This window comes from Alnus glutinosa, chromosome 13, assembly GCF_958979055.1.
Source record: "Alnus glutinosa chromosome 13, dhAlnGlut1.1, whole genome shotgun sequence".
NCBI lineage: Eukaryota > Viridiplantae > Streptophyta > Magnoliopsida > Fagales > Betulaceae > Alnus > Alnus glutinosa.
Genome location: NC_084898.1, coordinates 2,528,624 through 2,591,783, shown reverse-complemented (window position 1 = coordinate 2,591,783; position 63,160 = coordinate 2,528,624). Strand labels below are relative to the sequence as shown.

The 63,160-nt window shown below is 36.5% G+C and overlaps 4 protein-coding genes and 1 pseudogene across 4 annotated transcripts; all 5 read left to right on the top strand.

Annotated features, from left to right (window-relative positions):
• Window positions 1-23,413: 23,413 nt before the first annotated feature.
• LOC133854365 (geraniol 8-hydroxylase-like) lies at window positions 23,414-25,135 on the top strand (annotated as a pseudogene).
• Window positions 25,136-28,319: 3,184 nt separating this feature from the next.
• On the top strand, window positions 28,320-33,058 carry LOC133854507 (geraniol 8-hydroxylase-like). Its single transcript, XM_062290746.1, has 2 exons — window positions 28,320-29,326; window positions 32,300-33,058. The coding sequence occupies exons 1-2, from the start codon at window positions 28,424-28,426 to the stop codon at window positions 32,903-32,905; spliced, it is 1,509 nt and encodes a 502-aa protein (XP_062146730.1). The 5' UTR covers window positions 28,320-28,423; the 3' UTR covers window positions 32,906-33,058.
• A 3,150-nt stretch (window positions 33,059-36,208) lies between these two features.
• LOC133854508 (geraniol 8-hydroxylase-like) lies at window positions 36,209-39,472 on the top strand. The gene is made up of 2 exons (XM_062290747.1): window positions 36,209-37,099; window positions 38,873-39,472. The coding sequence occupies exons 1-2, from the start codon at window positions 36,209-36,211 to the stop codon at window positions 39,470-39,472; spliced, it is 1,491 nt and encodes a 496-aa protein (XP_062146731.1).
• A 15,562-nt stretch (window positions 39,473-55,034) lies between these two features.
• LOC133855089 (geraniol 8-hydroxylase-like) lies at window positions 55,035-57,464 on the top strand. Its single transcript, XM_062291393.1, has 2 exons — window positions 55,035-55,925; window positions 56,865-57,464. Exons 1-2 carry the CDS (start codon window positions 55,035-55,037, stop codon window positions 57,462-57,464), a joined length of 1,491 nt encoding a protein of 496 aa, XP_062147377.1.
• Window positions 57,465-59,654: 2,190 nt separating this feature from the next.
• LOC133854571 (uncharacterized) lies at window positions 59,655-61,179 on the top strand. Its single transcript, XM_062290806.1, has 2 exons — window positions 59,655-59,975; window positions 60,067-61,179. Exons 1-2 carry the CDS (start codon window positions 59,655-59,657, stop codon window positions 61,177-61,179), a joined length of 1,434 nt encoding a protein of 477 aa, XP_062146790.1.
• Window positions 61,180-63,160: the final 1,981 nt, after the last annotated feature.

Genomic DNA, 63,160 nt, shown 5'->3' with positions numbered 1-63,160 from the left:
TCCACGAGCTCCTGTCATCGGAAGGCATAGATCGTAGAAAGATGTCTCTGCAATCTCTAAAAAAAATAAAAAGAGAGAGAGAGAGATATCTCTGCAGTTCTTCGTGATTGGTGTGATGGTTCAGAAATCAAAGTTAAAGTTCCTTTTTGTTTTGTTAAAAAATTAAAAAAAAAAAAAAAAAAAAAGAAGCCAAATTTCCATATATAGTTGCTATTATTTTGGCTCATAGATGGCCGTTCTTTCGACCGTTGTGATATTGTTTAAAGATTCAAGCATTGATTTTGTGGTATTATTTAAAATTCAAGCCATTTCTACTCATAGTTGGGTCTTATTTTAGCTTATATTTAGCCTATTGTTTTGGTATTTGTAGTATTGTTTAAAATCTATGCTCTTTTAGTCCATATATAGTTGGCTTTGATTTTTGCTCATAATTAGCCAATTGAAATTTAAGGTGTATCTCCAATCACTGTCGCTGACCCCTCTAGTCATCACCATCGATCATCGTTGATTGTTGTCAACTTCAAAAGAAGAAGAACTAACTACAAACTCAAGCTTTTAGAATCTTTTGCTCCTTGAGTACGAGGGGGAAGTGTTAAGAGTATTTTTGAATTACCCTGAAGTTAGGAAAATGATGAGAATTGTATTGCATTTGATAAGGATTTATGGATATTGAATCACTCTAAATTAAAGGATCTTATTAGGATTATATTTTATTTGTAAGCTCTATAAATAGAGCATTTTGTATTGTAAACTTAAAGAAATAAGAGTAAAATGTAATCTTTAGGACTTTATCCTATGAACATAAGTCATAGACCGAACCACGTAATTCTTTGTATTTATTTTATTATTCCGTGATATATTATCCTTCGATCATTCAATTTAATTACAAAAATAGGCTTGAAAATTGCTTACATGCCTATTTAGTGTTTATCGTGGCAAGTAATAATCCAATTTTTACACTGCTAAGTTGCATAAAGTCCAATAACAAAATCATCACTTATCAATATTTGGGCCAATACGTACATCGATATAGGCTATATGTCCAACCCGTTTTAACAGATTAAAAATCTCACAATCAATGGAAGTCCAATTAAAAAATATTTTCATTAAATGTTTCAAATTGGAGGTTAGCTCAACTTTAAATTTTGATCTCTCGTGTTAAAAAAAAAAAACAATTTTTTTTTTTTTGACATGTCTACACAATAGGAGGGATGAAAGATTCGAACTAGTGATATTCGCCTCATAAGACGTGGTTCCTAGCCGATTAAACTACTCCTTGGAGACAGAGGTTAACTTATGTCATATCATTGTTCCATTAACATATCCCCTAATATAATCATATAATAATAGTTGAAAATATCACCATAGTTAGTAGGGCGGAACTATATTGAAGCTTATACTTTCTTTCTTTTTTTTTTTTTTCGTGGGGGGGGGGTTGTATTTGGCCAAAGAAAAAAGTTAGCCAAAGAAAAAAGTTAGTAGCACGGTACCGAGACTAGGATGGAGTGCACCATACTGAAATTACGGTTACATGAAATTTGATCATCACTAAGTTTGTCATGCGGGCCCCTTGATCTCTTTCCGTTTTTGAAACAATACATGTTTGAGGCTTCTCAGCTTCCACATGCGAGTTTACCCAAATCCACCCCCAACCATTTTATCTCATTTTTTTAAGATTTTATTATTATTATTTTTTTTTTTGTTTTGAAATGAGCTTGTATTCCCAACAAGAAAGAAACAACTAACACTCAGAGGAAACCAGACTCGACAGACAAGCGGGAAAAGAACCAAGCCAGACTTGATTATGAAGATGGAGAACAGCCAATTTGGCCAGATTATGAGCCACCATATTCCCAACCCTCCTAACATGACTAACTGCCCAGCAGTCAAATTCACTCAGCAGATGGCGCGTTTCCCCTTTCAGATTGCCGAGATAACCAGCATCATCACCCTCCCTAGAAATGGCATGGACCACCTCCAAAGCATCCCTTTCCAGCACCACAGTCTTCAAACCCAAAAAAAGGCCGAATTCAGCACATAGTTTTGCTCCGAAAGCCTCCGCCACAGAAGGGTTCGAAATGTATCGATGGAAGGAGCATCTAGTCGCTAGGACCGTACCCTTAGAATCTCTGGCGACAATACCCACCCCTATCATCCTCTGTTTTCTATCCACCGCAGCGTCCCAGTTCAGCTTATAATAAACTCCTTGTGGAGGTTTAGTCTACTGTTGAGATAAAGGGGAGGGATTATGATGAGAAAAAATAAAGGAAGAATCATGGGCTTCCTTGAAATCCAAAAGGGCTTCTTTTGCACCTCTGATCAAACAGCTGGGAGGGGTAAATACACCTTCAAAGACAAACCTATTACGCCTGAACCAGACCCTCTGTGCCACCATAGCAAATAATTCCATGTCTTCCGAATCCAGCCTCCCACTCAAATTACCAAACAAAGTCAGGAAATCAACATTCCCAGAAATGCATTTTTGAATCCGAGATGGGCATTCAGACCAAACCGCCTTAGCAGCATCACAAAGCCACACGGCATGAGTACTGGACTCGGCGTCTAAACCACACAAAGGGCAAAGCGGGTTCTCGACTATACTCCTTTTCTATAATTTTTCTTTGGTAGGAAGAATATCATTGCAGACTCTCCAAAGAAAAAGTTGCACTGACCGAGGAATTTTCAAATTCCAAAGGAGTTTCCAGCACTCTTTGGTGTAAGGAGAACTCGAGCTACTTCCGACATGCCTGTTCACCCGCTCCAAATCAAGAAAATAAGCACTGCGCACAGAAAATTGTCCATTCTTATTTCCCGCCCAAACCAATCTATCCTTCATCAATCGGGGGCTAATGGGGATGTTACAAATCTGTTCCACCGTATCAGCCGGGAAAAAATTTGTTCCAAGAGAGGTACGTTCCACTAGTTTGTCTCAATATGAATTAGCTCACAAACTCTAGCTTCCGAATTCAGATTCTACACCTGAGCTTGAAACAAATGGGACTGAGGAAAGGGAATCCATTTATCATCTCTAATTTTTATATTAGAGCCATCCCCAATCCTCCACATCAGACCCTCTTTCAAAAGCGGAATAGCCTCCCATATGCTCCTCCACGCATAAGAGGGGCGAGAACCCAAAGAAGAGTTCAAAAAGTCCCCTGAGGGATAATACTTTTCCTGGAAAATTCTGCCAACAAGTGTATCAGGATTATTGATGAGTCTCCATCCCTGTTTTGCCAAGAGAGCATTATTAAAACTTCTCAAATCCTGATACCCTAGACCTCCCTCCAGCTTATGCTTCCCTATTCCGCCCCAAGCCATCCAAGCTATTTTAGAATCCTTACCCTTATGCCCCCACCAGAACCTCCCCATCAACGAATTTATATCCCGACATAGCCTTTTAGGAAGTCTGAAGACACTCATCGTATACGTAGGAATGGCTTGAATGACGGCCTTGATTAGAGTCTCCTTACCAGCATGAGACAAGAATTTCTCCTTCCACCCATTGATGCGTTTCCAGATTCTCTCCATGATACCGTTGAACGTTGAAATTCTGGATCTACCAATCGAACTAGGCAGACCAAGGTACTTCTCATAGTGAACGGTGGAACTGACACCCAAGCTTTGGGAGATAGTGCTTCTGATATCCGCCTTGGTATTTCGGCTAAAGAAAATGCCTGTTTTCTCCCAATTTAACAGCTGTCCCTAGGCCTCCTCATACTTCCCAATCAGAACTTGAATATGGCTCCACTCCCTGAGATTTGCACGGCAGAAAAGGAGACTGTCGTCCGCGAACAACAAGTGATTAATTTTAGTACCTCCCCGAGATAAGGGAACTCCCGAGATTCTGCCCTCCTTGGCCGAGTTTTGAAGCAAAGAACTTAAAGCTTCCGCACAAAGGATGAAGAGGTAGGGGGAGAGGGGATCGCCTTGACGGATTCCTCGGGACGGGATTATAAGGCCTTGAGGCTGACCATTAATGAGAATAGAATAGGTTACAGAACGAATGCAGGACATTAGGAGAACAACCCATCTATTCGCAAAACCTAATTTTTGAAGCATACCCTCCACAAATCCCCATTCAAGCCTGTCGTAGGCTTTGCTCATATCAAGTTTAACAGCCATATAACCTTCTTTTCCTTTCAACCGGGTGTCCATAGTATGGAGAGTTTCGAAGGCCACCAAAATATTGTCTGTAATAATTCTCCCAGGTATGAAAGCACTTTGTTCCTGAGAGATTATATCGGGTAACACCTTTTTAAGACGATTAGCAATCACTTTAGCTATAAGTTTATAAATCACATTGCACAAGCTAATCGGTCGGAAGTCAGAAACCTTAGAAGGAGAGGTCGTCTTTGGGATGAGACATATGAAAGTAGAATTGATCCCTGCTTCTACCAAACTCCCATTGAGAACTTCCAGGATAGCCTTAGTCACATCCTCACCCACCACGCCCCAGGACTGCTGATAAAACCCTGCTGAAAAGCCATCCAGCCCTGGAGATTTAAAAGGGTTCATTTGGAACAAGGCACTCCTAACCTCTTCCTCCGTGAAAGGCTTTAGCAAAAATTGATTCATGTCATCAGAAACTCTACAATCCAGAGAACTAAGACACTCTTCAATGCCACAAGGATTCTGAGAAGAAAATAAATTGGAATAAAAGTCAATAAAAGATTTACTAACCTCTTTTTTCCTTCTCCAGACCCGCCCTTCAGCATCAGCAATACTGCGAATAGCGTTCATTTTCCTTCTCTGGTTTGCCCATGCATGAAAGAAATGAGTATTTCTATCCCCTGATATATACCAATGCTGTTTGGCTCTCTGTTTCCACCGCAGATCTTCACGTTCCAAAATCTCATTGATTTCTGTCTGGAGAACTTTGATTTCTTCTAGCGAACTTGAGTTAGACCTTTGCTGGATATCCCCTAAGTTGTTCCCTTTTTTTCTTCAGCAAGTCATTCATCTTTCCAAACTTACTTCCACTCCACCTCATCAGCTCCCTTTGGCAAGAAGACAAGCGGTGCTGAATCCCCAAGATGGTAACCCCTTCCCGCCTATCCTGCTTCCAAACATTCTGGATTAAGCTCTGGTACTCTGCATCTCTAATCCAGGCGGCTTCAAATTTGAACCCCCCCTTCTTGCCGAGCCTACTACCTTGATGCTCTTTAAAAGTAATCATAATGGGATTATGGTCTGAACAGATAGCCTCTAAAACAGAAACTTGAGCAAGTGGAAACAACCGGCACCACTCCCTGTCCCCCAAGGCCCGATCCAACCTCTCCTGAATGAAATAGTCACCCTCCTGATGATTGTTCCAGGTAAATTTGGGACCAACAAAACCCAAGTCGCTCAAACCACATTCCTCCAAAGCTTCCCTGAAACTCGCCATTTGAGCTTTGCATCTTGGACCCCTTCCCTCCTTTTCCCCTTGCTCCACAATTTCATTAAAGTCCTCTATACGACACCAAGGCAGGGGAGGGCAATATTTCAAAAATTTAAGCAAGGACCAAGAGTCTCTTCTTTTGTCTCGACTAGGATGGCCATAGAAGCCTGTGAGCTTCCAAAAATCGTTTCCATCATTATCTTTAACTATCGCCTGAATGTGGAAACGAGAATAATTGAAAATTTCTACATTGATAGACTTCTTCCAAAACAAGGCTAGACCCCCACTCCTTCCTACCGGGTCTACCACGAAAAGGCTGTCATAGCCAATCCTACATCTAACCTTCTCCATATAAGATTTGGAACTGATAGTCTCCATGAGGAACACAAAAGATGGGTTCTTTTCCTTCACCAAGTGGTGAAGAACTCGAACTGTCCGAGGGTTCCCAAGCCCTCGATAGTTCCAACTTAAGAGACTCATTGTGGCTGGCGGGGCTGAGAATCAGCCTCTGCCAACGCCACTTTGTTGCTCTTTGATTTCTTCTTCTCTGGTCCCTGAGCTTCCAGAACAAGAGAAACAGAATCTGCATGCATCCTCTTACCTCCCTGGACTATGAGAGAATCCCCAGAAGACTCCCTATCCCTTTTCCTCCAAGTGCGAGTCGCCACCTTCATCTTTTGCTCCATCACGTCCATTTGCATGGGAAACGAATTAGCAGGCTGGAAAGCTTGAAAAGCTTGGCCCCTTTCTATCCCTGAAGCCTTGTTCTCCTCTACATTACTACTGGGCCCAAAATGAGCCAAGCTGGACCTCTCTAAACAGGGCCTTGGAGGGCCTGGGCTCGAGAACAAATTTTCTGATATATTCTGACCGTTAAAATCACCAAATGGGCCTTCAGCTACTGTGATATTCCCCTCTTTTACTGCCCCCTGAATCTTTTCCTTCTGCTTAGTAGTTTTCGCCACGTCACCTAGCATCGTGTCCTCTGTTTCCTCCGAAACTTCTGCATTAAATGACTTGCTTCCCGCCCAGCTCTCAACCCCTTCCTTGAAATTTATTATGGTAAATGTATGATAAATTTCTGAATAAATGTGCTATTTGAAATCATTTCCTCACTTTTTAGTTTTCAATTTTTGCTTCTAGAGATTTCGCAAATTCAAAAAAAGTCCCTCCGTGAATTTTCCATCCAATATAATTTGCCTATGGACCCTTAGTGCCACATCATCATTTTTGCTAAATCACCTTAAAATAGTAACTTTTTTTTAAAAAAAAAAAAAAAAATTGTGTTTCTAATTAAAATCTAAAAAATTAATTTTAAAAAATAAAAATTGTAAAAAAAAGAAGCAAAAAACAGTTAGCCAAAGAGAACATCACCATCGTTGGCCACCTGAGTAGTGGGGACTCCCCCTTTAGAGGAGGCTCACAGTCTATGATTGGTTCACCGAAGAGGAAGACGGATAATTGTTGGTTGCGCTCGTATCTTCAATAATAAGCATGGCCATAGTTTGAAAAAATGGAGGTCGAGAATTAGGTATGGTAATAAAATGTGTTTTCATTTCCCTCGAAGCATATGTAAGCTTAGAGGGAAAACTGAAATGGGTTTTAGACTCTAGAATAATTATGATAATAGTGCAGAGGTGTTTGAAGAAATGACGCAAATAAAAAACAGAGGATAAAAAGTTGAGTTGTGTAATGATTCACCCACAACGATATAATATTGTTTACTTTTGGCTCCAGTGAATCAAACTTTTAAAGAGGTTATTGTTACGGACCTCCGTAATGGGGGATGGATGATGGTAATTTGGATGGGGGATGCGTGTGATAGTAAGGTATTCAAGGTACCTTAAGCCTCCTAAGGTTAGGGTTATTCGAGAAACCCTTAAAACTCCTAAACAACCACAAGAGTTGAATAATATTTTTCTGCTTGCCTTTATTTATGCTTCAATATCCCTATTTATAGGGTTACAAAACCGAATAACGGAAACAATAAATAAATAAATATTACAAACCCTAAATAATAAATATTAATTTTAAAGGGGGACAAATCCCTTATTTTTCCTATTGGAGATATTGTTTTATGAGCAAGACTCATTATTTTCTTAATAATAATAATAATCTATTATTCTTTCCAAGAGACAATACGACCATTACCTTATTTAAAAACCTAACCTAATTATTCTCTTAAAGAGGGGCATAAATATACTTCCTATAATACCATTATCACATACTCTAGGTACGTAATAGTTATCCATCTTAGTACTATTATCTTAGAAGTACGCTTAACTGCGAAGTTCTGATAAGTAAATATGTAATGATATTTTACCTTAATTAAAAGAATCAGGAATGTGCCAAAACCGCTATACAGTTTTTCAGTAAGTGAATGTTTGACAGATTGAACCCATAATCTTCATTTTAAGTAAAGAGAGGCTATGTTATAGTTAATATTACATTTCACAAATCTTAGTAACGTAAATATTTTTTTATGATGAATATGTTATTTGGTAATTTAAAAATTTTAAATAACGTGTGTGTATATATATATATATATATATTGTTAAATTCAACAAAATAAATTTTTTAAATAACTTTTATCAAAGTTTGGTGCCATCTTTGCGAGTTAATATTGTTTCGTAAACTTTAAAAGGTTGGATCAAGTGCTGAAAGTTTTGGATTTGGTGGCATTCCTATAAGATTTAAGATTTGAATCTCTTTGAATGTAAACAATTATTTGGGATCACATCCATAGTAAAGCCGAGTCTTATCATATCCGTGTCGGGGTGCCTTACATTGTTCTTAGGTTTACCCTTTAAAAATTGGTACACAAAGTTATCCTGCCTTCAGAAATTTTTTATTATAATAATAATAATAAATTTGGTAGATAGAATCCTAGCCTATTAAAGAGAGATCTGGCTTCAGTACTGTAGTTTCAACTACAGAACATCTGTTGTAAAAAAAATTTACGGTCCAAATTTAATAACTTCGTTTTAACTCAAACAGTGTGTTTTTTTAACCAAACGTCGTCGAAATAATATGTTTTTTTAGTTTTTTTTATTTTTTATTTTATTTTATTTTATTTTTAACGCCGTTTAAGGAGGAAACACACGTGTTTTTTCTTTTTGAAGCAGACGTCTCTTTTTTTTTTTTTTTTTTTTTTACAGGAAAGCTTCCTCCGCTGTTGTTTGGAAGAGAGATCGAGAGCATCCAGGCCTTTTACTTCTCTTAGAGTATTCAAAATAAGACCTGAAAGAAAATTACTTGCCATGGATAATTCCTCCAAGCTCTTATAGTTTCTGATTGATCTGCGAATATATTACCAGACAAACAGTTGTCAGAGAGGTCAATGGTAACAACACCTTCCAGAACAATATCTAGAGGTAGAGGTCCACTTAGATTCAAAACAATGGTCAAACTAGGAGGACTTAGAATTTCTTTGGAAATGCTCCCACCAAGCTGTTGTTGGATAAGTCCATGGAAAGAAGACTCTTGAAGTTCCCAAAAGTAGTGGGTATTTTACCCACCAAGCTGTTTCCTCCCAACTTCAAGATTTAGCTTCGTCAAGTGGCTAAACTCTTCTGGAACCTATATCTTGTGTCTGTAATCAAGTCGAGGATTTGGAGGTAGCCCACCTTCTATGCCGTTGGATCTCATGTTCAGTACTCTCAAACGGAAAAGATTGTTGATTTGATGAGGATGCTTTCCAATAAGTTAGTTATTTTAATTTGGAGTTCGAGGGAACGGATCGACTCGATCGAGGAAGGAGAGATGTCTGCTTCAAAAAGAAGGAAAAGAGACGTCTGTAACTCCTTAAACGGCGTAAGAAAACGAAAACTAAGAAACGTCTTAAAAGACCCAGTTAAATTTGGACCGTATATTTATTCTACATCAGATGTGCTGTAGTTTAAATTACAGCACTGAAGCCGGATCCATTAATGAGAAGGCAGCACTCTTTACCCTCACCCTCAGTTGCACATTATATCTCCATAAAGCTTTTTAGGTCTCCTCGGCCGATTATTATAGGGATGACTAATCAAGGTTCATGAATAATTGATCATTATTATTTAATTACCTCCTCCTCCAACTCCTTTTTTTTTTTAAATAATAATAATTGAAATATGGGTTATATTATGTGATGTCTGTCATTAAAATTATGCAAAAATTTTCATTTGTCTCTTATTGGCAATTAAGCTATATTAATAAATTAAATTATCTTCAATATCTGTGACCCACATAACTTTGATATATTATATATGTTGAATGTCACCCGCCTATTCGTTCCGACAAACAACGTTAAATTGTTAGTACAGTTTTTAATATGGTGTGAACACAACGCTTCTTTCTAGGTTCTTCACTAGTTCCCAAGAATCCTACAAAACCAACAAACCTATGAGACCTTTTCAGGGATTTCATTTCGATGTCTAAGTTAGCTTTTAAGAAAAATAGTCAGCTTAATCCAAAAAATTACGTCTGTCCTTATACCTAGATACGAGCCTATTTATAGGCTACGTGATGAGTACCCTTACTGCTAGGGTTTCGTCTTCTTTTGCATGGGAGTGCCGTTAGAGTCTGACTTAGACTTAGGCTCCTCTTCTCTCCAATCTTAGGATTTTTCCCTTATAAACCTTCAGGTGAGATTTTTGGCGGCAAATTCGGGATTTATCTTTAATACCGGATTTCTTGGGATTGAGTGCGCTCCTCCAAAATTCGGGTTGCGACTCCTTTAATTGTCCCAGGCCTTGGCTGGCTGTCTTCGTGTCTACCTCTTGGGATAAGATTTTTTCGGGAGTTTTGCTGTCTTATCTGCTTAATTTCTATCTCTCGTTTCCAAGGGGTAGCTCAATCGACTGTAGACCACACCTCATGAAGCGAAGGTCACTAATTCGAATTCTCCTTCTCTCCTCTTGTGTGGACATGTCAAAAAAAAAAAAAAAAAAAAACTTTATCTCTCAAGATAGGACTATCCCTAGAGTTCTGCTGTCAATCTTCTTGGGCAAGTATTGACCTGAAGGCCCATGATTCTGAAAATGGTATGATTTGAGTGAGATTATTCCCAACATATGCTTATAAGTATGTAACAAAAATAAAATACAAAAAACAAAAAATACAAAAAAAAAAAAAAAAAAAGAAAAGAAAAAAAGAAAAGAAAAAGAGATTGGTCAAACAATGCGCTCAAGGCATCCAAAGGCCTCACCCAACTACAAAGTTTTGAATGACTTTTTTTTCTGAGCACGTTTAAAATGACGTTGGAAGCACTTTGGCCCTCCCCAACTCCGAAGTAAACTATGAGATTCAAGCATGAACTAGGATCCCTGCAACTTTTTCTTCTTTGTCATATTGAACCGTCAGAAAAGATGTCACTGTTTGAAGTGGTGTGCAATTCTTAAGTGCTTGTTTGGTAACTACGTTCATTTTTTTTTTTTTAAATCAACTTTAAAACATTTTATTTTTTATATCATATCAATAATATTTTAACAATTTTTTCACTTTTTATTTAGGGTTGGCAAAACAGGTCACCCGACACGACCTGTTAAGACTCACGACCCGTTTAAGCTAGACTCAAACACGACCCGTTTATGTTAATGAGTCAGGGCTCCAGACACGACACGAAACACGATAATTTCATGGGTCACCAACACGACCCGTGAAACCTGTTTAACATAATGGGTCTAATCGGGTCGACACGACCCGTTTAACATTTTAGCTTAAAAGTACCTTTTTTTCTTTTATATATATATATATATATATATATATATATATATATATATATTATTTTTTTGGGGGGGTTTTTTGTGGGTATTTAAATGAAATAATAATAATTTTAGCAATTAATCTCTAAACTCCTACTCCTAGTAGGCTAGCACCAAATCAATTAATATGCTTAATTGTCTAATCAAATAACAAAAAAAAAAAAAAACACTACATTATCATTACAAATTTACAAATACAAAAAACTACATCATAATTGTCCACTCTTAAGTCTTGATTCCTTGAATGACCTACATATGCTCATTGTCTATCAGATTGGGTCTAACGCAGGTTAGTTTGACATACCCATCTTTGTCATTCACCTCCAATACCTAAAGGAAAAAAACAGAATAATTACATTGAGAGGTGAAAAAGTTAAAATGTCTACTAACATCATTCACTTTTTACAATTCAATATCGATCTAACAGATTGTACCATTTTGCCTCACATGCTAAAACACAAATAATAACATAAGAACAAAAGAAAGAATAGGGATTTCACAGGAACTGCTACTATCCAATGTCAAAATATCATCTTTTTTCATTATCCAACTTCATTGAAGTTTGTTCTATATCAAAAGATAAAAAAAATTAATATGTAAATAACTTATATTACCTTGCTCTCCATATAACCAATCTCTAGTGCAAACCAATGCCTCAACAATATCAGGCTTGAGTGAACTCCTATACTGATCAATTACACATTCACCAATACTAAAAGTGGATTCTGAAGTAATAGTAGAAACAAGAATACTCAAAACATCACGAGCCATGGTTACTTCAGGATAACGAAATTCATTTCCTTTCCAAAATGAAAGGATGTCAAATGTCGTATTCTTCTCCAAATACTTGAATTCATCTAATGCTCCGTTTGTTTCGGCGTAAAATGATTTCTGGAAAATGATTTCGGTATTTTCCGGTGTTTGGTAGGGGCGAAAATAATAGTCAACCGGAAAATGATTTCTGTTTGACCAAAAATGCTTAGTAAATTTTGGAAAATGATTTACGCTTTTTAAAAGCGTAAATCATTTTCCGAAGACGTCTAACGCGGTCGATTTATTTTAAACAACGCAGTCGATCTTCACGTTTAAGCAGCCGACCATCATCGAAATCTTGCCCGTATCGAATTCCGACAACATCCGGATAATGTCGTCGGAATCTGGCGACGGAATCCGGCCACCTTCGCCGGAATCCGGTCAGCCCAGATTCCGGCAACCAATCTGGCCGGAATCTGGCAATCTGGCCGGATCTGGGCAGACCGGCCGGATTCCGGCGATCTGGCCGGATCTGGGCAGACCAGCCGGATTCCGGAGATCTGGCCAGATCGCCGGGATCCGGCCGGCCTCTCTGGCCAGAGCCGGCCGGGAACTGGCCAAGGCCGGCCGGGATCCGGCAAGAGCCGGCCGGCTCTCTGGCCAGATCGCCGGGATCCGGTCGGTCTGGCCAGATCGCCGGGATCCGGCCGGTCTGGCCAGAGAGCCGGCCTGCTCTGATCCCAGCCGGCTCTGGCCAGTTCTCGGCCGGGTCTGGCCAGAGAGGCCGGATTCTGGCCGGATCTGGCCAGATCCGGCCTCTCTGGCCGGAAACCGGCGGGATGGTTGGAATCCGGCCATCCCAGATTCCGACAAAACTGTCCGGATTCCGGCCATTATCTTGAATTCTGACTGTATTAACCGCAATCAAGTAAAAATCGTCAGAATCTTGTCGGTCAGTGACGGAATCTCGTTATCGATGATTTTTATATTATTTTATATTAATATTTATATGTTTTGAATAAAAATTAATTTTTATAGGTTAATATGTTTGAATGAAAATATAAAAAATATTTGTAATTTTCTGTACGCGCCAAACACCGAAAAATGCTTTCGACGAAAAATATTTTCCAGAAAAATGACTTCCCTGAAACCATTTTACAACGGAAACCATTTTACGTCGAAACAAACGGAGCATAAATAAAGTTTCAATTGAGTCTTTTGTGCATCAGGATTGACTCCATCAAATATTAGAAAATCCTACATAAAAAGAGATAAAATAAACGTAAAATTAGTAAGTGGTTATGCGTATGTATATTAAGTTACTACTTACTAACAACCTAAGAATTTAAGAAACTTGTGATATTATTTACCTTTTCTCAATCTGGACCTTCTTGGGGCTGAACAACTGTGGAGCTTGAAGTTGTAGGAGCACTATACTCCATAAAAAGTTTGGTTAGCATTTTCGTCACATTCTCATACTCTTGAGATTCAGCTCCATAAATCTTCGTATAGTAATACTTTACAAGGTGTAGCTTGTAACAAGGATTTAAGACAACTGTAATGGCCAACACTAAACTAAATTCTGACCAATATTTCTCAAATTTAGAGATCATTTGACTTGCCATTAATCTTTTATATCCATCTTCATTCACAAGCTCTTGCTTCAAATTTACATAAATCAATGCTACCACGGGAAAGTATAGATTGGCTGTGGGATATTTGGTACTAGAAAAAGCACATGTAGCACTATAAAAGCATCCCAAGAAACTACTGATATCAATCACCTTTTCCCATTCAAGTGCATTAGGACAAAATGTATAATTTTTATCAGTCATCTCCAAATAAGCAAAAGCACGCCTATAATGAATTGCACTTTTAAGTATAAGATATGTCGAATTCCATCTAGTTGGCACATTTTGTTTTAATCCCTTGTTACTATCCAATAGCATTTGATTGACAGCTTAAAGAAAACTTTGTTTTCTCATTTGTGATCCTCTAAAATATTTAACACTATCTTGAACCTTTTGGATAGCATCAGTGATCTCTTTCAATCCCTCTTGCACAATCAAATTAAGAATATGGGCACAACAACGCATATGAAACAAATCACCATCACAAGGAAGAGCTTTCTTCATGTTTAATTTTGGTTTGAGATTCACAACACACAAATCAATCGTAGAAGCATTATCTAATGTTATAGAGAAAACCTTTTTATCAATCCCCCACTCTTCTAGCAAACTACATATATTTTCAGCCAAAGATGCACCATTATGTGGTGGAGACATAAATGAAAAACTTAACACCCTTTTAGATAATATCTAAATCTTGTCAATAAAATAAGCAGTGAGGCAAATATACCCATCGGATTTCAAAAAAATCCACAAATCTGATGTCAAACTAATCCTCCTAAGATAAACATTTAACAAAGACTTAACATTTTGTTTCTCCAACATATGCATCTTAATCAAATCAGCCTTAGTAGTATTTCTACTAATTAATGGTACATTACTACGCAAGTATCTATGCACTTCTCTAATAGCATCATATTCAACATATGAAAAAGGCAAGTCATGCTTAATAATTGTACCAACCAACAATTCTCTATATCTTTTAAGACAAAATTTTGAGGCACTTACTGACAAAGATCCTTGATCTCTAGATAGGAGCATTTGCTGAATATCTTGATCAGTTTTCCCCCCACAAACCTTCATATGCTTCTGTAGATTTCTAGTTCCATGTGAACTGTTAACTATATACTTACGATCACAAAACTTGCATTGTGCCCATATCCTTTTGTCATTAGGATCTGTAGAAGGGACTTCATCAAAATGGGTCCAAACAGTTGAGGTCTTCCTTTGCTTCTTTTGAACATTTTTTGTCGTCATCTGATTCATATGAATAGAAGGATCCTCCCTTGTATCTATTTCAACCACATCATCATCGAATACAACTGAATATTCGTTAATAACCTACACACATAATCATTAGTAAATTAGAATGAAGAAAAAAAAAACCTTTTTAACCAAACTGAGATTAACATATATGTAATACATGAAGAAATGCATGTCACTTTTAGATGACCTACTCAGTTTTAGATTACAGCTTCCAAAACAAGGTGTACTTAATTACAAGACACAATTGAAACAAGAATCCCAAAGTCAAAATATTGGATCTACAGGGGTAACAAGAATTACTAGGACAACAAGAATTGAGAAAAAAAAATATAGCTCAACAAATTACTCTTGAAACTAGATCCAACCAGAAGGAAAAGATATCTTCTTATAGATTCCACTACAACCTAGGAATAGGTACACTATTTGTCCAACATACCAACTTTCCGGATATGTGCCCAGCCAAGGTCTCAAATCAATGAGAGGACTTCTTTCCTAGTTCAGCATTGGTTTTCAATAAAACTCATTCTATATGTTCCTCCAACAATCAGACATTTCTTTTGTAAATGCTAGCAAAACACTGCTTGATCATGAAGACATGATCATTTACAATAATTAGAAACGTTCATATTAATTCTTATATATTTATAATAAATAATGGGACATAATTGTTGGACAAATCACGAACATAATTTCATAAAAAAAGAAAGAGAGAAAAAAAAAAAAAAAAAAAAGCAGCCAATCACACAAAATTGTTTATGTATATAAGTTTGAGAACAAATTAGACCGCAATCAACGTGTAACACCCCGTATTTTAAGATATTGAATAAAATATATTTAAATATGATTTAAGACCTAATAATAAGGCAAAAGAATAAATAATTAATAAGTTTTTATAGTTTTAGTTTAATAAAAGTTCAAACGGACTTTAAACTTTGAAATTATGAAAATAAGGTCAAACGAACTCTGTTTTTGTCGATTCAAAAGCCAGAACGCTTGTCTCGAAGTCTTCTAGCTACGCTCCGAATTTCATAATTTTTGGACTCCATTTAGTACCCAAAAACATCCGCGAAAAATTATACCTTTGAATAGGATGAAAATTCAGTTATATAATTAATGGGCCCATTGTTTTGAATTCAGCCCAGCCCACATCCATTTTAATTCTCCACCTTAAAGAACCAGCCCAGCTTGAACTTAGTTAGAATTATGTTAAAACCTAAATGCTAGTTTGTTAGAGATGGTTGCTGGTTATAGATATTTTAGGAAGGAATCTTGAAGACTTTTGAGTCTTTCATGATTTCATCTAGCCAACGCAACACCCATCCGTTGTAACTCTACCCGTTGATTTCTGAACACCTGGTTGCATCTAAGCCATTGGTAATTCTACAAATAGATGCACCTGTCACTCTCTTTGCAAACCAAAAGGCTCTCTCAAACTTCTGAAGCTTTTCCTCATCTCCTTCTTCTTTCTTCTCTGTTCTCCTTCTTTCCCGTTCTTCCCTTTACTCTCTCTCTTGCCGAGAGACACAGGGAGTCTGAATGAGAGAGTGAGAGACCGTGAGATGGAGAGAAGAAATTGAGTAGGAGACCCATAAACCGACCCTCCCTTCTCTTTCAGCCACTGCTTAACCAAAATAAGAATAGAAAATCTGTAGCATCACTTCTTTTAAAAGCTGCAGAAATTCCTTCAAACTTCATCTGTTCTTGTAGGCAAACCAGAAACTCTCTCTCACTCACTGTGTCTCTCACGGTCAGAAGCTCAACTAAAAAGAATAGAACAAAGGAGATAAATGGTAAACTCTCCAATAGTCCTCTCTCTCGCTACTCTTTCTCTTCCTTTTTTTTTTTTTTTTTTTTTTTTTTTTTTTTTTTTTGATACAATTCAGTAAGAACTTCATTAATAAAAAATTGATCCCAAAATACAAAGTTTTTCAGGATCTAGGGACTCTCTGATCCCTAGTAACAACATCAATAATACAAGCAGAAAATTGATCAAACCAAGAATCATTACAAAGAGAAGCAGCTGCTGTTTTAGCAAGGATATGAGCTGCTTCATTACAAGTTCTCGCCACATGAACAAAAGAATAGGAATTTAAGTGTACAGCTTCCTGCTTGATTCCTTCTATCAAATGCCCACTTCGAGAAAGATAAGGGGGGGGGGGGGGGAGAGAGTTTACATCCTTTATTACCTTCAAAGCATCACCTTCAAGTATCACATTCAAAAATCCAGCTTGAGTGCAGAAAATAACAGCTTGAGAAGCTGCCATAAGTTCTACATTATAGGCATCAGTTAGAACTGAAATAGAAAGACGTTTGGCTCCCTTTAAATTACCCAAAAAATCCCTAGCAACCAATCCCACCCCAACATAACCAGCACTACTATTGATGGCTGCGTCAAAGTTAACCTTAATGGTTCCTTCTGAAGGAGGCTTCCAACATGACAGAACAAGAACATTCTCATGCATAGACTTGGGCTTCTTTTCATCACCTTTAAGACACCTGTTGAAATCATCAATTAATCTGACAGCATCTGCATAACTCTTATTTGGATGTACAGAGATGCCTTCAAAAATCATAGCATTTCTCGTCATCCATATCTTCTTAGCAATAGCAGCAAATAGAGCCATCTCAAACCTGTCAAAGCGATTTAAACCTTGCTGAAAAATATCCAGAAAAAATTGTTCAACAAAAGCACATTTATGAAAAATAGAATGATCAGCATTCCACACATCTTTTGCAGCTGGACAAAACCAGAGTGCATGGGCTATGGATTTCTCCTCTAAATTACACCAGGGACATCTTTCATCATTAATCACTCTCCGTTTGAGAAGATTCAATCTAGTAGGAAGGATGTCATTACACGCACGCCACATAAACACCCTAACAGAATTTGGGATTGGAAGGTTCCAAAGAGAACTCCAAACAGCAGAGACCTTTTCAGTCTTTGATGATTGACCTCTGTCCCTTTCCATGATTTCCAAACCTAAATAGTAAGCACTTCTAACAGAAAAAATTCCGTTATTAGTACCTAACCAAATAAGGCGATCCGGAGGTAGGTTAGGGCTCAGAGGAATCGATGTTATCACCCTAGCTTCTTCGGGATTGAAAGTGGCCTGAATCAAAGGCACATTCCACCACTTTGAATCCTTATCAATAAGTGCTTCCACTCAGCTACTTACAAGCTGCGGCACTGGGATGGATTGGACTAAATAAGAAATGGGTGTGGGGATCCATCTATCACCCCAAATTTTAACAGTAGCACCATTTCCAATTCTCCAAACAAGACCATGTTTCAAAAGATTTCGAGCTACAAAAATACTTCTCTAGGCATATGAAGGACGTTTCCCTAGGGATGCAAAAAGAGGAATTAGGAAAATATTTAGCCTTTAGGATGCTACCCAATAGGGAAGAAGGATTTTGACAAAGCCTCCAACCCTGCTTAGCTAAAAGAGCCTTATTGAAACAATTTAGGTCTCTAAAACCCATACCTCCAATCCTTTTAGACCTACTCATCTTTTCCCAAGACATCCAATGAATCCCTGTTGAATTAGACATAAATTTCCACCAAAATTGCTATCATTTTGTTAAGATCCTTACAAAGAGTGGTTGGCAACAAGAAAATACTCATACAATAAGTGGGGATCGCCTGAACTACTGCCTTCAACAAGATTTCTTTACCAGCTTGTGTAAGAAACTTAAACTTCCAATTTGCAAGTTTTTTCCCTACTTTCTCCTTAATGCTGTTGAAAGCTTGCATCTTAGACCTTCCAACCAAGGCAGGTAAACCCAAATAAGAATCAAAACGACTAGACTCAGTCAGGCCCGAGAGTTTTAAAATCTCATCTCTTATCTCTTTACTAGTATTTCTACTAAAAAAGATAGAAGTTTTCATCAAATTAACCTTCTGACCAGACCCAGCTTCATAAATCCCAAAAATCCTCAAAACTCTCCTCCATTCCACCAAATTAGCTTTACAGAAGATCATACTATCATCGGCAAAAAAGAGATGACTAATTCTAGGACCTTTAGGAGAGGTAGGAACACCAGAAATAACACCCTTCCTTTCAGCCTGAAAAAGTAAAGAACTTAACACTTCCACACAAATCAAAAACAAGTAAGGCGACATAGGATCACCCTGACGAAGCCCTCTAGAAGGTTGAAAAAATTCTCCTGGGTTGCCATTCACAATAATAGCATACTAGACAGAGGTCACACAGGCCATTATAAGCCTAACCCACTTAGTATCAAATCCCATTTTCAACATCACAGCCTCTAAAAAACTCCACTCTACCCGATCGTATGCTTTAGACATATCCAATTAAAATCCCATGAAACCAGTCTTACTCCACATACGTGTTTGCATAGAATGCATAGTCTCGTATGCAGCTAAAACATTATCAGAAATTAATCTACCTGGGATGATAGCACTTTGAGAAGAAGAGATAATATAAGGCATCACAGATTTAAGCCTATTAGCCAAAACCTTTGATAGAATTTTATAAATGACATTGCAAAGACTAATAGGTCTAAAATTAGTAACATTTACAGGAGAAGGAGTATTAGGAATAAGAGCCATATAAGTCCTGTAAATGGTAAAATCAAGAGTACCAGAATTAAAAAATTGCAAAATAGCTGCACTGAACTCTTTTTGAACAACAGTCCAGTTCTGCTGAAAAAAAACAGCTGGGAAACCATCTGGTCCAGGAGCTTTAAGATGGGCCATTTGACTCAAAGCTTTGGAGATTTCTTCCAGACTCAGATCAGCCATCAAACTCTCATTCATCTGGGGAGAGACCTTTCTTTCAATAGCTTCCACACATTGTTCAATCTCCAAATTAGCTCCAACCGTAAAAAGATCCTTAAAATAAACATTGAAAGCTTCCTCAATCTCATCTTGGGTAGAACAGCTTCTGCCATCCTTATCCATGATTTTAGAGATTTGCTTCTTTCGATTTTTATGATTTGCACAAGAATGAAAAAACTTCGTATTACGGTCTCCAGACTTAAGCCAATCCTCCCTCGCCCTTTGCTTCCATTTAAGTTCCTCCTGCTCCAACAGAGAATAAAGCTCAAATTGCAAATTGTTCTCCTCCTCAACATTAACCTCAGCCTCTGCCATTTGTAAAAAATGTATCTTCTGAGAAACCTCTCTAATTTTGCTTTCCACATGGTTATCCTCTTTTCTCACCCACTGTTGCAAGTATTTTTGACATTTCTTTAATCCACCCTGCACCTTGCACCATTGACTCCCCTGCTGAGGTCTATCCCGCCACTCTTTCTTCTTTGTCTTGTTTTTAGTTAGTACTCTCTTATAAAGGAAAAGCAAGAAACAAAAGAAAAGGATAAGACAACAAGAAAAAGTGTGTGTGTTCGGTGGGTACAAAAAGAAAAGGAAAAAGAAGGAAGGAAAAAGATAAAAGCAAGAACTTTCTAGAAATTATAAAAGAAAAAAAGTAATGAAATAAAGAGACTCTTCAAATACCTCAAAATACCATTTTGAGATATTTGGTGAGACTTTGATTTATTTTATAAATTTTTAATTTATAAGTTTTGTTTTAATGTTTTGTGATTTTACAGTTTTTATTATTTTATGTATCTAACGATTTAGGTTGTGTTTTAATAGGATATTTCAAGTGGCGTATTTAATTAATAAATACATTGTTATAATGCCGTATAAAAAGTCACTATTTTACAAAAGCGCCGTTACGCCGCCCAAATATTTTAAAGTATTTTAGGCGTTATTAAATACTAATGCCGTTATTCTGCCCGGATTTTATAAGAATAAAATAAGGTTGTTATGTTTATTTGATATAAAAATAAATATATATGGTTTTTAATGTTAAAACTTTTATAATGCGATTTTAATTAAAAGGGGTATTTTGATCATTATTTATAAATGCTGTTATAATGCCCACATGACATATGTGGCATTATAATTAATCAATTTTATATGCCATTATAATGTCCAAATGACATTATATTAATTAAAGATAAAAAATGGAAAAAGAAATATTATGCTTAAGGATCTTAATAAATGCCATAGTAAATTCTGCATAAAAAATTAGCAATAAAATGTAATTGGACCAATTTTATATGTCGTAGTAATGTTCAAACGAAAATAAGAGGTAATATTTAAATAGGAAATTATATTAAGAATTAAATGTCAGAAATTAGAATAGGATTAAAATGCATTTTTAGTGAATTATACTAATTCACTATTTGCTTGTATTATATATGTATATATTGCAGTGATTATATTTGTGAACGCTTTCCTGAAGCCAGAAGAATTACAGTGAGTATTTCTTACTCACTGGGAATGATATGTGTGATGGTTTTTGATTATGTGTTGAAGTCTGCTTTATTTAATTGTATGCATATGGTTTGGCATTTGATATGTTTAACATGCTCTGGTTGGAATTATGTATATGATGTTGTTTACACGATCATATTATGAGTTATGAATGGGTTAATAAAAAGACTGGAGGTTTAGGTACCAAGGCGTCAGTGAATTGAGGAGACCAACGGATGAACTGAGGTTTACGTACCAATGCGTCAAGCAATTGACTAGATCAACGGATAAACAGAAAGTTTAGGTACCAAGGCATCAATACACTGATAAGACCGACGGATAAACCAAAAGTTCAAGGATTAATAATAAAGCTCGTGAGCATAGGCCACCAGTGGGAGCATAGGCCCCCTGAGAGATTTAATGAAGCATAGGCTTCCATTAATAAGCATTGAGCATAGACTCATAATGAAAAAAACATAGGCTTCAATCTAACGGAGCATAGGCTCATAATAAGTAAAGCATAGGCTTCAAATGAATGGAATATAGGTTCTCATTAAGGTTAATGCAACAAGGATATAAGGTTGTGCATGTATTTATATAACTGTCATCATTTGATTGCTTAGAGTACTTTTAAATAATGCAGTATTTCACTGTGGTCAAGTACTGTTGACTCATTTGACCACAGCATGAGATTATGGTGATAACTGCAATCTCATACGAGTTTTTGCAGGGTGGATCGAAGGTCAAGACTATTGGAATAATTATTTTAATATGCAATATTTGTTATGTTGGAGAAGACAGTAATTATGTATTTATTAAGTGCCGCTTGTGGCACATATGTTATTATTTTAGATGTAATTATTATATCAGAACAAAAGGTTGTTATTTTTATATATTGAGGTTATTCAGTCAGCTCTGACGTGTCATTGTTAAAGAAAAATTATATTCCGCTGCTAATTTATAACTCTGATGAGTTAGTAATGTCACGTGGAAATCGAAAAATTTTCACGTACACTTTTTGTAAAAGCGGGGCGTTACACAACATTACAAATATTAATGAATTTGCTAGAAATCATTGATGCAGTAAAGTAGAGGTAGAATTAGACGCACCAAAATCAGTAAGATCCAAAAAAAAAAAAAAAAAAAAAAATAGAGATGCTTGAATCAAGCTTGATCATGAAGACATGAGCATTTACAAGAGAGATTAATATTTACAAATAATCAAATAATCAAATCATTTCATGTCAAAATGCTGTAAAAAATTAAAAATGGGAATCAAGTTAATCAACTATTTACTATTAACATACCGGATGCCACATGGCCATTCGGCACAATAGGAAGAGACCAAGAGAGAGAGAGAGAGCGGCAGAGAGACGGGGAGAGGCTGGAGAGTGGAGAGCGTTGGTAGTCGGCACTCGGCAGTCGGCGGAGAGCAGAGACTAGAGAGACTGAGAGAGAGAGCGTCGACTCGGTCACTCTAGTGGGAGCTGAAGAAGAAGAAGAGAAGGGCGGCAGCTGAAGGAAAAAGGGAAATTTTGGGAAAAAGTTAGGGTTTTCACTTTTCAGTTTTAATTCTTTTGATTTTTGAAGTTTGAATTGTTGTGTTTTCAAATTTAAGCTAAATAGAGTTAATTCGGTAATTCTTAATTTCTATTTCCTCCCTTTTTTTATTAAAAAAAAAAGAAGAGAAGAGTTAATCGTATCTGGCGGGTGACCTGCCACCTGACCCGCCAGATTGATTTAAACGGGTCATAAACGGGTTAACCTGTTTATGACCCAAACTCGTTTAAGGTATACCCAAACCCGCTAATTTCGTGTTCGTGTTTGTGTCGGATTATCGGGTCGTGTCAAAATTGACAGCCTTACTTTTTATATCATATCAATTACTTTTTAGCAAATATTTTTTTTTTTTATTTTTTTTTTCTGCTTTATATCATATTAATATACTATTAAAAAGAAATTCTCCTAAAAAAACCTTTAATTTACCAAATACACCCTAAACAGTCGTACATGTTGATTCTGGCTACCGAATGAAGATCTAAATCTAATTAAAAAAAATAAGATATCATATTTATTAGTAATAATGTCATTAGAAATATACGAAATTCCTGGAAGTCGACTCTCTCACACAATAATTGTATCAATATATAAATCTCATGAAATGATGTTTTGAATGTTCATATTCTAAAGGCCAACACGTAATCGTATAAATATGATTTTCGTTATATTATAAACATAGAATATATCGAAAGAAACAAAATAAATCTCGGGGAATTGAAACTACTGGGAAAGATCATGATTCCGTGTAGAAAGTGATCGAGGCGTTCTTGTTGAAGTTCGAAGGAATTAAAGAGCAGTAGTCTTGGTTTCTCTTTGCTTTGTTATTTGATTTCCACCCTGCGATCAGATCGAGTTCGTAGGGAAAGAATCAGAAAGATGGATTTCTTGAGTTGCATAATATTTCTCTGCATCACCTGGATCTTCATCCACACCTTCCATATGATTCCAAGAAGCAAAGCGAATTCCAAGAAGCTTCCACCTGGTCCAAAACCTTTCCCAGTCATCGGAAACCTCTTAGATCTCGGTGACAAAACCCCACAAGTCCTCAACCAAGCTTGCCAAGGCTCATGGCCCCATAATGTGCCTAAAACTTGGCCGAGTAACCACAATAATCATTTCTTCAGCAAACACCGCCAAACAAGTCCTCCAAACACATGACCAACTCTTGTCCAACCAAACCATCCCGGATGCACTCCGAGCCCACAAACACGACGAGTTCGGCTTGCCATGGATACCCATTTCAAGCCAGTGGAGAAACCTTCGCAAACTATGCAACGGCCAATTATTCTCCAACACCGCACTAGACGCCAACCATGATATCCGGCGCAAGAAAGTGCAAGAACTCCTCGCCGAAACTTGTCAAAGCAGCCTTACCGGAGAGGCAGTAGATATTGGACGAGCGGCTTTCAAGACTACGCTTAATCTTTTATCAAACACCATTTTTTCGGTGGATTTGGCGGACCCGAATTCTGACACAGCTCGAGAGTTCAAGGAGATCGCCTGGAATGCCATGAAAGAGGCAGGGAAGCCCAACTTGGCAGATTATTTTCCCGTGCTTAAGAAGATCGACTCCCAGGGCGTAAGGCGGCGCATGACAGTTCACTTTGCGAAGCTTATAGACCTTTTTGATCGCATGATTAGCCAACGGTTAAGGCAGAGAAAAGTGTCGGGTTCTATGACGTCGACCAATGATATGTTAGATACCCTTCTTAACATCACCGAAGAAAACACCGAGGAGATGGACAAATCTAAGATAGAACATTTGTTTTTGGTCGCTATTATTACTGCTCTATTCTTGTTTGATTTGTTTCATAAGAAGGAATTTTTTATTCTAACATGCATCTTCTTGTTATATTAAGACCTATTTGTTGCGGGGACTGATACAACCTCAGCCACACTGGAATGGGCTATGGCAGAGCTACTCCACAACCCAGAGGCACTGTCAAAAGCAAAAACAGAGCTGGAGCAAGTAATTGGCAAAGGCAATCCAATGGAGGAGTCGGATATTGCTCGGTTACCTTACTTACAAGCAGTAGTGAAAGAAACATTCAGATTGTACCCGGTAGTTCCTTTCCTACTGCCCAGAAAAGCAGAAGCAGATGTGGAAATCAACGGCTATATTATCCCAAAGGGTGCACAAGTGCTAGTAAATGCATGGGCTATAGGCTGAGACCCGAGCTCATGGGAGAAAGCAAATTTATTTATGCCGGAGAGGTTCTTGGGGTCTGAAATTGATTTTAAAGGCCGGAACTTTGAGCTTATACCGTTTGGTGGTGGAAGAAGAATATGTCCTGGTTTGCCATTGACAATACGAATGTTGCACTTGATGTTAGGTTCGCTTATCCACGCGTTTGATTGGAAGCTTGAAGAAGGGGTTAAACGTGAGGATATGAACATGGAAGATAAGTTTGCCTTAACTTTGCAGATTGCTCATCCTCCAAGAGCTGTCCCTATTCCACTCTAAAATAGGCCGAAGAATTTTATTACTTGGTTGCCATACTATTTGATGTGTTTGTACGTACTACAATATATAATTTTGTTGGAAGCGAATAAACATATATAGCTTTTCACGTTGATGATAGAATTAATGGAACTTATCATTCAATTAATTACAAAAATAGGTTTGAAAATTGCTTACATACCTACATACTGTTTATCATGGCAAGTAATAATCCAATTTTTACACTGCTAAGTTGCATAAAGTCCAATAACAAAATGATCACTTATCAATATTTGGGCCAACACGTACATCGATATGGGCTATATGTCCAACCCGTTTTAACAGATTAAAAATCTCACAATCAATGGAGGTCCAATTAAAAAATATTTTCATTACATGTTACAAATTGGAGTTTAGCTAAACTTTAAATTTTTATCTCTTTAGTAATTAGAAGAGGTCAGCTTATGTCATATCATTGTTCCATTAACATATATATTCACTAATATAATCATATAATAATAGTTAAAAATATCATCGTTAGTAGGGGCGGAATCATATTGAAGTTTATTTATTTATTTTTTTTAAATTTTTTTTAAAATTTTTAATTTTTAATTTTTATGGGGGAGGGGTGTGTATTTGGCCAAAGGAAAAAGTTATCATATATATTCACTAAGTTTGTTATGCTGAGCCCCTTGATCTCTCTCTGTTCTTGAAAGAATGCATGTTTGTAGAATTGTAGGCTTCTCAGTTTCCACAGGCAACTTTACCCAAATCTCCCCAACCATTTTATCTCATTTTTTAAGATTTTTTTATTATTATTATTAGAGTAAACGTATCATAAATTTATGAGTAACTGTATGATTTGAAATCATTCACTCACTTTTTATTAATTTTTAATTTTTGCTTTTAGAGAAGAAAACTCTCATTCAAAGCAAAATACAACTAACAAATAGCAGCAGTAGTCAGGGAGGAGATAAACGGCACATCACAAAGATAAATGGACAGATGCATATATAATAGATCGAAGTCAAAAATGCTGATCAAAAATATTTAAAAAAAAAAAGCAAAAGAAAAAGCAAAAAGAGAAGAATAGGAGCAGAAAGTCAAATTAATTTTCTGAGGAATCAAGTCTAGCTAGACCGGCGATCCAGTAAAGAGACCATGTTTTACCGACAGCATTTCTCTTTAATCTATGAGTTTAAAAACTTGAAAAACAATTTATTTATAGTTATTAAAATAATAGGCCGCGTCTCTCGGATGCACATGCATCTTTCGGAACCTCGTAGTTTAATATTGCTGGAACGAGATGGCAAATCACATGGCCATTGATGTTGCTCATATTTTAAAAGCCAATTATCGTTCCGACAAAACTAAAGCATATACATGAAAATTCACAAAGAGCACGTGGGTGCATGCCTCGAGTGCTCATTAAGTTTAATCAAGCTGTCCAGAAGCAATGTATAGCCTAATTTTCCCATCCAGTAATTCACTCAAAATAAAATTCGATGTGACGTAATAGCTTTTTTCACAGCAAGTTTTAAAAGTACGTTGGATAATATAATTTTGAAAACAGAATATGATTTTGATTTTATTTTTTAAAAAAATAAATTATATTTTATTTAATTTTTAAAAAAAATTAATAATATTTTATTTATTTTTTATTTTTCTAAAAAGTCAAACCTCGAAATTTGCAAACTAAATAAGATCGAATTCAATTCTGATTTCAAACTGACCAGTTTACTGTATTTTCACCTCCAACAAAATAATCAAATTCTTAATAATAATAATTAAATTTAACTATTATGATTTTTTTTTTTCTCTAACATAATAGGCAAACTAACTTTCTTTTCTTTTAGTATAAACAGTAAATAGGTTTTATTGCCTATTTACTATTCACCCTACAAACAATTTTTTTTTTTTAATTGTTTTTCCTCACTCTCATGCACCTCCTCTCTCTCTCTCTCTCTCTCTCACACACACACACATTTTCAATTCTTGGCCTCCTTCACCCAAACGAACCCGAGAATCAAAGATCGCCATAGAAACACCCATCATCAATTCCCCATTGCAAGGACGCCAATCCAAGGCCCTTCCCTGCCGCCCTCATCTAGAGCTTCCTCTACTAGGTATGTATAAGCATCGTCACTGCCACTGCTGCCACTGCCACTCCCACTCCTATGACATCCTTCATCGCAATCTCAATCCCTAGAATCACCATTGAATTTAAAATGATTATTATTGATTGTGTAGGAAACACAAACTTTAGTCCTCCTTATAACATTACTCAACATCTTTTGCTTATTATAAGAAAGTATATATTGTTATTATGCACAATAATGATGAATAACATGGAATCGAAAAGAGAGAGAGCAAGAGATAATTAAGACAGATTTACGTGATTTGACAACGTGTCTACGTCTATAGGAGTGCGGCTATATTTCAATAATGATTTAGGGTTACAACATAACATATTTATAACAAAACCCTGTTGTACGTACATGTATGAAAAACTCTAAAATACCCTGTACCGTATCGCGGAGGAGTTGCCCTTGCACTCCCACAACCAAATTGTCTCCCACAACCTAATTTGCTCTGCTCCATTCACTTCGCTATACTACTCTCCGACAACTTGGCTCATCTTGCATTACTCTCAATGCTTGAGAGAATATGAGCCGGTTGTTCCGACGGAATCATGTATTTTCTCATCTAAAAATGTAGTATAACGGTTTATCTTTTATAGCTGTACATAGAGAATTTTCAAATTGAAAATGAGAGATTTAAACAACTGTTACAAAGAGAAAATCTCAGTGCATTTGTAACCGTAGAGAAGACTTTATGCCAGGAGATATGAGCTGAGTAGGGATCTGAATTTAAATATAATATAATTATTATAGTTGTTGGAATATAAATTAAATAATTAAATTTATTATTTTTATTAGTTTGAATTCGAACTGTCTCCATTAATTCACTCCGCCTACACGCGAAGGAAGGAAGATGTTGATTTATTTTCTTATTATATTAAACTTTTGAAATAAATGTTAGATTACCACTAGCATTGTGCAAAATGAAACTCTCACGAACAGTTTCTGTTTCCCACTCGACCAAAAGTTCTGTAACTCTGTTTGTCTTCACTGGAGCTGCGCGCTGGCGCAGGTGTAAACCGACGTTGGTAAAGTTGATTTGTTTATATTGTAAATGCCCAGAAAAAGAAAAGGCAAGTAGTACGCACATGACTAAAATAAAACATGGAGTCAACTGAAGAAATTAAACAAAATAGATGTCATCGTCATACCCGTCTTTCCCTACCGAGTTTTGCTTCTTAGTCTTGTTTTGTTCTTTCCTCTCTGAGATTTAGAGTTGAGAGAGATGGATTTCTTGATGAGCTTTGTAATTGGTCTTTGCCTTTCCTGGATCTTAATCAAAACCTTTCATATAATTCCCAGAAGCAAAGCAAATCACAAAAAGCTTCCACCTGGTCCAAAACCTTTTCCGGTCATCGGAAACCTCTTAGAACTCGGTGATAAACCCCACAAGTCCCTAACCGAGCTTGCCAAGGTTCATGGCCCCATAATGACCTTAAAACTAGGCAGAGTAACCACAATAGTCATTTCTTCAGCAAATACGGCTAAAGAAGTCCTCCAAACACATGACCGACTCTTGTCTAACCGAACCATCCCGGATGCAGTTCGAGCCCACAAACACGACGAGTTCGGCTTGCCCTGGATACCCAATATTTCAAGCCAGTGGAGAAACCTTCGCAAAATATGCAACGGCCAACTATTCTCCAACCCGGCACTTGACGCCAACCAAGATATCCGGCGCAAGAAAGTGCAAGAACTCCTCGCCGAAACTCGTCAAAGCAGCCTAACCGGTGAGGCAGTAGATATCGGCAGAGCGGCTTTCAAGACTACGCTTAATATGTTATCAAACACCATTCTTTCGGTGGATTTGGCGGACCCAAATTCTGACTCGGCTAGAAAGTTCAAGGAGATCGTGTGGAATATGATGAAAGAGATAGGGAAACCCAACTTGGCAGATTATTTTCCTGTGCTTAAGAAGTTCGATCCCCAAGGCATAAGGCAGCGCCTGACAGTTAACTTTGGGATGGTGATGGACCTCTTTGACCGCATGATTAGCGAACGGTTGCATTTGAGAAAAGTGTCTGGTTCGATCACGAACCGGAACAGCGATATGTTAGATACCCTTCTCAACATCAGTGAAGAAAACAGTGAAAAGATGGACAAGACCACGATGAAACATTTCTTCTTGGTCAGTATTATTTCTTCTTGGATTTATTTCATTATTAGTCGTCTATTTACTTTGATTTTCATGAATATGTTGCGATGGGTTGTCGTTAGGGAATAGGATCCTCCTTTTTCATCACTTTTAACTGAAATGAAGAGTGAGTTTTTGGTCAAGGTTAAATATTATAGATCTAACAATGAGTAGTTCTACTTACAAAAAAAAAAAGAAAAAAAAGAAAAAAAAATAATAGTTAGTAGTTTTTAATGTATAAGGGACATGTCTTTAACTGTAGCCTTCTTGGTTAAGTTATATCAGGTAACTTCTGAAGTTGTCAATATCATCAATGCCAATCTGTATAAAATTGGTCCATCTCCCGGAAGGATACTGGATCCCATTTGCCAAAGTCATGTGGAAAGTGGGATTGGAAACCCCTTTAAATTTGCATATTCGGTAACAGAGGAGCAAATGAGATTGGGCTACGCTAGAGTACTACTGGTAGAGGTAAATGTGGATTCTAAATTGCCGAAGGAAGTAGTTCTGGATGGAGGAATGGTTATGTGATTACTATTAATGTAGACTATCCATGGATACCCAATAAATTCTCTATGTGCAAGTCTTTTGGGCATCCTAGCTAATAAGCTTGTATGAAGGAGCAAAAGATATGGTTGCCCAGACAAGAGGTAAAAAATGTTGGTTGAATGGAAGGGATGAGGAGGGATGGTAAGATTGGTTTCAATAAGTCAGTCCAGAAAATAGTAGGAGGGCAAAGACAAGTTATGGCTGACGAGAAGGAAAAACGAGCTTGGGCAAATAATTTTGAGATACTGAATACGCAGGAGAAAGGGGTTGAAGTGGCAGAGTGTTCAAAGGATAGTGAAATAGAAGTGAGCATTCACAATATTCTGGGTACTGCCCTGAATAATGCATGTACACTGCATGCGGATAGCAGGGATAAGGGTAAGGGTAAATTAGGAGAAGATGTTGATAACTCGAAGAGGGGGTTTTCCGCTACAAAGGCTGATAAATGAAGATGCTTGTGTGGAATGCAATCACCTCTTAAAGCAAAGGGAAGTTAGGAGGTTGGTGAAGAGTATTAAGGTCGATCTCTCTTTTATGTTTGAATAAGTACTGTGATCTTCATCATCTTTGGATGATTTGTATATGTTAGAATAGGAGGTATTGGAGCTGAAAATTTTGGGTACTGCTTGGATGTTGGCAGGGGATTTTAATGTGGAAAGAAGTATGACCGAGAAGCACTAGTGTGTGTAGTGAAAAACAAGTATAGTAGCCAGTTGTCAGAGCGGGGCATGCTTAAAGAGTTGAAGTGGAAGAGGAGTATTTTTTTTTAAAATTGGGAAGTCCCTCAAGCCTCCGTGTAATTTCGCCCCTGTTGCAGGTGTTCCAATGTTTCGGCTATATATATGTGAAGTTGAGGGCCGTAAAATATGTGTTGGAAAACAAGAATAAGGAGGTTTATGGAGGTATAATACTATAATGCAGAGGGTAATTCAAGCTAAGGAGAGATTGGAGCATGCTTAAAGTGAGGCCTTAAATAATGGTGGTAATGCTGCTAGCTAGCATTAATAAGGAGAACGAGAGTCTTCATGAGGCTTTCCTTAGGCAAAAGTCTAGGAATCAATGGCTTAATTTGAGGGATCGGAATAATGCCTATAATTTCCATGAAATTCTTAGGGTTAGGAACTCCAAAAATCTAATTACTCATTTGAATTGTAATGGTTCCATTAATAATAGATGGGCTGGGTTTAGTAGATCGAGGGCTGAATGGCCCATTCCAATTGTTAGAGTTAGCTTAGGAGTAGGTCTATATAAGGCCCAAAGTCTAATGATAGGGGAGGGAATTGAATTGTAAAGTCTTTAGACTTTTGGAGATTTGAGCACCTCAAATGCTCCAGGAGATTGGCACTCTCAAATGTTGCTAAGGAGACCGGCAATCTCGAATTTGCTATTTCTATCCAAGTAAGTGTAATTTCTGTTATTCCGTTCAATCAATCTACAAATCTTACATTCCTTTTATCATTTCAGTATCATTTCTTCCATTTCCATTCCAAATTCATCAATTAAACCCTAGGAATTCAGTAGCGGTAATCGGTACTGTTACAGTGAAGTGGAAAAGATTAAGGGTTAATAAAGAACAAGCTAACTGATGAATGTATTAGCACCATGAAGAAGGATGTGTCAGCTGAAGAAATAAGGAGAACCATATTTGCTATAAATAATAATAAGGCTCCTGATACAGACATGTTTTCTATGGGGTTCTATAAGGATGCTTGGTCGATTATGGGGATGATGTAGCCCAGGAAATTCAATCTTTTTGTTTTGTTTTGTTTTTTGTTTTTTTGGTGGAAAAGGCAAGCATTTGAAGGAGGCAAATTCTACAAATTAATTTAAGTTTAGTGCCTAAGAAGCCGAATTCAAGTCCAACGAGTGACTTCAGACCAATTTCATGCTGCAACATGATATATATATATATATATATATATATATATATATATATATATATATATATATATATATAGTGTATAACAAAAATCTTAGCCGACATACTACTTATTGGATTGGATGGGATAATAAGCCATCATCAATCTCCATTTATGCTAAATAGATGCATTGCTGAAAATATTCTGGTAGCTCAAGGGGTAGTTCAGAATTATGACAGAACAGGGAAAAATCAAGATGTTCTATTAAAGTTCTTCAAAAGTTTTCACTTCATCACCAAATTATTTATGTTGATTTATTTACAACTTTCATAATATTTGATGATCGTTTGTGTGATTGTTAATTTTTAAAATTCCGCAAATATTATCTGGTGAACACCTATCCAAACCCCCTTTCAAGGAATATTTTTAAATATTTCCACTCATCGTTTCACATCTCTTAGCTTTTCTTCTTTCTAATGCAGGTTTCGCTAGAACTTGACTCCATTTTTAACATCATATTTCAAAAAAACAAATTTAACTTCTGGATGTTATTAATTAGGACCTATTTGGTGCGGGGACTGATACAACTGCAGCCACACTGGAATGGGCCATGGCAGAGCTACTCCATAACCCAAAGGCATTGTCAAAAGCCAAAACAGAGCTGGAGCAAGTAATTGGCAAACACAACCCAGTTGAGGAGTCAGATATTGCTCGGTTACCATACTTACAAGCAGTAGTGAGAGAAACATTCCGGCTGCACCCAGTAACACCTTTGTTACTACCTAGGAAAGCTGAAGCAGATGTAGAAATCAACGGTTATATTATTCCAAAGGGTGCACAAGTGCTAGTGAATGCATGGGCTATAGGTCGAGACCCGAGCTTATGGGAGAATGCAAATTCATTTATGCCAGAGAGGTTCTTGGGGTCAGAAATTGATGTCAAAGGCCGAAACTTTCAGCTTATACCGTTTGGTGGTGGAAGGAGAATATGTCCTGGTTTGCCATTGGCAATACGAGTGTTGCACTTGATGTTAGGTTCTCTTATCCACACCTTTGATTGGAAGCTTGAAGATGGAGTTGAACGTGGGGATATGAACATGGAAGAAAAGTTTGGCATAACTTTACACCTTGCTCATCCTCTAAGAGCTGTCCCTATTCAAGTCTAAACTAGTTGAAGAATTTACATTATTGTAGCTTAAGAGGAGAATATATATGCATATCTTTAAAAAAAATTAAAAATTGTATTGGGATCTGTTTGGTGTATTATACTATATAACTTTGTTGAATAACAAATATGGCATCTGTTTGGTGTATTGCAACGCCTTTCTCCAAGAGCGTCTTATTCACCGTTCAGCGACCGTATTCTGCTTTGAAGTTTGACTAACCGTACAGTGTCTAACGAAGCCTTCATGTTTTCAGAGCCTCATTCATTCTTTTCTTTGATGCAAAATCATAAACTTGATCTTCAACAACGGGTTGTGTAGATTGGGAAAGATTAGTGAAGCAAAGGAGCTATTCAAAGAGATGGAGATAAAAGGTTGTTCGCCAAGTGTTGTGACCTACACTGGCAATGGAAGCCATTGCTGTTCTAAGAAAGCTCTTCCTCTAGCTCTTTTTTGGTTGCTTTTCTTCTTTTCTGGTATCTTTCTTTTTCATTTTACTGCTTTAAATGGCCTAATGGATAGAAAGTAGGGAAGAAGGAAGAGTTTTCGTGTTGCATGGACTAGAAAAGAGATGTGAGAAGTTGCTCTGTTCATGCTAGCAAAAAACAGGGGCTGAACTGCATTTGAATCCAAGGGCTTGAACTTTTGCTTCAACCAATCACGTGGAGCCTCACTCTTCACGGTGGATCACTTTAAAGGCGACTCGATCGTCAGACAGCGACTCGAGCGCGATCTAGAACGAGGTTAACAGCCTGAACGCTGCGATTTCTTTATCTGGGGTCCTTCAAAATCAGCAGCTCCGAGACTTCAATGGTACTGTCCTGACCAGTACTGGACCTAAAGGAAGCAAACCCATCACCAGATATTATTGGAAAAATAACAAGAAAAGCCAAAAGATATCTCCAAGACTCTTGCAAAGAGTAAAAGTGGGTTGCGTAATTTTTAGCTTTGCTCTCGTTCACCATTTTGCGAAGTGAAAGTTGGAGAGAAGGGGTTGGTTGAAGAAGATGAGACAACGAAAGCAGTGGATTTTGGGATAATTACACTTTAACTCTCTTGATTTATTCACGGTGTAGCGATTTACTCCCAATGTACTAAAATTGGTATATGACCCCCCAACTTGTCAACGTGTGGCAAAATCAACCTTCCGTCCAATCGACCGTTCGTTTGAACGAAAAGTCGGTCACGTGCAAGTCACGTGACTTGGAGAAGGTCTCTATCTTAAACGGTCACGTGACTTGCACGTGACTCATTTTCCGTCCAAACGAACGGTCGATTGGACGGAAAGTTGATTTTGCCACACGTTGACAAGTTCGGGGGGTCATGTACCAAATTTGGTACATTGGAGGGTAAATCGCCACACCGTGGATAAATCAGGGGGGTTAAGTGTAATTATCATGTGAATTTACTAAAGAAAATGGTAAAAAAAATTGGAGAAAACATAGAGAGAGAGAGAGAGAGAAAAAATGGTAAAAATAATTGGAGAAAACATAGAGAGAGAGAGACAGAGAAAGAAAGAGAGAGGATTTCATGTAGTTTTGTTTGATTAAAGTATGCTTTTAAAAATATTATTTTGTGAAGCGAAAATTTTTTCACATGTCATTGACCGATGTCAAATAATTAGACGAAAAACACGTGAAGGGCCTTTTTTAAATCCTTGAAAAAGTTAAGCAGTGAAAGTTTATTTTTAAAAAGTTGAGTAATTGTAAATTGTGTGTTGATTTAAAAATTTATGATACATTTATTCTTATTTTAAGCCAACTAGATCAACCTTGACAACATACACCAAATCATGTCTTAAATCTGACTTAACCCCAAGGTCAAGTATATCCAAATCTCACTCACACACAAAACAATAATAATAATAATAATTAAAAAAGAAAACGTTTTTTATTTTTTATTTTTTTTTCTCTCTCTCTCTCTCTCAGAGCACATGTAGCAGATTTGTTAAATTGTATTCCATTTCCTAAATGTAGGGAAAACTTCTAACAGCTGCAACATACTCATTCGGTATTTCTTAAACCAAGGGGGGCGAGGGGAGGAAGCTTTATTTTTCCTTTCTCTTTCTCCAAATATTGATTTTAGAGAATATTTAAATGGTGTAGGGAAATGATAAAAGAAGCTATTGTAAATAGCATAAGCTTTTCTTAGATTTTTCTTAAATTTAGAAAACCAAGCTATTTTCTGTTTCCCTATTTAAATAACCACCACAATATCTTCTCTTATTGTTTCTCTATACTATTTAAATAATCTTTCAAATAAATGATAGGAGAAAAAGAGGAAAGAAAAAACTATTTAAATATGATTTTAAATAAATTCTGTAAGAAAGAGACAAAAGAGATTTTTCTTTTAATAGTAAGGGATAGGGTAGCACTTTTAGTTTTCTTGGCTTTCCCTTGATTTAGGAAACACAAAAAACAGATGTTGCAAGGACTCTTTAGAAATTTTTCCTACATTTAAAGAAGAAAATAAAATTTAAAAAGTTTGTTATTAGTTCTCTAAGGTTATGTTTATTACACAGAATGACTATTTCATTAGAAAAGAGAATAATTTTTATTATGATTAGAAGAAGATGGAATAAAATAGCATTAGTGTTAAAGTAAATGATAAGAATATAGAGTAATGATTTATTACCACTTTATAATACAACTTTTTACTGCCTTGTCTATGTGGCAAGGTAGTCTCTTGCTACTTTTTGAGTTTTAAAAATAAAATAAGGTGGAGGACCACCTTACCATACAAGTAAGGTGGTGGAAAGTTGTATTAAAAGGTAGCAGTGTATAATTACTCAAGAATATAATACTTGAAAATTAGAATAGCTATTCTCACATGAGGAAATTGCCAACCATATATCAACAACCTCGCTCTGTTGTGAAGATAACCAACTTCATTCCAAAAGATAAGTCAAATTAAGACCAAGTCTCCCACATGAAATGGTTGTCTTACCTTGTATTCTGCAGAAGATCATGTTGCATCACTTTCCCTCTTGTATTCAAATTCAAATGTAGATAGAATATTTACATTCAATAATTCAAATATAGATAGGATTACATATTTTTGGAACGAAGTTTGTTATCTTGACAGCAGAGGTTGTTGATTTATCGTTGACAGTTAACAGGAATGCCCCTCTTTCCTGTCAAAGTCAATTAATTCTACTCATACGTCAAAGTCATGCCCCTCTCTCCTGGCCTATAGAGTTTTGCTTCTTCTCGATCTATATATAAAGAAAGAAGAGTAGTCTTGTTTCCCTTAGCTTTGCTCTTTCCTCTGTGAAATTATAGTTGAGAGAGAGAGAGAGAGAGAGAGATGGATTTCTTGAGCTTTGTAATTGGTCTTTGCCTTACCTGGATCATAATCAAAACCTTCCATATAATTCCCAGAGGCAAAGCAAATCAAAAAAGGCTTCCACCAGGTCCCAAACCTTTTCCAGTAATCGGAAACCTCTTGGAACTCGGTGATAAACCCCACAGGTCCCTAACCAAGCTTGCCAAGGAGTATGGCCCCATAATGACCCTAAAACTAGGCCGAGTAACCACAATAGTCATTACTTCAGCAAATATGGCCAAAGAAGTCCTACAAACACATGACCAACTCTTGTCTAACCGAACCGTCCCGGATGCACTCCGAGTCCATGGACACGACGAGCTCAGCATGCCATGGATCTCCATTTCAAGCAAATGGAGAAACCTTCGCAAAATATGCAATGGCCAACTATTCTCCAACATGGCACTTGAAGCCAACCAAGATATCCGGCGCAAGAAAGTGCAAGAGCTCGTTGCCGAAACTCGTCAAAGCAGCGTAACCGGTGAGGCAGTAGATATCGGCAAAGCGGCTTTTAAGACTGCGCTTAATATGTTATCAAACACCATTCTTTCGGTGGATTTGGCGGGCCCAAATTCTGACACGACTTTAAAGTTCAAGGAGATTGTATGGACTGCCATGGAAGATATAGGGAAACCCAACTTGGCAGATTATTTTCCTGTGCTTCAGAAGTTCGACCCCCAAGGCATAAGGCAACGCACGGCAGTTAACTTTGTGAAGATGAAAAACATATTTACCCACATGATTAGCGAACGGTTGCAGCTGAGAAAAGTGTCTGGTTCTCTGACGAAATTTGATATGTTAGATACCCTTCTCAACATATGTGAAGAAAACAATGAAATGATGGACAAGAAGGCGATGGAACATTTCCTCATGGTTAGTATTAATTCTTCTTGGATTTAATTCTTCTTGGATTTAATTCATTATTAGTAATCTATTTACTTTGATTTTAATGAATATGTACGTTGAGATAAGTTGTCATTAGGGAATAGGATTGTGACGTTCCGCATTACTTAGATATGAGAATGAAGATGTGCTTATATGTATATTTGCACACTTCTTGACACAACGCGTTTTAAAGTCGTAATGTCAATGAATTTATTAGAACTTCACACTTAGAATGCTTCTTGACGCCGAAACAGAATAGCGATTATTCTGTAGGATAATCAACAAGTAATTTGCAAGGAAGAAACAAGCAGATTCACCCAAAAACAGAGAGAAAACTCTAAATTTTGATAATTAATCAATAACAATAATCTCCTGAAAAACGCCCACAAGTCGGGCTTAAATAGCTGAAAATTAGGTTTAGGAGAATTTTTGCCAAAAATAGCAAAAATCCCGAAAATCCTAATAAAACGAAATACGTAATAAAATAAGTATTCTGTCGAAAATCTGGCCCAAATCGGGCTCAAAATCACCTCCTAAACAATAAACGAAAAGTTACCATAAATGGGAAAAAAATATCTAAAATTAGGGTTTTGACAAGGAAAACAGCGGATTTTGGGGCTCGAAACGAGGTGCTCCGAGCAAAGCTCGGTGGCCACGACGTGCGCGTCGAAGAGAGCTTTCCGAATTGGGGTCATATGCGCGAAACGGATACTCGTAGCCAAAGTTATGGCCAAATTACTGCAGCGCACTCGAAAATTGTCCCAATTAGGCCAAATCACGATATCTTGCCAATTTTGCGCTGATCCGCTTGCTCCAGGTATCTCAGCGCCATTATCGTGCAATCTGACAGCTCAGCATCATCAGACTCGGATCCTCCTGCATTACTTCTGCAAGAGTAGTACCGGATGGGTGGCCTCCTGAGAATTTTAGTTCATGGGAGCCAAAATCAGACAATATTGTGTCGTTAGGGTGGGTCGTTATGAATCCTCCTCTTTCACCAAAAAATGAAAATTAGTTATTTTATGCCTAAAGATTAGATTTTACATGAAATAGAGATGAATTATTTTATGCTAAAGATTAGTTTTTACATATTTAATGTTGTATATGTTGACATGTAATTTTTAAATGACGTATTTTCATGTGTAAAGTTCTATGCAAAATATTAAAAAATTACCGCAAAATGATTTATATTCAGTTTACTTGAAATTGAGATTTCTAATTATGTGAAAACATAAGTACTGATTTCAGTTTATTTATTACAATAAATTAATTTTTTTTTTAGATGGAAAGTAGGTTGACAATAGGAAAATAAAATAAATTAATCAAACTTGGAGACGATTTTACCTGGTAAATTAAAGCAAAAACACCTATGCTCACAAGTACAAGATGATAAAAAAAAATAAAATAAAATAAGACTTATGACCAAAGATAAAGATGATCAAAGAGAAATTTTACGAACAATTAAAAGATAAAAAGTAGACTGATGGTAAAAATTTTGCTTGTGCAATTAACTTATTTTATTTTGTTCTTTTCCGCTTCTTGGCGCGTAATGCGTGAACTGCATCTAATTCTCCCCTTCTTTCTTACGTGGAATCACCACAGTACTTATATATAGCAAATTAGCAATTACGCGATCTCTTGGTTTCTCTTCTTTCTAATGCAGGTTTCACTAGAACTTGAGGCTATTTTTAACATCATATTTCCCAAAAAAAAAAAAAAAAAAAAAAATTAACTTAATTCTGATTGTTATTTACTATATAGGATCTATTTACTGCCGGCACCGACACAACTTCATCCACAATGGAATGGGCGATGGCAGAGCTACTCTGCAACCCAGAGGCATTGTCAAAAGCCAAATTAGAGTTGAAGCAAGTAATTGGTGAAGGTCACCCGGTGGAGGAATCAGATATTTCTCGGTTACCTTACTTACAAGCAATACTCAAAGAAACATTACGGTTGCACCCATCAACTCCTTTGTTACTCCCAAGGAAAGCGGGCGCAGATGTAGAAATCAACGGCTATATTATTCCAAAGGGTGCACAGGTGCTAGTGAATGCATGGGCTATTGGCCGAGACCCGACCTTATGGGAGAATGCCAATTTATTTATGCCAGACAGGTTCTTAGAGTCAGAAATTGATGTTAAAGGCCGAAACTTTGAGATTATACCCTTCGGTAGCGGAAGGAGAATATGTCCTGGTTTGCCATTGGCAATACGAGTTTTGCACTTGATGTTAGGTTCTCTTATCCATAACTTTGATTGGAAGCTTGAAGATGGGGTAAATTGTGAAGATATGAACATGGAAGAAAAGTTTGGCATAACTTTACAGCGTGCACATCCTCTGAGAGCTGTTCCTATTTGAGTCTAAAATTGGTTGAAGAATTTACTTGGTTGTAGCTTAAAAAGAGAATAATGCTTAATTATCTCTTTTGGTGTATAGTACTATAACCTTTTCGAATAACAAATATAGCATATGTTTGGTGTATTGCCATGCCAACTCTCCAAGAAAGTCATATTCATCCATTCAACAACCTTATTTTGTTGTGAAATTTGACTAATTATACAGTGTCTATATGTAACGCCCCGCCTTTACTTAATAAAAGACGAAAGTGAAAATTTTCAATCTCCACTAATTATTACTATCTCAACCTCAATATCATCCGAGTTCATATATATATATATATATATATATATATATATATAAGCAATAAAACTTTGCCTTTCAATTGATCTTATAAACTCAACAATAAAGTATACCAGAGCTTCTATTACATTTGTAAAGTCATTACAAACTCAAATCTTACTCTTTACATATCAACACCCCAATATACCGCACATGGCATTACAAGTTCTGTAAATATCGATTTAATTCAAATCAGAACTTCATAAGTCTAGGGTCCCTGAATACCTCAAGAAAAGACGTCTAAGCACTGCTATGAGATTCCCTCAATCTTCCATACCTGCAAATTCTACCACAATAACTATGCAATTGTGATTCACAATTATATAGGTGGATTAATGAGTCTACGGTCTCAATAAGTATAAGATTTTTTTTTTTTTTTTTTTTTTTTTTTTTTTTTTTTTTTTTTTTTTTTTTTTTTTTTTTTAAGGGAATAAGTATAAGAAATTACTAAGCATTTCCAAATATGAGCCATCTTTTTAGAAAATGTCTCCAACATGGTGATTATAATAACAACTACATTAGGTTTACAAAAACGAATCATTTTATGTAACTCATAGTTGGTAAGATAAGCACTATAGAGCTGTTTAATAATACATAATAAAATTTACTTATCTTTCTAGTGACCTTTCTTTATTACGTATGACTTTATACATATATATTAATATACATGCTACTTGCATATCATAAAATGCATATGTATATAAATATAAAGCAATGAAACAAATTAATCAATAATCACAAAACAAAGAAATCACATTATTCATTATATAATCACATTATTCATTATATATAATGCATTATTCTCTCATTTTTCTCTAAGAGACTCTTTTGGATCATCTAGCTTTCTAAAGGACTTTAACCTTTTGTTTATGGCTATCAGGAGACACTTTCGGCTCCTTGGTTAACGTTTATAGGAGGCACCTTTGGCTCCTCATTTAAACATTATTCATGAAAACTTTTCAGTTTCTTATTTAATCTGGAAGGCCACTTCAGCTTCCACAATTAATATAAGAACACCTTCTAACTGTACATTAAGACTTGGGTTAAATACAATTCACCCTCCTGAAGTTGTCGGCCATTTTCAATTTGGCTACTAAAGTTTAAAAAATTGCAATGTATCCCCCCAAAGTTGCAAAAATTTTCAATTCAGGCACTTCGTCTGGTTTGACCATCAAACCAAATGGAATTTTGACCACTCCAAAACGAAGTCGTTTTGGTGAGGGCAAAACAACGTTGTTTTGCCCTTTTAGGGGGTGAATTAAAATTTTTAGAAACTTTGTGGGGTAAATTACAAATTTTTAAAAATAATTGTTTACAATTTAATTAAAAAAAAAAAAAAAAAAACCTTCAACCACCCCTTTGGAGGTGGCTTGGCCACCCCCAGCCAATGGGGGTGGGCGTGCCCCACCCCCAGTGGTGGCCGGGGGTGGCGCGCGGCCACCCCAAGGTGCCGGGGGTGGTCGCGCGCCACCCACAGCCCCTGGGGGAGGCCACAGCCACCCCCAGAGGTTGTTGAGGGTGGCACGCGGCCACTCCCTGGTGCCCCAGGGGCTGGGGGTGGCCTTCGGGCCACCCCTAAATTCCTTTTAGGGGTGGCTAGGCTACCCCAACCGGCAGGCACCCCTTAGTATTTTCCTTCTTTTTTTTTAAAAAAAAATAAATAAATATCTTTGTTTTATTTATTTTTATTAGATTTTATAATTTTTTTATTTTTAATGGACACGTGTCAGCTTTCTATTGAGTGTCCCCAAAAGGGCAAAACGATGTCATTTTAAAGTGGTCAAAATTTCGTCCTGCTTGACAGTCAAACTAGACGAAGTGCTTGAATTGAAATTTTTTGAAACTTTGAGGGGGTACATTGCAATTTTTTAAACTTTGGTAGCCAAATTGAAAATGGCCGACAACTTCAGGGGGGTGAATTGTATTTAACCCTTCTAGCTTCTTATTTTAACTAGAAGACCCCTTCGGCTTCCACAGTTAACATAGGAAAACTTCATAGTTTCTTATTTAACTTGGAATGCCCCTTGGGCTTCCATAGTTAAGATAGGAAACCTTCTAGTTTCTTATTTATCATTTATTCTCATTAATCAAAGATGTACAATAACATGTCTCTCTTAAAGTCATTCTTTCGTTTTCATAATCATCCTCTTTCATTTCACAAATTATTTCAATACATGTAAAAATAATTAAAACATATAATCATGTTATTCATAAAATACTCAGGCTCATGTAATTTAAATAATCATATCTCAACGCTTTATCAAATACTTCAATAAGTAAAACAATATCATTTCTCAGTAAGTAGTTATACTTACCACTTTGCAGACGGTCTAAAAGCATTTCTTGTCTTTAATAACTCATTGCAATTTATTGCGTCCACGTGTGACAATATACTAGTCTAAATTTAATTTTAAAAAAGCTAATATCTAGACCATTGATTATTTTCTTTATACTCTGTCTAAAAACGAACAGTATAACGGCATATATCCAAAATGTCATAATGTCATTTGGACATCATAACAGCTATGTAGCTTTACCACGTATTTTTACACGGGCATTACTACGACACTACTATGATATTTATCTAAAATTTCTAACATTACTTGGGCATTACAACGACGTTATTAGTTGTAAAATACCTAATAATATTTAGGCAGGACAATGACGCATTTGTAATATTTAAAAGAATGATTGAATATAATATCATTCCATGATATATTCAATCATACTTTCCCGAGCACTTTAGACATTATATCGACATACAATTAATATTGTGAACTTCATTGAGTAACCGGACCTCTTACCTCATTAAGCATTGAGTGTGACGATCTCTTTTTTTTTTTTTTTGAAAACATACAAATGGATCTTCACAGTAGCACGACTACTTGTCGCTCAGCTAACATAACGTACACGTTCCATAACATGTACCTGATATTTAGAGTTACATCTAACACAGTGGAATCTAAATATCATTGTGCAGTGGAACACATATCAATAGCGGAATTACATCTAATACATAACTGTTATCAACAACATGAGCCATGTACATGTCTAACTGATTAAAACTTATAAAACATATTATAATTACATACCAAAATATAGGCTCAGCAAATACGTATGCCACGTAGGACACGAGCCATAAATAAAATACCCAAAATACAGACTATCCATGAGTCTGTGACTTATGACTGTCGCGATGTGCCCCAATCATAGCATCCCATAAGCTAGATGGACGAGTCAATATCTATATCTGTAAAACCCGCAACCAAAGTATCAATGTCTACACGGTTGCGGGGGTTGCCGCATCTGCACAGATGAAATTATGAGCCCACCATACACTAAGACCTTAGAGGTATACTATTCACTGAGTTTTCGCAAAGATCCAACTTTTTCTTTTTTGTCATGCGTACACTATAATAGCTACCAATTTTATAAACTTTTATTTGAAAACTCTTATAACTGATATAGCAAACACCAACTAATAGAAAACATACTTTACAACTGAGATAATACGTAGAAGTTTCATTGTGGGAGACAACTACATACATTCTCATTTACTATATTATTTTTATGATTGATGGCTCAATGCTTTTAAATCAGTTATGCAAATTATCATGAAAACAACTATTGGAGACCTGTAAAAGCAACCGCTATATATCAAATTAGAAAAACATCACACTCATAAAAACAATTCTATGCATGCCCAATTGCAAACTCGATCCACAACCTATGCCAAAGGGGATACATGCCATTAGTCTTTAATCCTTTGCCATAGGGGATGCTAGCCTATTGGTCTTTAATCCTATGCCATAGGGGATGCAAGCCCAATGGTCTTTAATCCTATGCCATAGGAAATGCTAGCCCATTGGTTGTTATTCCTATGCCATAGGGATGCTAACCCATTGATCTTTAATCTTATGTCATAGGGGATGCAAGCTCATTGGTCTTTATTCCTATGCCATAGGGGATGCTAGCATATTGGTCTTTAATCCTATGCCATAGAGGATGCAAGCCCATTGGTCTTTACACACTATGCCAAAGAGGACACTGGTCCTAAGGTCTTTTCCAGCCCAATGCTTTATGCTCAAAACCATATACCTTTGCTTTTCAAGAATTATGCCTTTTAACACATGCTTTCTTCATAAATTCATAAACAATTTAACACATCACTTCATCAGTCAATATTTCCGTAATTTAAATCCCAACAACAGCTCATAATCAAATCCTTCAAATTAGTTCAAATTACACTTTTCAATCACACATCATTTCTCATAAACATCATTGATATATTTCAACATAATTGAAATTACTTAATATATCTAAAACATATTATCAACATATAGTCGGTTCAGATTTATAAAACATCATATACATTTTGCAATTCATTAATATATGAAAATAATAGTTTCTCATCGAGTAGAATACTCACATTGGTTGCGAAGATTTAAGCACTAGGTTTCCTAAACACCACCTTGCAATATATCACTGTGGAACAACACATTGCATTATTTAACACTTTAAATAATTAACACCCGAATTAGCATTTGAATCGCTCAAGGCTAAACCGTTGGAAAACCCATAATATTTTTAAGGGTCGCATTTACACACCTGTAAACCTTATTTACTAATTTTAATCACAACACTTCTAATCCAAAACACTTGTTTAGGGTTAGACACTAAAATTACATCCTATTCTCTTACCCATCTTAACAAACATTAATTAAACCTAAATAACACTAAGCCTAAAAAAATTTACTAAGGGTTAGATATTAAAATTACTATTTAACTATTTATTTATAATATTAATTACTAACTCACAATTATTTTCACTAATACTTTTATGCTAACATTAACTCTAAAATTACATTCACTAATCTTTTTACAATAATTACTAATTTAATTACTAATTGATTTACTTAAATTATTAACACATTTAAAATAACATTCATCCATAAGAAAATCTTAGGATTAACTTCACAAACACTATTTAAACAAAATACCCATAATTATTTATTTTTATTAATATTAGAACCTATCTCCCTAAATACCTATTTTAGAAAACCCATAACTAATTTAGGATTAATCATCACAATAACTATAATTAATCCACAAATTAATAATCTAGGCTTTAAATACTAAAAACCCCAAATCAATTTTACCCATCAAATTAGGGTTTCCAATTTTAACCCATAATTTATAAATCACTACCCCAAACACAATATTATTAACCCATAGTATTTACTAAAGGTTAATCACATAAAAATACAACTAAAATTAATTACCCAAAGTTAGGTTTGAGGAAGACTCACCAAAATTTCACCAAACCAAAACCCATGGTTTTGATAGCTTCAAGAAAGCTCCATGTAACCCATTACCTAAGAAAACACTAGATTAAACTCACATTTCAAGATTTTAACTCAAAACCATAAAATTGTGAGTTTAGTATTTTACCTTAAAACGATCGGTAAAAACGTAGATCCCTATGCGTAGATCACGTTTTCGAAGTCGGATTTGAATTTAAACGGTTAAATTTTCATAGATCAAGAGTTTTCTACGAAAAACCCTCCCCCCTTTCCCTTTTTGTCTCTTTGGGTCTGATGGAAAGGAGGTACACTACCTCCTTTCCTTTTATTTTTTTTCAAGTGAGGCACCTCACACTTCACTTAATTTTAATTTTTTTTCTTTCTTTCTTTTATTAAACAGGCACTACAAAAAAAAAAGGGCTTTTTGAGCCATTTTTTTAGAGCCGTTTTAAGGCCTTAAAACGGCTCAAAAATTTTTGTGTCGTTTTTTTTCCAGCCGTTTTCAAAATGGCTCAACACTAGAGTATTAAAATCTAAGTTAGAGCCATTTTGGACTAAAACGGCTCAAACCGGTTTAAGCCGCTTTTTAAAATGGCTCGAATTTTTTTTATTTTTTTTAAATCATTAATTTCTTTTGAGCCGTTTTAGAGACTCTAAAACGGCTCTAAATAAAAAAAATTATAAAAAAAAAAAATGTATTTTTTTAGAGCCGTTTTAGGGTCTCTAAAACAATTCTAAATAAAAAATTTTATAAAAAAAAAAAAAAAAAAATTATTTTTTAGAGTCCTTTTAGGACTCTTTAAATAAAAAGAAACTGAAAAAATATATATATCAAAATCCCTTTCCGATCTGATCAAAATAACCCCAAATTAGAATACCCATCATCACAAACCAAACCCACAAATACTCATCTAAATGTATCACAACATCAAGACCATAATACACAATACCACAAAACACAACTTGCCAGAACACAAAAAAAAACAGTCAAAAGCATAATCATATGCACAGCTCAGTCCATCAAGAACACCAAAACAAAAACAAAAACAAACATCCGGTTAAAACTAAGAATACTGCGATCAAAACTGCATTGGTAGCATTGTTTATTGCAACTGAGACACCCCTTGGCATCTGCATAATCATAAAAGAAAAAAAGAAAAAAAAAGTTTTAAGACTTTCTGCCTAACAATTGAAAAAAAAAAAAAAAAATCAATGGAAAAATAAAAAGGGAAATAGAGATCAAATATGAACTGGGAGATCACAAATAAAGCAACATATTTTACAAAAATCAACCGGAAATCATGTCTCAGGCCAGCAGAAATTTTACCGGAAACCTCCCTTGATTCTGTCGTCGTCGACTCCTTGTCCAATCACCAAAAATTGCTCCTAATTGCCAAAAATGAGCTTCTTACTGGGTGTCTCATGAGAGACCCAAAACAGGGTCTCTGGAGAGACCTACGCCTAGCTCTCTTCTGACCCTGGCGTGGGTCTCTTGGGACCCTTTACGTGGGTCTCTTGAGACCCACAGCTGGGTCTCTTGGGACCCTGTACGTGGGTCTCTTGAGACCCACGTAGACACTGATCGGAGAGAGAGAGAGAGAGAGGGAGAGAGAGAGGAAGAAAGGAGAAGAAGAAAAAAAGAGAAAGGTAGATGATGGAGAGTTATGGAGTATTGAGAGTGATGAAAGAAGAGATCTTGATTTTTAATGGGGGAGTGAAAGGAACCAAAAAAAAAAATTTAAATTCAAAGAGTTAAAATTTTTTTGGCCGTGCCGGCGGGACACGAAATTTTTTTGTGTCCCGTCCAAATGGAGCCGTTTTCCAAAGCGGCTCCAACTTGAGCCGTTTTTTTCAAAACGACTCCAATTTGAGACTCTTTTTTTTTTTTTTTTTTTTTTTAATATTTTTTTTATTATTATTATTTTTTTTTTAATATTTTTTTTTTATAACTAAGCATATAGTATACTAGCTAATTAAATATAGTATTACATAGTATTTATAGGGAAAAACACACATAAAAATATTTTTAAAAAACAAATTAAAAAAATTAAAGAAAAAAGGAAAAAGCAAATAAAAAACAAATTTTTGTTTAAAAAAAAAACTGAAAATTATTTTAAAAAAATTAAATTAAATTAACAAACCAAAAAAAATTCAATGTGATTGATCGTGGTACGATTAGTGTGATAGGTCATTGTACGATCATATGTGATCGATCGTGGTACGATCTATGTTATATGTCGTGGTACGATCATGTGCCATCGATCGTGGTAGGATTGATCGAGGTACGATCAATGTGATCGATCGTGGTACGATTTATGTGATTAATCGTGGTAGGATCTAAGTGTGATCGATTGTGGTACGATCTAAGTATGATCGATCATGGTACGATCAAGGTGATTAATCGTAGTATGATCTATGTGTTCGATTTGTGGTACAATCAATGTGATTGACCGTGGTATGATCTATGTGATCGAGTATGGTACGATCAATGTGATCGGTCACAGTACGATTCATGTGATGGAACGTGGTATGATCATGTGATCAATCATGGTACAATCTATGTGATCGAACGTGGTACGATCTATCATCGATCGTGGTATGATTTTTGATTGATCGTGGTACGATCTTTGATTGATCATGGTATGATCTATATGATCGATCGTGGTAAGATCTAAGTGTGATCGATCGTGGTACGATCTAAGTGTGATCGATTGTGGTACGATCAATGTGATCGATCGTGGTATGATCTATGTGTTCGATTGTGGTACGATCTATGATCAATTATGGTACGATTAATGTGATCGATCGTAGTACGATCTATGTGATGGAACGTGGTACGATCATGTGATCAATCATAGTACGATCTATGTGATCGTTCATGGTACGATCTATGTGATGGAACGTGGTATGATCATGTGATCGATCATAGTACGATCTATGTGATCGTTCATGGTACGATCTATGTGATGGAACGTGGTATGATCATGTGATCGATCATAGTATGATATATGTGATCGTTCATGGTACGATTTATGTGATTGAACGTGAAACGATCTATGTGATCGAACAAGATACGATCATGTGATCGATCATGGTATGATCTATGTGATCGAACGTGGTACGATCTTTGATTGATCATGGTACGATCTATATGATCGATCGTTATAAGATCTAAGTGTGATCGATCGTGGTACAATCAATGTGATCGATCGTGGTATGATCTATGTGATCGATCATGGTATGATCTATGTGTTCGATTGTGGTACGATCTATGATCATTTATGGTACGATCAATGTGATCGATCATGGTACGATCTATGTGATGGAACGTGGTACGATCATTTAATCGATCATAGTACGATCTATGTGATTGTTCATGGTACGATCTAGGTGATCGAACGTTGTACGATCTATGTGATCGAACGTGGTACGTTCAATGTGATCGATCGTGGTACAATCTAAGTGATGGAACATGGTATGATCAATGTGAGACTTTTTTTTATTGTTGTTGTTGTTATTTAAACGGCTGCAATTAGAGCCATTTTGATCAAAACGACTCCATTTCAAACCATTTTGTTAAAACGGCTCAAATTTGAGCCGCTTTAAGAAAATGCCTCTAATTAAAGCCGCTTTTGTTAAAACGGCTTAAACTAATTTAACCTATTGTAACGAAAACATCTATAATTGGAGCCTTTTTAGAAAAAACGACTCAAATTAGAGCCGTTTTAAAGAAAGCGGCTCTAATTAGAGTCATTTTTACAAAAACGGCTCCAAAATTAATTAGAGCCCTTTTAACAAAACGGCTCCAATTAGAGTTGTTTTTATTAAAAGGGCTCTAATTAGAGCCGCTTTTACAAAAAGGGCTCTAATTAGAGCCGCTTTTACAAAAAGGGCTCTAATTAGAGCCGCTTTTACAAAAAGGGCTCTAATTAGAGCCGCTTTTACAAAAAGAGTTCTAATTAGAGCCGCTTTTATAAAACGACTCTAATTTGAGCCGCTTTTAACTAAAACGGCTCAAATTAGAGCCGTTTTGTTAAAAGGGCTCTAACAAAAACGGCTCAAAAAGCCGTTTTTTTTTTTTTTTTTTTTTTTTTTTGTAGTAAGGTCATGTGCCTCTTGTTTTGGAAAGGCCTGGCTTTTCCTGTTTCTTTTCTTTAGAAGGGCCAGATGCCCTTTCATTTGATATGTGGGGCGCAGGTCGCCCCACATATGTTTTTATTTTTATTTTTTTTTAATTTTTTTTTTCTATTTCTATTTTTTTTTTCTAATCTTTTTCTTTTTCTTTTCTGATTCTTTTTCTTTTCTTTGGACTTTAACAATATTCTCTTGTATTTTATTTTATTGGCTACCATTTACAAATTTATAGGATAAAAATAAAACATTTTGTTTTATTTTACCACACCAAATAGACTTATTTTTATTTAAACCTAATAAACCAATTAAATATTTTCTTGGACATTACACTAAATGTTTGCGTCAAAAGATGAGAGTAATTAATAAAATGGCTAGTTTAACTTTGTAGCCTTTTTGACTTGAGTTATTAAGCCATTTGAGATGTTTTACATCTAGTACCATAAAGCCATTTGGTTTGAGAGTCACTGACCTAACATTTGTTACATAGGTCAATTAGAAAGCTTAAAGGAGTTAAACATTGCACAACCATGTAAATGTTGTAAATAAATATTAATTCTACCTATGCCTTGGTTATTCCATCTGATGAGAAATATGAAGAATTTAGAGATACTGAGCCATATATGTAGGAAATACTTTAAAGCCCCATAACTAAGTGTTAATATCGAATTGCACCAATTTGAACATGTGATATCTTAGCTTGCCATATGTAAGTGTTTAGACAATGAATTTTCTAAACTATTGTGAAGATGAAGTTTGTCAATTTAAGCTTGTTCATGAATGAAAAACCATTGTTTTGATGATGGTCCATTCTTAGGGATAACATGAATATTAAAAATATATATTGTTTATGGGTAGCATTTCTGCTAAACCCTCACGAGACTTCACTCATTCACTAGGAATGCCTACGGGTTTAAAAGGTAGCTTGTTGTATGTGCTAAGTGCAATCGCATTTCCCACGAAAGAGGATTTATAGTAGTTGTTTTTATTTCAATTCTTGTTGTAATGCTAGGGACTGGCATTATGTAAGTTTGGGGGTGTGATAATTAAGTGTTGAATATGTAAATTCAAAGCCACTTAATTTACATTTGTTAAACTTAATTTGTTTTGTAAATATAATATTTTGTTATGTTTTAGTGTTTTATCTTATTTTTAGGTCCTAAATTGAAAACAAGATCAAAATCATTGAAGATAGGCCTAAATTGCATCAAGGAAGTTGAAAAAAAATCAAGTTTAGATCAAACTGAAGAAAGTCGATTGATCGACCATCATATCAACACAAAAATGAGTCAATCGATCGACCATCAGATTAGCACAAAAATTGGTCAATCGATTGACCAAATTAGTCGATCGATCGACTTCTCATCTTCCAAAAGCGTCAGATATTTTAAAAGCTTGTGTGGTGGAAATCAAAACCATGCTTTGAGCGTGGAAATCAAAGCAATCTTGTGCGGCCAAAAACGAATTTCATCACTCTTCTTCTGTGCGGCCAAGAATGATTGATGGGTTGTGTGGCTTAAATCTCTTCTCCCTTGATATTTGTAATTTTCCTTTCTCTATAAATAGAGATCCAATGTGAGAGAGAGAGAGAGAGAGTTATGCATTTTTTTGGGGTTTTGATTTTCCAGGTGCATCTTTTAGTTTATTTTCTAGTAGCTAATTTCTTTGATGGAAACTTGGGTCCGAAAATTTCGGAAGGCTTTTTCATTGTAGTTATTTTGATGCAACTTTTCTTTATAAATTCTAGAGAGCCTTTCTTTGTCTTTTTTTTTTTTTTTTTTTTTTCCTTGATGCAACTTTTCTAGTGTAAATTCCAGAGAGAATTTATGTATTATTTCCTTGGATACAACTTATTGCTCTAGTTTTCCTATACTTATTTTTCAATTCCTCTAAAGGAAATGGATTCTTCTTCTTCTATTAGAGAATTCCATTTCTTCATGAGTAGCTAGAATATTGTTTATAGGGTTTTGATGGATTCTTTTCCAAATACTATGGTTTGATTATGTTGTTCTTGGGATTTTCTAAATATGTGTAATGATTGTGTAGCCTTGAGAAAGCTATGCAATGATACTTTTTGACATGAGTCAAGTATGCTTATTAGCATCATTTTATAGGGCATGCCAAGGTCATGAATCGTTTCACAAATAGATGTTAGGTGAGCAGTTTCTATATAAAATGCCTTATCATTATTTCCTAGCTAAAGTATCTTCTTGTCTTATGTATGCTTATTAGGAGATTTTATAGGGCATGCTAGGCAACACTAATCACTCCACACCTTTTTAGTTTAAAATATTTTTTCATTGTAGTTAATTTGATATGGTAAGTGATTTGTATGAAATTAAGATGCCTTATTATTATTTCCTAACCTAAATATTTTCATGTCGAGGTCGTCGTATGGTTAACACCCATTATGCGCTCATATTATGCATATAAAGGGAACCCATGTGAGACACAATCTACCATTGGTATGCGGTTTGGATGAAATCATTCCCTTATATTTTCCTTTATTTCTATTTCTATCTTGTTATTTTAGTTTTCAAAACAAAATATCTTTTCCAAGTTAAATTAGATAAAATCTGAATATTCCATAACCAAAACAACATCCACAATCCTTGAGGTTCGACACCCTTTTCTATAATGCAAAGGTTTGTACTATTGTGAGTGGTTATAAATTTAAAATCCACGTATTATTAAAATCAAACAAGTTTTCATTCAAAATCAATTTTTAAGTTGGTTCGGTTGGATCCACTACCAATAAGCTTTTTTTTTTTTTTTTTTTTTTTTAACAGAAGAAAAAATTAATTGATTTATATATATAAAAAAAAAAATTACACTTTGATCAAATACTAAAATACATAGAGTAAGGTTTGATTCGTATAGAAAGAATTTGCATGAAATTTTGATTTTTTTTTTCTTAAGAAAATAAGGGCATTTTTTGAAGAATGAAAGAAAAATAACTTAATTGCAACAAAATAGTAGTTTGATGTATCAAAGAGTCACACTTGCCAATACGTGGGGATTTTTTTTAAAATGGCTAATAGTTTAGGGGGCTAAAGTGTATTTAACCCAAAATTAATCATTTTAATAGAGATAAATTATATACTTAGCATGGCATGCTTAGGACTCATAAAAAACATGATGAATCATATTAAAAAACACCAATAACATGAAAAATGAGTTAAGGTTCAAGGTTTACGTTAACAAGGATGGAACAACACCAATATCATTCTTTTCTCTCTCTAGAATTTTTCACTCTTGGTTGTTGAGGTGCATGGGTGAGGAGTGAGGGGAGTTTTTATAGGTGTGGGTTGAAGTGGCTAAGACTAATTGATGTGGCTAGTAAGTTAAAATTATTTTTTAGGAAGGGTCGAACGTTCGGTGTATAGTTGGACTAACAATCCTAGGATTTTTCTTGAACGTTCCAAAGATGCATGCTTTGAACGTTCGAGTCAGGGGTTTACTTCGAATGGTCTAGAGATGCTTCGAACATTCTAGGGGAACTTCGAATGTTTGGCCAGAGTTAAAAATATGGGATAATTATAAAAAAAAAAAAAAAAAAAAGCCCCCCAAACAACTAGCGGTTTTTAAAGTAATCCCTTGAACTACCAAGTGTACTAATATGACCTCTCAAACTACCAAAGAGTGCGAAAAAAGGCTCATTTTGTCAAAATATTTCTATAATACCATTGTCACGTGTCATATATTCAATTAAAAAATAATAAAAATTTAAAAAAAAAATTAAAATCAAAGAAAAATTAAGTTGTAGCTCTGAGACTTCAATGGTACTTTCTTGACTAGTGGACCTAAAGGAAGCAAACCCATGATAAGATAGTATTGGAAAAATGACAATAAAAGCGAAAAGTGATCTCCAAGACTATTGTAAATAGTAAAAGTGCGTTGCGTAATATTCAGCTTTGCTCTCATTCTCCATTTTGCAAAGTGAAAGTTGGAGAGAAGGGGTTGGTTGAAGAAGATCAGACAACCAAAGCAGTGGATTTACCCAAGAAAATGGTAAAAGAAATTGGAGCAATAAAAACAGAGAGAGAGAGAGAGAGAGAGAGAGAGAGAGAGAGAGAGAGAGAGAGAGAGAGAGAGAGAGAGAGAGAGAGAGAGAGAGAGAGAGAGAGAGAGAGGATTTCACGTAGGTTTGTTTGATTAAAGTATGCTTTGAAAAATATTATTTTGTGAAGTGGAAAAATTCTGACATATCATTAACTGACGTTGAATAATTAGACGGAAAATACAAGGAGTGCCTCTTTTAAAATCATCGAAAAAGTTAAAACTACGAAAGTTTATTTTTAAAAAGTGAGGGAGTGATTCCAAATCGCGCGTTGACTTAGGGATTTATGATACATTTACCCCTTATTTTAAGCTGACTACATCAATGTTGACAACATACACAAAATTGAATTTCATGTCTTAGATCTGACTCAACCTAGACTAAAAACTTACAAACAAACATGTTTGGACAACATTAAAAACCTAACAAGTAGTAAGGAGAAAACTACTCAAAACCCAAAGTCCCAATATACTCAAATCTCACTCTCACACACAAAATAGTAATAATAATGATAATAATAATAATAATAATTTAAAAAAACAAAACTCCCTTAGATAATATAATAATAATAATAATAATAAGCTATTGTGACTTGCACAAGCTTTTCTTAGTTTTTTCTTAAATTTAGGAAACCATGCTATTTTCTGCTTCCATATTTAAATAAACACCACAATAGCTTCTCTTATTGTTTCCTATACTATTTAAATGGTCTTTCAAATAAATGATAGAAGAAAGAGAGAGGAAAGAGAAAACCATTTAAATATGATTTCAAATAAATGCTATAAGACAGAGACAAAAGAGAAAATAATTTTTGTAATAAAATAATAGTAAGGGATAAGGTCGCACTTTTAGTTCCCTTGGCTTTTCCGGTTTAGGAAACACAAACAATGTATGTTGCAAAAGACTCCCAAATTTTTCCTACGTTTAAAGAAGAAAATAAAATTGAAAAAGTTTGTTATATATTATTGCTCTTAGGTTTCCTATGCAGAATGACTATTCCATTAGAAAAGAGAATAGCGTTTATTATAATTAGAAGAATATGGAATAAACTAGCATTTTTGTTAGAATATATGATAAGTATATAACACTTGAAAATTAGAATAGCCATTCTCCATGGCACATGAAACAGTTTTCGTTCCAAAAGATAAGTCAAAGACCAAGTCTTCCACATGAAACAGTTTTCGTTCCTTGTATTCTGCAGAAGATCATGTTGCATCAATTTCCCTTCTTGTATTCAAATTGAAATGTAGATAGAATTTTTACAGTCAATTATTCAAATATAGATAGGATTACATATTTCGGGAACAAGTTTGTTATCTTGACAACAGAGGTTGTTGATATATGCATGGTTTTCAATTAATAAGAATGACTATTCCTTAAATTGAGGAATAATTATTCCTCTTAATTAAGTACCGACACTGTAGTTTGTGTGAAAATTGAGGCTTAATTATAGAGTGCGGCCGACGTATATAGGGTGTGGCTGTATCTCTCAAACATCTGGGCCAATGGCTATATATTCCAAGGTTATTTCATTATACATTCTTTTATTTTTTATTCATTTATTTTTAATGTAACAGTCATTTTGCGTACTCATACGTCAAAGTCATGCCCCTCTTTCCTGGCCTACAGTGTACAGAGTTTTGCTTCTTCTCGATCTATAAAGAAAGAAGAGTAGTAGTCTAGTTTCCCTAAGCTTTGCTTTTTCCTCTGTGAAATGAAATTATAGTTGAGAGAGAGAGAGAGAGAGATGGATTTCTTGAGCTTTGTAATTGGTCTTTGCCTCACCTGGATCATAATCAAAACCTTCCATATAATTCTCAGAAGCAAAGCAATTCACAAAAAGCTTCCACCAGGTCCCAAACCTTTTCCAGTAATCGGAAACCTCTTGGAACTCGGTGATAAACCCCACAGGTCTCTAACCAGGCTTGCCAAGGAGTATGGCCCCATAATGACCCTAAAACTAGGCCGACTAACCACAATAGTCATCTCTTCTGCAAATATGGCCAAAGAAGTCCTCCAAACACATGACCAACTCTTGTCTAACCGAACAGTCCCGGATGCATTCCGACTCCAGGGACACGAGGTGGTTGGCATGCCATTTATCCCCATTTCAAGGCATTGGAGAAACCTTCGCAAAATATGTAATGGCCAACTATTCTCCAACACAGCACTTGACGCCAACCAGGATACCCGACGCAAGAAAGTGCAAGAGCTCCTCGCCGAAACTCGTCAAAGCAGCCTAACCGGTGAGGCAGTAGATATAGGCAAAGCGGCTTTCAAGACTTCGCTTAATATGTTATCAAACACTATTCTTTCGGTGGATTTGGTGGGCCCGAATTCTGACGCGACTATAAAGTACAAGGAGATTGTTTGGACTATCATGAAAGAGGCAGGGAAACCCAACTTGGCAGATTTTTTTCCTGTGCTTCAGAAGTTCGACCCCCAAGGCATAAGGCAGCGCATGACAGTTAACTTTGTGAAGATGAAAAACATATTTGCCCACAAGATTAGCGAACGGTTGCAGCTGAGAAAAGTGTCTGGTTCTTTGACGAACAGTGATATGTTAGATACCCTTATCAACATATGTGAAGAAAACAGTGAAATGATGGACAAGTACAGGATGGAACATTTCATCATGGTCAGTATTAATTCTTCTTGGATTTATTAATTCATTATTAGTAATCTATTTACTTTGATTTTAAAGAATATGTTGTGATGGGTTGTCATTAGGAAAAAGGATTGTGACGTCCCGCATCGTTTGGATATGAGAATTGTGATGTGTTTATGTATATTTGCACACTTCTTGATACAACGCGTTTTAAACTCGTTATGACTATGAATCTGTCAAAACTCCGCACGTAAGCGTACTTCTGCAGAATAGTACCAGGATGGGTGACTTGACCTCTCATTTCACTTGACATTGAGAGAATTCTAATTATGTGAAAACACAAGTTAGGATTTTAGTTTATTTATTACCATAAATTAGTTTTTTTTTTTAGATGGAGAGTAGGTTGATGGAGTAATGCTAGAAGTCATTCTTTTGTCCTTCTTGTATCCTTTCAAAAATAATATGACTTTTAAAATTACCACTTGATCAAAATTTAATAATGATCAATGACAAGCTTAATTCTGATTTTAAAAGTCACATTATTTTTAAAGGGACACAAAAGTCACAAAAAAGTAAATTCTAGCATTACTCTAGATTGATGATAAGAAAATAAAATAAATTAATCAAACTTGGAGATGATTTTATCTGGCAAAGCAAAAACACGTACAAGATGATAAAAAAGAAAAAAAAGAGTTATGACCAAAGATAAAGATGATCAAAGAGAAATTTTACCAACAAAAGATAAAAAGTAGATTGGTGGTGAAAATTTTACTTGTGTAATTAACTTATTTTATTTTGTTCTTTTCCGCTTCTTGGCGCGTAATATATATGCATGAACTGCAATTAATTATATTCTTCTTTCTTACGTGGGATCACTACACTTAATTACATATAAGAATTACGCATCTCTTGGCTTCTCTTCTTTTCCAAAAAATAAAAAATAACTTCTGGTTGTTATACATTACATAGGATCTATTTGCTGCCGGAACCGATACAACTTCATCAACAATGGAATGGGCGATGGCAGAGCTACTCTGCAACCCAGATGCATCGTCAAAAGCCAAATTAGAGTTGAAGCAAGTAATTGGTGAAGGTCACACAATGGAGGAATCAGATATTTCTCGGCTACCTTACTTACAAGCAATACTCAAAGAAACATTACGGTTGCACCCACCAACTCCTTTGTTACTCCCAAGGAAAGCGGACGCAGATGTAGAAATCAACGGCTATATTATTCCAAAGGGTGCACAAGTGCTAGTGAATGCATGGGCTATAGGCCGAGACCCGACCTTATGGGAGAATGCCAATTCATTTATGCCAGACAGGTTCTTAGAGTCAGAAATTGATGTTAAAGGACGAAACTTTGAGATTATACCCTTCGGTAGTGGAAGGAGAATATGTCCTGGTTTGCCATTGGCAATACGAGTGTTGCACTTGATGTTAGGTTCTCTTATCCACACATTTGATTGGAAGCTTGAAGATGGGGTTAAACTTGAAGATATGAACATGGAAGAAAACTTTGGCATAACTTTACAGCGTGCTCATCCTCTGAGAGCTGTTCCTATTTGAGTCTAAAATTGGTTGAAGAATTTACTTGGTTGTAGCTTAAAAAGAGAATAATGCTTATCTCTTTTGGTGTATTGTACTATAACTTTTTCGAATAACAAATATAGCACATGTTTGGTGTATTGCCATGCCAACTCTCCAAGAGAGTCATATTCATCTGTTAAGCAACCTGATTCTGCTGTGGAGTTTGACTAACCATATGGTGTCTAGCGATGTCTTCATCATTTGAGATTTTTTATGTTATGAGTTGCTTACTTTCTTTCAAATCTGATTCTCAATTAACGCCTTCTTCAAAAAATAAACCAGACATATTTCAAAAAGTCGTCGATAAATATCACAAAATATTGAGCACCACCCTTCGATAGAACCTGAGAGGGACCCTGTAACACCCGGTATTTTAAGATATCAAGTAAAATATCTTAAAATATGATTTATAACCTAATATTAAGGCAAAAGAATAAATATAAATATTTATGAAAACAAATATTCATTTGTTAAGAAGCATTTATAGTTTTAGTTTAATAAAAGTTCAAACGGACCTTAAACTTTGAAATTACGAAAATAGGGTCAAACAAACTCCCTTTTTGTCGATTCAAAAGTCAAAACGATCGTCTCGAAGTCCTCTAGCTACCCTACAAATTTCATAATTTTTGGGCTCTGTTTAGGGTACGAAGATACCTGCAAAAAATACTATCCCTGTTTTAGACGAAAATTAGCATTAATAATTTTGTAGGCCCATTTTGCCCATGTGAACCCAGCCCAGCCTCCATGCACGAGGATATTGCCCAGTTTTCTGCCCAGTTTAATTACAAAGAGAATCAAGACAATAGTTAGAACCAAACTACTCGTCTCTTAGAGATAGAAACCAATCATTACATGCATGACTCATTGGACAACTCATCTAACCATGTTGCAGCCCCCTTTCGGTCACGCCCAGGTGAGATGAATCCTTCCGAGCCATTGGATCAATTCCAGCTTCAAGTAATCTCAACCCTTCATGTAAGTATAAGAAGTGATGCAGAAGGATCCGAGTCAGACAATGCTGACCTGTCAGATTGCGCATTGATGGGGCTGAGTTATCTGGAACAAGCAGATCAGCGCAAAATTGGCAAGAAATCGTAATCTGGCCTAATTGGGGCAATTTCCGAGTGCTCTGCAGTAATTTGGCCATAACTTTGGCTACGAGTATCCGATTCGTGCATATGACCCAAATTCAAAAAGCTCTCTTCGGCGCGCACGTTGTGGCCACCAACCTATGCTCGGCGCGCCTCATTTTGAGCCCGAAATCCATTGTTTACCTTTCCAAAACCCTAATTTTAGATATTTTTTTACCATTTATGGTAATTTTTCGTTTATTGTTTAGAAGGTGATTCTAAGCCCGATTTGGGCCAAATTTTCGGCAGACTACTTTTATTCCGTATTTCGTTTTATTAGTGTTTTTCGAGATTTTGCTATTTTTGGTAAAATTCTGCTAAAGACCTAATTTTTACCTATATAAGCCCCGGCTTGTGGGCGTTTTCCGACAGTTGTTGTTTATTGATAATTTTATCGAATTCAGAGTTTCTCTCTGTTTTTGGGGTGAATTTCCTGTTTTCTTCCTTGCAAACTACTTGTTTATTAGCCTGCAGAATATTCGCAATTCTGTTTCGGCGTCAATTGGTATCAAAGCTTCAACACTTTCCAGAGACGAGTTCTTCATCAGTTTTGATGGCTGGTGGTCGTGGTCGTGGTGGTCATCATGGGCAGGTTCCGAATAAGGAAGCTTCGCACCGTGATCGTAACGTTCAGGATGTGATGATTGAAGATTTGCAGAGGCAAGTTGCAGAATTAGCCCAGCGCCTTGCGGTGCAGGAATTCATCAATCTTGAGATGGAAAACTCTGACTCTGATTCCACCTTTGACAATCCGTATCCCAATCTCGCTCTAAACCGGGACCACCGTGATCGGGAACGTCATCGTGGAGCCCTCAGTTTCAAAGTAGACCTGCCCGAGTTTTCTGGCACGTTACAAGCTGAAGGTTTCGTCGATTGGTTGAATGAGTTAGAGCGGATTTTCGAGTATAAGGAAGTCCCCGATCTCGACAAAGTGAAACTGGTTGCCATCAAATTAAAGGGTAGAGCATCTACGTGGTGGGAGCAGTTGAAGCGGTCAAGAGAGAGATAAGGCAAAGCCAATATCACCGATTGGGAGAAGATGAAGATCAAGATGAAGAGTCACTTCCTTCCTTTCGGCTACACTCAAACCTTGTTTCAGCGACTTCACTTGTTGAGGCAAGGCATGAGATCGGTGGATGATTACACCGAGGAGTTCTATCAGTTGGTCGCACAGAATGATCTATCTGAGACAGAAGAGCAGATGGTGGCATGGTATTTGGGAGGATTGCGACAGCCCCTACAAGATGCCATCAGCCTGCACTCGCTATGGACCATTTCTGAGGCCTATCAGCGTGCACTTGTCGCAGAGAAGAAGCAGAACAAGCGGCCCGTAGTCAGAAGCGATCAAGGCAATCGCCCGGTTCGGCCCTAAGAATCCCGTCCTGTCCAGCAGCCAACGCAGGGTAGTTCTAACCCTAATATTAAATGTTATATATAGATGTGGTGAATAGGGGCATAGGGCAAGTGATTGCAGGAAACCTGCCAGCCAGAAGGGCAAGAACCTCCTACTTGAGGAAAACGTGGTAGATTTCACGTATGAGGAGACTGGAGATCCAGTGTATGACGAAGATGGAGATGAAGATGTACTGTATGGGGACAGTCAAGAGACTCTAGTCATTCGTAAGAGTTTGCTGACTCCCAAGGGGGACTCTGGAGACGATTGGTTGAGAACCAATATTTTTCATACAACTTGCACAGTGGCCAACAAAGTTTGCAAGATGATCATTGATAGTGGCAGTTGCGAGAACGTAGTGTCCAACGAGGCTGTCCAAAAATTGCAGTTGAAGACAGAACGTCATCCCAAGCCATACAAGCTGTCGTGGCTCAGCAATGGGAGTGAGGTAAAAGTACATAGACGATGCCTAGTGTCTTTTTCTGTTGGCAAGAAGTATTTTGATAATGCTTGGTGTGATGTAGTTTCTATGGACACTTGTCATATATTGTTAGGCAGACCTTGGTCGTATGATCGCAGTGTGGTGCATGATGGCAGGAAGAATACATATTCCCTTAGTATCAAAGGGAAGAAGATTGTGTTAGCACTCCGACGGGACGAAGCCAATCCTGTCCCGATAGCTGATAATACTAACCTGCTTTCTATGTCCAGGTTCTTAGTCGCAGTTGAGCTTGAAGATAGAGTTTATGCTTTACTGCCTTGTGAGAATAGTACAGTAGACGAGACTCTAGAATTGCCACCAGAGGTGCAACAGATGCTAGCAGAATTTTCTGACCTCATGCCAGAAGATTTTCCTCCCGGACTACCACCTATGCGAAATATCCAACATCAGATTGACCTGATTCCTGGGTCGATTCTGCCTAATAGGCCAGCTTTTCGCCTCAGTCCCAAGGAAGCGGAAGAATTGCAGCGACAAATGGTAGAGTTGCTGGAGCAGGGCTACATCCGTGAGAGTATAAGCCCATGTGCAGTTCCTGCCCTGTTGGTACCAAAGAAAGATGGTTCATGGTGCATGTGCGTTGACAGTAGAGCAATCAACCGGATCACAGTAAAATTTCGGTTCCCAATTCCCCTCTTGGATGATATGTTGGATCAGCTATCCGGTTCTTAGTATTCTCCAAAATTGATCTTAAAAATGGCTACCACCAGATCAGAATAAGGCCTGGAGATGAGTGGAAGACGACATTCAAGATGCAACATGGGTTGTACGAATGGATGGTGATGCCTTTTGGTTTGTCCAACGCGCCCAGCACTTTTATGAGGTTCATGTATCAAGTTCTGCGACCTTTTATGGGGAAATTCGTTGTGGTTTACTTTGACGATATCCTCATCTACAGTCCGACTTGGATGTCACACTTTGAGCACCTCCGTGCTGTTTTCAGTATGTTGAGAACGAAGCGCCTCTTCGTCAATTAGAAGAAGTGTTCTTTCTTCACTACTTCTGTAACTTTTCTTGGTTTTGTTGTATCTACTGATGGTGTCCATGCAGATCAATCCAAGATAGATGCAGTTTTGGAGTGGCCCCAGCCAAAGACCTTGCACGACGACAGAAGTTTCCAAGGGTTGGTGTTCTTCTACCGCTGATTCATCAGGAATTTCAGCACCCTAATCGCTCCCATCACAGAATGTCTCAAGGGTTGTGAGTTCCAATGGTCTGAGGAGGCAGAGATCAGTTTACAACTGGTCAAACAGAAGATGACTAAGGCACCAGTCTTGGCACTCCCTGATTTTGAGAAGGTGTTCGAAGTAAAATGCGATACGTCCGAAGTTGGCATTGGGGGCGTTCTCAGTCAGGAGGGGCGTCCCATATCATTTTTCAATGAGAAGCTATTGAGTTCAAAGAAGAATTATTCCACTTATGACCTAGAGTTCTATGCCATCGTCTAGTCTTTGAAGCATTGGCGTCACTATCTGGTACATAAGGAATTTATTCTTATTACCGATCATAAGGCTCTAAAGTACATCAATGGTCAACACAAGCTGAGTAAGCGGCACGCCAAGTGGGTGGCATACTTACAGGAATTCACCTTTGCACTAAGGCACCAAGCAGGAAGTCTAAACCGTGTCAAAGATGCCCTGAGCCGTCGTACGATGCTCCTCACTACCATGAGTAATAGAGTTACAGGGTTTGAAGCTTTTACTAATATGTATGCAGCCGACCCTTCCTTAGGGAAGATAATTCAGGAGGTAACAGATGGTCATCGTTCTGATTTTATTTTGCATGATGGTTATCTATTTCGTGGGTTACAGTTGTGCATTCCAGATTGTTCACTAAGGTAACAGATTATTAGTGAACTTTATAATGAAAGCCACTTCAGGCGGGACAAGACGTTGGCTCTTATCTCTTCTGACTACTATTGGCCCAAGTTGACTAGTGACGTGGCTCACTTTGTGGAACGTTGTTATGTGTGTCAGAAGTCCAAGGGTGTTCTCACCAATGCAGGCCTGTACACCCCATTACCGGTTCCTGACGCTCCATGGCTCAATGTCAGCATGGACTTTGTGTTGGGCTTGCCCCATACCCAACGGGCTTGTGATTCCATTTTGGTTGTGGTTGATAGGTTTTCCAAGATGGCCCATTTTGTAGTTTGCAGGAAGACCATGGATGCTGTTCGGATCGCCCATCTCTACTTTAGGGAGATTGTGCGTCTCCATGGTGTCCCTCGATCCATCACTTTAGATCGGGATACCAAATTTATCAGTAGTTTTTGGAGGAGCCTATGGGGAAAACTGGGGACAAAGTTGAACTTTAGCAGTGCCTACCACCCCCAGACGGATGGCCAGACAGAAGTGGTGAATCGAAGTTTGGGCAACCTTTTGCGGTGTTTGGTAGGGACTAAACCAAAGCAGTGGGATTTGGCCCTACCTCAAGCAGAATTTGCCTACAACAGATCGAAGAGCAGTACCACAAGGATGAGCCCATTCGAGATTGTCTATGGTCAGAACCCATCCGGAGTACTGGACTTAGATCCTGTTCCATGTGTAGGTCGTTTGAATCCTAAAGCAGATGAGCTGGCTGACCATCTTCAGGGCATCCATGAGCAGGTGAAACTGGCAGTCAGGAGAGCAATGCAAGTACAAGGCTCGAGCGA

What these genes read in the sequence shown, in the direction of transcription:
- LOC133854507 (XM_062290746.1), top strand. Translation starts at nt 28,424, where the DNA reads ATGGATTTCTTGATGAGCTTTGTAATTGGTCTTTGCCTTTCCTGGATC. An exon ending in CGATGAAACATTTCTTCTTG is followed by an intron (nt 29,327 to 32,299) that starts GTCAGTATTATT and finishes GTTATTAATTAG; the next exon opens with GACCTATTTGGTGCGGGGAC.
- LOC133854571 (XM_062290806.1), top strand. Translation starts at nt 59,655, where the DNA reads ATGAAGATCAAGATGAAGAGTCACTTCCTTCCTTTCGGCTACACTCAA. An exon ending in GCGATCAAGGCAATCGCCCG is followed by an intron (nt 59,976 to 60,066) that starts GTTCGGCCCTAA and finishes TGTGGTGAATAG; the next exon opens with GGGCATAGGGCAAGTGATTG.
- LOC133855089 (XM_062291393.1), top strand. Translation starts at nt 55,035, where the DNA reads ATGGATTTCTTGAGCTTTGTAATTGGTCTTTGCCTCACCTGGATCATA. An exon ending in GGATGGAACATTTCATCATG is followed by an intron (nt 55,926 to 56,864) that starts GTCAGTATTAAT and finishes TACATTACATAG; the next exon opens with GATCTATTTGCTGCCGGAAC.
- LOC133854508 (XM_062290747.1), top strand. Translation starts at nt 36,209, where the DNA reads ATGGATTTCTTGAGCTTTGTAATTGGTCTTTGCCTTACCTGGATCATA. An exon ending in CGATGGAACATTTCCTCATG is followed by an intron (nt 37,100 to 38,872) that starts GTTAGTATTAAT and finishes TTTACTATATAG; the next exon opens with GATCTATTTACTGCCGGCAC.